We start from the raw sequence: 72,089 nt of genomic DNA on the forward strand, positions 1-72,089 counted from the left end.
TTCAACATAGTATTAGAAGTCCTAGCCACAGCAATCAGACAAGAAAAAGAAAGAAAATATATCCAAATAGAAAGGGAATACATAAAACTATTATTATATGTAGATGGCATGATAGAAAACCCTAGAGATTCCACACAAAAACTATTATAACTGATACACAAATTCAACAAGGTAGCAGGGTAGAAGATTAACATACGGAAATCTGTTGCAATCTTTATGCTAACAATGAAATATCAGAAAGTGAAAGTTTAAAAAATTATTTTTAAAATTGTGTCAAAAAAATAAAATACCTAGGGATAAACCTGACCAAGGAGGTGAAAGACTTATACACTGAGCACTATAAAACATTGATAAAGGAAATTGTAGATGATTTACAGAAATGGAAAGACATACCATGTTCTTGGATTGTAAAAATGAATGTAGTTAAAATGGCCATACTACCCAAAGCAATCTACAGATTTAATGTGGTCCCTATCAAATTACCCATGACATTTTTCACAGAACTAGAATAAATAATCCTAAAATTTATAAAAAAACAGAAAAGACCCAGAATTGCCAAAGCAATCCTGTGGAAAAAGAACAAAGGAGGAGGCATAACCCTCCCAGACTTGACAATACTACAAAGCTACAGTGAAAAAATGGTGTGGTATTGGCACAAAATCAGACATATGGATCAATGGGACAGAATAGAGAGCACAGAAATAAACCCACACACCTATGGTCAATTAATATTTTGGCAAAGGAGGCCAGAAAATACAATAGAGAAAAGACAGTCTCTTCAGCAAGTAGTGTTGAGAAAGCTGGACAGCTGCATGTAAATCAATGAAGTTAGAACACTCCCTCACACCATACACAAAAATAAACTCAAAATGGCTTAAAGACTTCAATATAAGAAATGACATCATAAAACTCCTAAAAGAGAACATAGGCAAAACATTCTCTGGCACAAATTATAGAAATACTTCCTTAGATCAGTCTCCTATGGCAATAGAAATAAAAGCAAAAATAAACAAATGGGACCTAATCAAACTTATAAGCTTTTGCACAACAAAGGAGACCATAAAAAAACCCAAAAAGACAACCTTCAGAATGGGAGAAAACATTTGCAGATCATGTGATTGACTAGGGATTAATTTCCAAAATATACAAAGAGCTTATACAGTTCAATATGACAAACAAAAGCACAACTCAATCAAAAAATGGGCAGAAGACCTAAATATTCATTTCTCCAGACATACAGATGGCCAATAAGCACATGAAAAGATTCTCAACGTCTCTAATTATTAAAGAAATGCAAATAAAAACTACAATGACATATCACCTCAGAGCAGTTAGAATGGTCATCATCAAAGTCTGCAAATAATAAATTCTGGAGGGACTTCCCTGGCAGTCTGGTGGTTAAGACTCCACACTTCCAATGCAGGGGGCATGGGTTTGATTCCTGGTCTGGGAACTAAGATCCCACATGCTGTGTGGTGGGGCCAGAAAAATAAAAAACAAGCTGGAGAAGGTGTGGAGCAAAAGGAACACTCCTACAGTGATGGTTGGGATATAAGTTGGTGCAGCCACTATGGAGAATAATATGGAGGTTCCTTAAAAAACTAAAAATAGAATTACTATATGATCCACCAATCTCACTCCTGAGCATATATCTGGAGAAAATTCTAATTAGAAAAGATACATGCACCTCAGTGTTCATAGCAGCATTATTTACAATAGCCAAGACATGGAAGCAACCTAAATGTCCAGTGACAGAGGAATGGATAAAGAAGATGTGGTACATATACACAATGGAATATTATTCAGTCATAAAAAAGAATGGAATAATGCCATTTGCAGTAACATGGATGGATCTGGAGATTATCATACTAAGTGAAATAAGGCAGAGAAACACATAATAATATTAAGAGATATAATATTAAGAGATATTTGTAGAGAAATCTGTTTTAGCTGATCATCATTCCCCATTTTCCCCAGTGTTAAGCACTGTTTTAGCCCTCCGGAATCCTGAATTTCTACCTAGTGATAAAGTCAACTCTATTTTATATTAGAATGTTTTCTGTGTAATATGCCCTTAGCTTTCATTAATGACTTCTTTAATTTTGGTTTTAGATTGGACATGGAATGATGACTCTAAAGCTGACTGTTTATGCTGAGGTATTCCACATTTCCTTTTGGAAGGTTTTAGAGTTTAAAACGGAATGTTGTAAGCCAAGGAACAATTAACTTGTTTGTCCATTCTTTCATTACTGTATTCAATAAACATGTATTCATCAGCGTCTATCTACTAAACACTGCTAAGTGCTGAGGTTAGAACAGTGAATGAAACAGATGAGGATGGTGCTTATGAAGATTTCACATGGTGCATAAAGACAGGGATGGGGGAGACTTCATCACGTCTCTGATAGCCTGTAACAGAGAGGTCCCAGCTCTCCTCTCAAGGGATGCAGTGGCTTGGATGATGAAGCATGAGGAATGCTGGGGTAAAAGTTAATTGTTTGAGCTTATTTAAATCTTAGTCAAAATGTTTTCCTTTGAGCTTTGTGTAAGGCCTGCACAGGAGAAAATGTTTCAATCCACACATTTCCTCTGTTCTCTATGTTAACAAGAATACACCCCCTCCAGGGAAGCTGCCTAGATGCCTATTAAAATGTACATTCTTGAAATAATAGCAAGGTGATAAAATGACATATAATCAGTGGAATTGCACCTTGTGAATACCCATATTATAGAACTTATACTGTATTGCACTTTACCCCTTCATCACTAGAGTGAAATCAACTAGAGCATATTATTCAGCTTTGAATTCACTGCTCCATCAAGCAGAGTGACTGCCAAAATATGGTTGCTCAAAATAAGTTGAAAAATTGGTGAACACATTCATTTATGGTTTTACATTAAAAACTTATTACATGCTAGAATAAAAGATATATCTACTGAAGAGAAGAAGTTTATCTGGGCCCTTAAAACTAAGTAATAATCACACTAAATTAAAATTTTGTGAATGAGCGTTATGTGCTAGAGGTAGGGTTACAGCAAGGTTTTCCCCAGATGTACCAAACACATTTTTTAATCTTTTGTGTCAAAGTATGAATATACTTCTGGGCTAATCGTATACATATTACAGTGGAGGAAAATAAACAATGACAAAGACTTAGAAGTTATTGTTATAGAGTGAATTGTGTCTCCCTAAATTTCATATGTTGAAGCCTTAATCTCACTGGGATGATGTTTGGAGATGAGACCTTTAGGGAGGAAACTGAGGTTAAATCAGGTCACAATGGTGGGGTCCTAATCCAATAGAACTGGTGTCCTTGTAGGAACAGGATGGGACATCACAGAGTTTTTTTCTCCCTGTATGCACCAAGGAAAGGTCATGTGAGGACACAGCAAGAAAGACTGAAAGCCAAGAACAGAGTTCTCACCAGAAACCAACTTTAAATGTACCTTGATCTTGGATTTGTATTCTCCAGAACATTGTGAAAATAAATTTCTGTTGTTTAAGCCACCCAGCCTGTGGTAGCTTTTTATGGCAGCCCAAGCAGACTCATGCCTTTGTGTTCATGGAAACTATGAATTGCAAATCACTTTGGCAGTATAACTCATAAAATAATTAATCTCAGATGAAAATATTTAACATAACATCTAATGTTACATAAAACCTCTGGACAGAACTTTCCAAACTAGCAGTCTCACCTACACAGAATATCTAGTCACTCCTTAATGATGGCAGGAGATGAGGGTTTAGAGCATTTTAAGATAATAATTACTCTCTAATGACAGAGAATCTACAGCAAAGATGGGTTTTACATTTTGTTTTCAAAAGGAAAGAAGTAAAGAAGAAAGAGTAGGGAGAGAGGCAGGAGGGAGAAAGTCAAGGACGGAGAGAAGCAGGGAGAAGAAGGAAGGAGAAGAAGGGAACCACTACTCATCAGTAGCCCACTTTTGCTCTGCCCCTCATGCCCCTCATGCCTTGTTTCCATTCTGCACCAGCTTTGCTCTAAGTTCTATCATTACAGTCATTCCCTCATCTACATCTTCCACCAATTTATCCCTTCTTTCCTTCATTATAATTCACTTGCATACAGTCATGGTTATTATGTCCTATAGTCAGTCAACTCTGTTTTAAAGGCACTACCCTCTTACTTTGGCTGGTGATCTCATTTTTTCCTGTGGGTACTGAATACTCTAAACTTCAGTGATATGGATAAGAGAGAAACACCCTCAAGCAGGAAACAAGGTGATGCCTGCCTGGAGGGTCTACCACCGCCATGACTGCCACCTGAGGTGAGACGGAAAGGATGAGATGAAGTGGTAGAGTTGTCTGGCCCAGTTCACCTCTTGCATCATCGAGATCCTCATGATCTCATGCATGTCCACTCTATTGATTAGACTTCAGATACTGACCAGCTGCAGTCTCTTAAAAGCACTGAATATCAAGTGTTCAGACATATAATCTACACCCCCCTTTACTGCAACTGATAATATTAATTATTTACCTCCTCCACCATTCATTCTAGATTTTCTTCATCTTTTGTCACCGTTTCCGTTGGTTTAGGTTGCTTTTCTGATGGGGCCACCCAGACCTTCCCTGAGGAGTCTGAGCCCTTGCCAGGCTTGGGTTATGGCAATTGTTTATTCCCATTACCACCAGTGAACACCTACTATTTAACAAGCCCCTGATAATAATCCTGGTCAATTACTCCTGCCAGATGTTTTTTTCTATCTTTGCCTACTAGTCTATCACCTTGGAGAGCTCAAAATGATTAGGTGGGAGTCATAGCTGAAGCTCAGTGGAAACATCAGAGTTTCCCCTTGGAAATATTCTCCTAATAGGAAAAAAGGATCTCCTATCCAGTAGATACTAAGGATGGAATCAATATTTATACACTATGGCAAAGATACTTATGATGAGAGGGGCTGTTTCTGCTTCTATCTTCCAATTTCTAGACTCAAGTGTTCTAGCTTTAGAGGACACAGCAGCATGGACTGCAGTTACATCAGTGCCTGTTCCACATCTTTGATGACAGTGCCATCAGTCTTCAGTATATTGTCCCCAAGTGGGCACATTCGCTGAGCTAAGAGTTCATGCTATTGTTCTGAGACCAGATGCTTTCAGGTGAGCAGACACCCAACTGGCTGGAAGTTTTCCTTAAGGTGAGAGGTCCATGAGAACACCCTCAGATTCCATAATTTACTAGAAGGATTCACAGGACTCAGAAAGAGCTGTTATACTTGGAGTTATAGTTTATGACACTGGAAGATTATGAATTAAAATCAGCAAAGGGAAAAGGTGATGTCCAGGAGAAGCCAGGTGTGAGCAACAAGATGTCCCTCCCCAGTGAAGCTGCACACGGTGTGATGAATTCTCCCAGCAATAATGTGTGTCTACACATGCAAGTTCACCAACCAGGGATTCTCACCTGAGCCCAGGTGCTCAGTGTTTTCATCAGCAGCCAATCACCCCCAATGCTGCTGTAGGTAGCATCTCCATGACTGATCAGCTATTCACAGCTCAGCCTCCTGGAGCAAAAAGAGGTGTTCATCATAAATCCCATTGTTAGGATAAATTTCTCTCATCACACTGTTCTTTCATGGGAATCAGACAAGGGTCAGTGCCAAGGACAAGCCTTTCTTTTGAACATGTTTGGCTTAAGCAACACAAGCCTGCTGAGTTCACCCTTTCTTGCACCATCTCCTTACGTGTAAATTGGGTCTCCCGGTCTAAAATGATATTATGTGATTTATACCATAATTAAAAATGTGATTCTGATATTGGTAAAGTGGGACTGTTGTAAGCTCTCTGAGGGTGGCAGTAGCAGAAGAGTCATAGGTGCCCAAGGACAGAAACAACATGATGCATCCTTAAAACAAGACTCACAGAGTGTGGTGAGTGAACCCCACCCCCAGAACTGTTCAATCCTGACACCACTGAAACCAGAGACAGAGCAGGAAGATCAGAGTCAGATAGAGGATGGGGGTTGGAGAAGCACCACACAACACCCATCAGATTTCTTCACCTTTCCTCTGGTGTGGGGGCTGAACACCAGCTCTGACTGCCCTGAGGAACTGGTGGAGGAGAAGCAAAGAACAAGACTCCACGCTCCTTTCCTACTCATCCTCCCATGGGTCCAGGGAAGCTTGCGCCAGGCTCCAGCAGCTGTAACCTTAGTGGGGGTTGCTGAGGTGGAGAGCAGGCAGAAGTCGTACCGTTCAGCACATGGATCAGAGCCAGGAGTGAACTCACCAGCCCTAGTTTCAATCAGGTGATAAGTAAATACTATATTGTTATGTGCTGCCTTGAGAATGAATGCAGAGCTCTTTCAAAGAAGGATACGTGTCATAGGCAGGAATGGAATATCCATGTTCTAAAATAATTGAGAGAATAAACAGGGAATCTTGGGGTCAGGGGGGATAGTTACAACCAATTGCCAAAGAGTCATTGGGATACTCTGGGTGCAAAAAGCAGAAAAATGATACAAAATCACAGATATCATCGACAACTCGTTGGTCTCCAAATGGAACCAGTTGCAGCTAACATGTCTTATTACTTTTTCTTTCCCTGTGTAAGACAGGTTTTTGTCTAGAGACCTAAAAATTTGCAGTTTGTAAATCTGTGTCTAGTGACCTCGTAGGAAACTCAATGTATCCTGGCCATGAAATACTCAGTTAAACTGCCCAGATGTTGCCATGGAAAAGAGTTCCCAAATTGTAAAATGTTTATGTCTGCACCACATTTTATTTGTAGTTTTTGTGGTGCAATGAGCATAAGTTCTCAGGAGGGTTCCTTCATAAGGCTGCTGTTCAGAACTTAGTTTCACACACACACACACACACACACACACACACACACACACACACACACACAAGCACACAGCATCCTGGTGAAGCGTAACAATTTTTTTCACAAGGTAGTTAGAGTTCTGAAGAATCTGTAGACATTTGCTACAATTCTACATGTAATTTCCATTGTATGCCTAATTGCAATTTCATTTTTAAGTTATAATATTTAAAACAAATTAATCTTCTAATTCTATGTTAAATTATGCCTTTATTCTCTTTGGAGTGATGCATAGTTGTAAATATCAGTCTAGTGCACCCATTACTTTGTACTTGCCTTGCCTTAGTTTATCATGTACCAAATTGTGGCAACAAGTTCCTAATTTACCACCTGCTTTCTTTCTGGGGTCCCTTCTATGGGCCTTTGTATCATTCCCAAGCTTAGAAAACTCTCATGTGGCTTCTAATCACGTGTACAGTACGTCTTGAACCCATCATAACCCAACACTAGCTGCCTTTACTCAGAATATTCTCCATCTACCTCACCACGGTGCTCATGCACACCTCCAGAACAAGAGTGTCTCTTACAGCTTAGAACATCTTCTTTCCTTCACGTCAACTCCAGGCTTTATCTTTTAGAACATAAATCAAATACCAGGTCATCAACACCCCTTCCCTTATTCTTCAGACAATTTTCTGAGCCCTTCATATGCTGCTCCTTTGCTTGATTTGGTATCTGACAAAACAATTTTCTGATATCGGGATTACTTACCCTGGGGTTCCCCACAAGCTTACAGACTCCTGGAGTAGAAGGACCATGCCTTGGTCTTCACTTAGAACCTTCACAACTTACTGGTATGTCTGACTCCGTCACTTTATGAGAAATTACTCTTCATGGGACTTGGTTCACATCATGATTAAGGGGATAACAAGAGGAAAAGTTTTATGATTTTTGTGCTTCAGTGCTTTCACTGAGCAATTCTGTGGAATTTTCATAAAGGAAGATCGACGTTATGCTCTAATGAATTTGCATGTGTGCCATGCATATTCTCAGAACAATTTTAAACCCGGCATCTCCCTGACTCACTGCAGTGGTGGTTATTATCACAGTTTTCAAGAAGACACTGAGACATAAAGAGGAAAATGATAAATAATATGACCTTGGAGATAGAGCATAAGTTAGTTTTGCTCATGTCAGCATCTGGATCCTTAATGTAGTCAAAATAAGTTTGGGAAAATTATCATAAGCTGTTATTTTACATTGTGTCAGCAATTCTCTAGAGTATTATATTATGCTATTAACTATGTTGCATTAATTCTTGTTACTCTGTAAACATATGGTTATTAGATTAGAATATTATTAGCATAAATACAGTCTCAAGTAACATGAAAATTAACATGAGAAACTTAGAATCAGCCAAGAAACACCATTTTCATGGACTCATTGAAACCTCCCCTATTTGCATAAAGGACCAAGCAAGTGATTGGTGTTTTAGAAATAGTAGGACAGCCACACTGTTTACAAGGCAAAACATTATGCAATAATAAGAAGCAAGTCATACTTTGACAGCCATTAAAAATGTCCTTTACTTCTGCTTCTTCAAAGCTCTTAAGCTAAATTTGTTATATTTGGGGGCAGCCATTATTATTATTTTGTTTTACTATTCTGACCCTCTTGTAGATCCTTGCAAAGAGTGATTACCCAAAGTTAAGAATTTAGAAAAGATATTTTATCTTCTATACCACAGCTCAAAATCATCCTGGTACCCACTGACTTTGTTCAGAATTTCACAGACATTTCAGAAATAAAATTTTATTACATTTTATTTATATTTATTTTATATTTATATTATTTATATTAATATTATTATATTATATATAAATATATAATTAATAATTATATAATATATAATAATATATAATTAAATAATATATTAATGTATATTATAATATTATTATATATTAATTTACATTATATATTATTATATATTATATTTATTTATATTTTATTTTTATTATATTATATTTTATTTATTTGATTATATTGCACTGCACTATAAACTTCCACTGTGAAAACAATTTGGAAGAATCCTAAGTGGATAAACTATGAAACTGCAGGCAGACTGACATATTTCCCAGTGAAGGAACCGGATTATTTTTGAGAAAATCAATATTATGCCCACACTGATATCATTTTTATTCAACAAGAGGGAATACAAGCAGAGACACCTTAAAGTAAGTGAGGATACCTTGAAATTATTGAAAAATCATGCTTGGCCGAGTTCGTCTCTGAGGTACTCACAGCGAGAAGTTGCATGGCAAAACGTAGCATGAAGAGTACAGGAAATGAACGACCTTTCAGAACTTTTTTAGAAAAATGGTATTTAAGTTTAGAGAATCTTGACATTTTGGAAGCACAGGCACAAATAGTGAGTAATATCAGACTTAGGTATTTTTAAATCTGAAGAATTTTAAGCCAACTTTTCAAAAGAAGTAATTTTTTTGGACACATGTCACTGAATCATTATTCACATAGAGACAAAAAGCCTTGTAGCCAGTGAAAAAGACATACTCCTTCTTAGACTCTGAAATTTTAAATATATGAATGGAGCCCTGATATTCTCTTAAAACGTTAAATAACCAAAAAAGGTATAATACCATGTACAAAAACTTCCCTCACTAAAAAAAAAAAAAAAAACCTCTTTGGTCCTTGGTCTTCTTTTCAATTTTTATTTTTTCTAAAATGATTTCTTTTTTTAGGTTAGTTAAAAACTTTCAAACTAGAATGTTAAAAATGTTAACACTAATTAGTTATTTAGTGCTTTCTATGTAGTAGACCCTGTGTTAGGGACATCATATCATAATTGATTTTGTGTTCTATTTCCCATGATCATCTTCAGATGAAACCTATCATGGGGCGTGGGGAAGGGAAGAGGGTGCAATGTTGCCTGGACTAGGGGGGCCTGAGTGGCATCACTCCTGTTCACTGTCTTAAATTATCCGTCACTAGTTCTGGAGTTTTGGGGATGAGGTTTTACTCTCAGTCTCTTCAGTTGTGAGTCAGAGATTGAATTAACCAAATATTTCCATTACCAAAACATTTTAAGTGATGGTATTCACTTTTAATGATTTTTTATAAAAAGCTTTATTTTTACAAATAGCAATAATGATATTGTGAGCTCTTAGCTTTTGTCTCTGAACTTCTCTTCTAATTTACATTTACTCTCATTCTCATTTTGTATTATTTGTTTTATTCAGCCATATTATTGTATTGTTTCTGCTGTAAGGCAAATAAATCATTGTAGAAGAAAACAATATATACACATATACATAACCAGGTGTATATATGCATATAAATTAAACTGCAAACTTTACAGCAGGGAAGACAAAAGCTGTTGCTACTTTATTTTATTTTTCTTTTGATAGTGGTTGTTACATAAATGAGCCAAAGATGGGCTCCAAATATTTGTGTACTTTTTCACAGTGGGCTGCTACCTATTAGCTCAGAAGCCCGCTGGCACCAAACTCAAATTTTTACACATCCAATTGTTTAAAATGCAGTCAAAATAATCAGATTTTCAGCCTGTTAGAGCCCACTTGGTTTTCATACCCCATGACACTGCACTCAATATGTACTGGCCATAGATGGGATAAACCCAAGGACTCTAAGCCCCCGCTGCCCTCCAACCCAGAGACTCTCGCTGGGCTGCTTGCTGAGTGACATTGCCTGGACATGGAAGGCCCTCTTGGACTCCCCTCTCCTCTGGAAGTTCCCTCCCCCTCCTCCCCTTCTCCTGATGTTAAGGACCTTCTCAGGGTACAAACTTGTCAAAGCATCCCCTCAATAAACCTTACTGTGTGCTACTGCCCCCTGATGGTCATATCTTTTTCCTTGTTCAGCACCTGCATCCTTCACACTCATTATTGTGGTGAAACAAAAATAAGACATGGAACCAAATATATATATTTTGCATCCTCTATCTAATATACACTGTACTGAGCATTTTTCATTCACTCTATTATTTTACCCTATGAAATTCTTACTCACTGGGTAAAGGTGTTATTATCCCCTGACAAATAAGAAAATCAAAAGAGCACATCAAGTCTTCCACATCTAGGAAGAAATGTAACTTAAGTGGTGATGAAGAACAAACTCAACCGTCACATTCCATTCTTTTTCTGGTTATAAATCACCAGCCCGTCTACTTTGAGCTCTCTACTTTTATTTTTAATTCATTATGAAGTCCTGTTATGCCATCCTGACATGTATCAGGGATTTAATTTTTTCCAAGACTCATTTTCTTTACTTGCAAAACAAATTCAAAAAAATCCGTTCTAAATGTACAAGCCCACATGAAAAGAAGCATAAGTAATTACTTTATCATCTATGAGGAGTTCATACATATAAAAGCATTATTTCTTTTTTTAATTCTGAAATGACAGTGGGCAGTGGATCCATACATTGTGGACATCATGATATAGATACCAAATAATTCAAATGGTGATGTGAACCATTATTACAGAACTTACTTGTGCCAAGGCAATATCTGATGCATAAATGGTAAGAATTCATTATTTTGAATCCATTAACAAAATACTGATTTGATAGGTCGCTGAAGACATGGATGAAAAAACTACTCCTTAGCAGTCTGAAAAGAAGTAGTTTTCCAAAGGCAATTTAAGTCTGAATTAAGTTTTTTTTACATTAGAAAATAATGCAAGAACTGAAACATTTTCCTCATTTAGAAAGTATTTTTATTTTAGCAGTACCATTATCTTGCAACATAGGTTAAGAAAGATAGCAGAATAGTTTTTAATTTTAAATTTATTTTTAAAAATAAGAAAAAACCTAATAAAATAATATTTGTAAAGCTAGTGTTACAAGTACAGATATTTTCAATTAATTTTTCACTGTTGAATTGATTGCCCATGGTCAACAGGAGTGAGATTCCCAGCTGCTGCTGCAGTTATATGTCACTATTTGTCCTTATTCTGCCAGATGCATGATTAGGTAATTTATGAAATAACAAAAGGAGGTCATAGTTCATTTAAACAGCAAATTGTAGAAGAATTTCTTTGAGAAATTGAATAATTCAAAAGAAATACTCAACCTCATTTTCTATTGGGAGGTAACAAGAGGTGCATTTACATCAAAATTTTAAGGGGTGTGTTTGTGTGTGTGTGTGTATTTATACCTATATTTTAAGACAGAATTTTAAAGCAGTAATAAATTATGAATTTGGCCCCTAATGGAAGTTTGTTAGAATATCAGAAGTTTGCACAGAACAAGTTTTTCTTATTGAACTCAATTGCCTGCCTTCATTTAGACTTGAAAGGTCAAATCTCAAGCTTTCTCTTGTAAAGATATTGGCTTACAGAACCTCTTGCTTATTGTAAGACAGCATATCTGACATGGACTTTGTGAATTTAGAGTCAAAATGTGCATTTAGGACCCTACTAGAATTTTGTTCTCAATAAAGTTCTTATAAAATAGCTTTATAAATTTAATGAATGTCACATTGTAAAACAGTGACATAAGACCCCTGAGAATCACATCCTGCTGGTTCTCTTCTGGCTCTTCCTACTTCTCGCCAGTCTCCCTGTGGACAACTTTTCTACAAAATGCCTCTTAAGTATTCCTGCTTTCCCAGTGTTCAGACTCACTTTGCTACCCACTTTGAATATTCTCAAAACACTGCTAAGTCTACCAGAGCCACCTACATGCTCATGATCTCCAAATTAACTGTATGCACTGCTGTCTCCTTACCAGCAGTGATTACCCATCTGCCACCTTTCTATGTCCTGATGTTAGAGTCTGGGCCACCAGAGAGGGACTGGGAGAAAGGCAGAGGGAGGGATTTTATCCCCATGCAGATTTCAAAGGTTATCTCTTTCTGCTTCCTCCTAAAATTTGGGTTCCATCTATGTTGCTCTATTTATAATTACTTTAATAGTCTATGTTCCCTTCTTATATTGTACATGGTGTTTACTCTGCATTGAACACATTTTTCCACTCATTTAGTTGGTTGATTTATACTCATTCTAGGTTCAAACATGACCTTCTCTTGGAATATTGTTTAAAAACCTATACATTGTTTAACAAGGACCTAGAAGACCTAAAGAGCAAAAAAACAATGATGAACAACACAATAACTGAAATTAAAAATTGTCTAGAAGGGATCAATAGCAGAATAACTGAGGCAGGAGAACGGATAAATGATCTGGAAGATAAAATAGTGGAAATAACTACTGCAGAGCAGAATAAAGAAAAAATAATGAAAAGAATTGAGGACAGTTTCAGAGACTTCTGGGACAACATTAAATGCACCAACATTCAAATTATAGGGGTCCCGGGAGAAGAAGAGAAAAATAAAGGGACTGAGAAAATATCTGAAGAGATTATAGTTGAAAACTTCCCTAATATGGGAAAAGAAATAGTTAATCAAGTCCAGGAAGCACAGAGAGTGCCATAAGGATAAATCCAAGGCAAAACACACCAAGACACATATTAATCAAACTATCAAATATAAAATACAAAGAAAAAAATATTAAAAGCAGCAAGGGAAAAACAACACATAACACACAAGGGAATCCCCATAGGGTTAACAGCTGATCTTTCAGCAGGAACTCTGCAAGCCAGAAGGGAGTGGCAGGACATTTTTAAAGTGATGAAGGAGAAAATTCTACAGCCAAGATTACTCTACCCAGCAAGGATTTCATTCAGATTGGATGGAGAAATTAAAACCTTTACAGACAAGCAAAAGCTAAGAGAATTCAGCACTGTCAAACCAGCTTTAAAACAAATACTAAAGGAACTTCTCTAGGCAGGAAACACAAGATAAGAAAAAGATCTACAATAACAAACCCAAACAATTAAGAAAATGGTAATAGGAACATACATATCAATAATTACCTTAAATGTAAATAGTTAAAATGCTCTAACCAAAGAACATAGACTGGCTGAATGGATACAAAAACAAGAACGGTATATATGTTGTCTACAAGAGACCCCTTGGGACCTAGGGACACATACAGACTGAAAGTGAGGGGATGGAAAAAGATATTCCATGCAAATGGAAATCAAAAGAAAGCTGAGGTAGCAATTCTCATATTAGACAAAATAGACTTTAAAACAAAGACTATTACAAGAGACAAAGAAGGACACTATATAATGATTAAGGGATCAATACAAGAAAAAGATATAACAATTGTAAATATTTATACACCCAACATAGGAGCACCTCAATACATAAGGCAAGTACTAACAGCCATAAAAGAGGAAATTGACAGTAACACAATCATTGTAGGGGACTTTAACAACCCACTTTAACCAATGGAAAGATCATCCAAACTGAAAATAAATAAGGAAACACAAGCTTTAAATGATACATTAAACAAGATGGACTTAGTTGATATTTATAGGACATTCCATCCAAAAACAACAGAATACACTTTCTTCTCAAGTGCTCATGGAACAGTCTACTGGATGGATCGTATCTTAAATCACAGATCAAACCTTGGTACATTTAAGAAAATTGAAATCATATCAAGTATATTTTCTGACCACAACACTATGAGACTAGATATCAATTACAGGAAAACAACTGTAAAAAATACAAACACATGGAGGCTAAACAATACACTACTTAATAACCAAGAGATCACTGAAGAAATCAAAGAGGAAATTAAAAAAATACCTAGAAAAAAATGACAATGAAAACACAATGAACCAAAACTTATGGGATGCAACAAGAGCAGGTTCTAAGAGGGAAATTTATAGCAATACAATCCTACCTTAAGAGAAAAGAAGCATCTCGAATAAAAAACCTAATCTTACACGTAAAGCTATTACAGGAAGAAGAAGAAGAAGAACAACAACAACAACAACAAAAAACAAAGTTAGCAGAAGGAAAGAAATCATAAAGATCAGATCAGAAATAAATGAAAAAGAAAGGAAGGAAATCATAGCAAAGATCAATAAAGCTAAAAGCTGGTTCTTTGAGAAGATAAACAAAATCAATAAACCATTAGCCAGAGTCATCAAGAGAAAAAGGGAGAAGACTCAAATCAATAGAATTACAAATGAAGAAGGAGAAGTAACAACTGACCCTGCAGAAATACAAAGAATCATGAGAGATTACTACAAGCAACTCTATTGCAATAAAATGAACAACCTGGAAGAAATGGACACATTATTAGAAATGTACAACCTTCTGAGACTGAACCAGGAAGATATAGAAAGTATGAACAGACCAATCACAAGCACTGAAATTGAAACTGTGATGAAAATTCTTCCAACCAACAAAAGCCCAAGACCAGATGGCTTCACAGGTAAATTCTATCAAATATTTAGAGAAGAGCTAACACGTATCTTCTCAAACTCTTCCAAAATATAGCAGAGGGAGGAATATGTCCAAACTCAATCTACAAGGCCACCATCACCCTGATACCAAAACCAGAAAATGATGTCACAAAGAAAGAAAACTACAGGCCAATATCATTGATGAATATAGATGGCAAAATCCTCAACAAAATACGAGCAAACAGGATTCAACAGCACATTAAAAGGATCATCCTCCATGATCAAGTGGGGTTTATCCCAGGAATGCAATGATTCTTCAATATACACAAATCAATCAATGTGATACACCATATTAACAAATTGAAGGAGAAGAACCATATGATCATCTCAATAGATGCAGAGAAAGCTTTCAACAAAATTCAACACTCATTTATGATAAAAACCCTGCAGATGGTTTCCCTGGTGGTGCAGTGGTTGAGAGTCCACCTGCCAATGCAGGGGACACAGGTTCATGCCCCAGTCCAGGAAGATCCCACATGTCGCAGAGTGGCTAGGCCCGTGAGCCATGGCCTCTGAGCCTGCACGTCCGGAGTCTGTGCTGCGCAATGGGAGAGGCCACAACAGTGAGAAGCCTGTGTACCAAAAAAAAAAAAAAAAAAAAAAAAAACCTGCAGAAAGTAGGCATAGAGGGAACTTACCTCAACCTAATAAGGGCCATATATGAAAAACCCACAGCCAACATCATCCTCAAAGGTGAAAAACTGAAAGCATTTCCACTAAGATCAGTACCAAGACAAGGTTGCCCACTCTCACCACTATTATTCAACATAGATTTGGAAGTTTTAGCCACAGCATTCAGAGAAGAAAAAGAAATAAAAAGAATCCAAATTGGAAAAGAAGAAGTAAAGCTGTCACTGTTTGAAGATGACATGATACTATACATAGAGAATCCTAAAGATGCTACCAGAAAACTTCTAGAGCTAATCAATGAATTTGGTAAAGTAGCAGGATACAAAATTAATGAACAGAAATCTCTTGCATTCCTTTATAGTAATGATGAAAAATCTGAAAATGAAATTAAGAAAACACTCCCATTTCCATTGCAACAAAAAGAATAAAATACCTAAGAATACACCTACCTGAGGAGACAAAAGACCTGTATGCAGAAAATTATAAAACACTGATGAAAAAAATTAAAGATGATACAAATAAATGGATAGATATACCATATTCTTGGATGGGAAGAATCAACATTGTGAAAATGACTATACTACCCAAAGCAATCTACAGATTCAATGCAATCCCTGTCAAACTACTAGTGACATTTTTCACAGAACTAGAACAAAAAATTTCACAATTTGTATAGAAACACAAAAGACCCAGAAGAGAAAAAGCAATCTTGAGTAAGAAAAACAGAGCTGGAGGATTCATGTTCCTGACTTCAGACTATACTATGAAGCTACAGTAATCAAGATAGTATGGTACTGGCACAAAAACAGAAATATAGAAAGCCCAGAGAAAAACCCATGCACATATGGTCACCTTATCTTTAATAAAGGAGGCAAGAATATACAATGGAGAAAAACCAGCCTCTTCTGTAACCGGTGCTGGGAAAACTGGACAGCTACATGTAAAAGAATGAAATTAGAACACTCTCTAACACCATACACAAAAATAAACTGAAAATGGATTAAAGACCTAAATGGAAGGCTAGATATTATCAACCTCTTAGAGGAAAACATAGACAGAACACTCTATGACATCAATTACAGCAAAATCCTTTTGACTCACCTCCTAGAGAAATGGAAATAAAAACAAAAATAAACAAATGGGACCTAATGAAACTTAGAAGCTTTTGCACAGCAAAGGAAACCATAAACAAGATGAAAAGACAACCCTCAGAATGGGAGAAAATATTTGCACATGAAGCAACTGACAAAGGATTAATCTCCAAAATTTACAAGCAGCTCATGCAGCTCAATATCAAAAAAACAAACAACACAATCCAAAAATTGGCAGAAGACCTAAATAGACATTTCTCCATAGAAGATATATAGAGAGGCAACAAACACATGAAAGAATGCTCATCATCATTAATCAGTAGAGAAATGCAAATCAAAACTACAATGTGATATCATCTCACACTGGTCAGAATGGCCATCATCAAAAAGTCTAGAAACAATAAATGCTGGAGAGAGTGTGGAGAAAAGGGACCCCTCTTGCACTGTTGGTGGGAATATAAATTAATACAGCCACTGGGGAGATCAGTATGGAGGTTCCTTAAAAACTAAAAATAGAACTACCATACGACCCAGCCATCCCACTACTGGGCATATACCCTGAGAAAACCATAATTCAAAAAGAGTCATGTACCACAATGTTCATTGCAGCACTATTTCCAATAGCCAGGACATGGAAGCAACCTAATTGTCCATCGACAGATGAATGGATGAAGAATATGTGGCACATATATACAATTGTCTATTACTCAGCCATAAAATGAAACAAAATTGAGTTATTTGTAGTGAGGTGACTGGACCTAGAGTCTGTCATACAGACTGAAGTAAGTCAGAAAGAGAAAAACAAATACCATATGCTAACACATATATATGGAATCTAAAAAAACCCACAAAATAACAAAAAAGAATAGTCATGAAGAACCTAGGAGCAAGACAGGAATAGAGACGCAGTCCTACTAGTGAATGGACTTGTGGACACAGGGAGGGAGAAGGGTAAGCTGGAGCAAAGTGAGAGAGTGGCATGGACATGTATACACTACCAAATGTAAAATAGATAGCTAGTGGAAAGCAGCTGCATAGCACAGGGAGATCAGCTCAGTGCTCTGTGACCACCTAGAGGGGTGGGATAGGGAGGGTGGGAGAGAGGGAGATGCAAGAGGGAAGAGATATGGGGGTATATGTATATGTATAGCTGATTCACTTTGTTATAAAGCAGAGACTAACACACCATTGTAAAGCAATTATACTCCAATAAAGATGTTAAAAAAAAAAACAACCTATCCATTTACTCTCAAATACACTGGGCATATCTCTTTCATAGTCCTTACACACTATATGCAATTGTCTGGGTAATTTTATATTTCTGCTACCAGTTGTTTGGCTATTTGATATGAATGACTACATTGTATTCATATTAGCATCCTAACGACTATACTAGTTTTCACATATGATTAACTGAATATTTCTTGAGCAAAGAAATTAATAGACCATAGAATGAGCAAATTGGTGAATGACGATGTCTGCTAAAAACACATTGCTTCTTGGGAAAATAGTTTCTGCTACTAAAGATATGTAGCTGTGCCCTTAGAAAATATAATTATCTACGAAGTTTGCTTGAGACATGCCGAACAGTCTTTTAATCTTGTCTAAAATAAAATGATGCTTGTCTCTTAGAACCGTGTTTCTGGTTAGGTAGTAGATGAAGATGTCATAATTGCTGGCCAGTACAATGAAGGTCTCTGTCAATGGGGAGCTCGTCTATATGCCAATGACCCACAAGTTTCAATGTGGTGATCAAGGTGATTAATTGCCTTGGTGGTAGTTAGTTGGTCAGGATACCATTTAAGGTCCCAGCTAATATGTAGAACAAATATTTCTTCCTGATGTATCAAGAAAGGTTCCAAAGACACTTGAGGTAGTCCTTGAAAAAAAATGTTGGAATAAACAAGATAACAGAAGAAAAGTTTAGAAAACAGAGTTACAAGGAGAGAAAATGGAATAATTGGTGAAAGGAGACCTGAAGATTTAAGCAGTTGTGAGTAGTTCAGGGTGACATTGTCATGGAAACATAACATGAATGATGGTGGGTGGCAGACACTGTTTAGGCAAGAGGAATGAAAAGGAAGCTGGAAAAGTAAATCCTAAAGTCCAAATATGGCACAAGGTGAAGAAGACTCTTTACTGCTACTTTTACTGCTATCTAGAAGTCATTGAGATTTTACTGTGTATCAGAGATAAGGCTAAAACCATTAAACTTATTACCTCATTTAATTTCCTCTTGAATCATATAAGACAGAAGATTATTTTTAAGATTGTTTTACAGATGAGGAAACTGAACTTTGGTCAAAATTAGTGACTTTCTGTAAGTCACCCTGCTAGCATACGGTAGAGTCAGAATTTGAAGCCAATGTTCTTAATGACTATATTCTACAGCCACATTTTCAAGTCTGGCTTTAACTCAGTTTACCCATGGAGATGTTTCCAGGTAAGGATTTGCCAGTCATTGACTGGAGCTATGCTTTGCCTTCAGCTCAACTGACTGCACATTGATTCCTCCTGAACAGATACTGCTGTTCATTTGGACACTTAGCTTATGTTCACATCCACTGAGTCCCATATGACACACACCCAAACTCACACACGCACACTGACCCTTCACTCTCTCACCTGGAGAATTTCTACACTTCTCCCTGTAGACTCAGGTCTCTGACCTCTGAGGTCTTCCTCAGGCCCCACTCACTCAAGAGGCTTTCTCTGACCACTTTGTTTTTTCGTGTTTTATCATTGAGTATATGGCAGGAACAGTGATAACTAGGCTTAATGAGTGTTGAGTTTTTAAACCAAAATTACTTGCCAGAGATATGCATTATCAAAAGTCACATATATTTAGGTTTGAATGGAAGTGCAGTTAGCTGTGTGGAGTGGCCAATATAAGGTCACATCTCTTCAGAAGGTACAGTGATTATAGGAAAGTCCCCTACTGAGTCCAGTGTCAGTAGGAATTATCTTCACATCTCTCCTTGCTTGGTTCTGCCACTGGCACCATCTTCCTCCTCATTTCTATTATGATTGATGTTTCTTTCATCATTCTTTCCAGTATTGGGCTTAAGATATTGCTCCCAGGAGTCACTTGAGACCCAGGAACAAAGGTGATGATTCAGAGCACTCCCTGGGGTGAGGCATGCATCTCCTCAACCACATGCTCTGAGGAAAAAATGTCATACACAAGCATGCACTAAGTCTAACTTTCAGTCCCCTTTTATAATGCTATGCAGAGCTGGGGTGTCATCTGAGGGGAATGTCACCTACCAAGGCCTGCTGTTACACCCTTTTCATTCTGAACTAGACCATCTTCTACAGGAAACCCAGGAATGATGGCTTCAAGGTTTGCCTTTAGCATTCTATTTTCAGGGTTCTTGTTGCTTAGTTCTCAAGAAGGGATATTCATTGATCAAGTAAGGCCCTAAAGTGATTAAGCTTACTCTTCCTGATCATGATATCTACCAATCCTTAAATTCAAGGGGGCCCCAGAGACGACCAAAATAGACCACAGTTACAGTTGAAATGGACGACAGTTATGTGAGGGTACTAGCCCAGCCACCTCCACCTGTGAACTGAGTGAGCTGTCTTCCAACTCCCCAGTGGAAGAAGAGTTTACAGAGAGCAGCTACCCACAGACTCAAGACCTGTGTTTTCTGGAAGGCCCTTGTTTTGCACGGCTTCCTTGAACCATGGGTCTGTTCTCAGCCTGAATGTGGCCCAGGCTGGAGAGCAAATTGACAGGTGAGGAAGCCCAGGTCAGTTTCTGTCACACCTTCTGTTGTGGAACATTCCATTCTCCAAATCCTAGGTCCTCAAGTCAAATCATCTCACTTATATTGACCCAAATGTTCTAAGTGGTATCATGCTAAGTCTTGTCTTAACTCAAGTGACCTAGGAGCTCCAAGCACCCCAATCCTAGCTACTGTCTGTCTACACCAGCCAGTGATGTTTGGGTTTTATTTCTCCCAGTGCTTCAGTTGTAGCTCCCATAGGATGGAAATTCTTCACCATATCTCACCTGACTACCTAATACTCAGGCAACATTAACCTACATTCTGTTCATGAAAAGCCTGAAACCCTCACGCACCTGTGCCTTCAAACACACCCCTTCTTCTCACTGGGATGGCCTTTCCCATATCCTGTTTCGGGACCTAATTATTTCCTTCCTTTCAAAATGCATCTCAGGTGTCATCTCCTCGAGGTAGACATTCCTGGTGCTCCCAGGTCAACTGGCTCTCAACTTGGTCTCCTTAGTATGTACTTCTACATTCTGAACTTTTCTCACCATCAATATTTTCATAAATGCCTGATTTTTCTTTATTTTCCACTAGAATTTTATGTTCTTGAGGCCATGAATATGTTTCATTGTAATTTTTATTCACCATATGTATTTCAGGATTAATCAATAAGCTTTGTTTGTTCATTAATGATTTTACTTCTTGTCAGTAAACCTGTTCATAAATATTATCCTAATCATATGAATAATAATTAAGTAAAAAAGAAATAATTGATAACCTATTTCTAATGTGTTCTGCTTAGAGACTTAAGCTCCTTATGTGCTTTGTCTCACCAAATCTTCTTAACAATCACTGCAAAATGAATTATTATTAGTCCCATTTTACCTGTGATTAAACTGGGATATTCAAATAACTTGCCTGATGTTTCATATCAAGTAAGCAGCTGAACTGGTATTTTAATCTAAACACCCATTAAACTAATAATTGGTTGAAACCAGCAGAGTTCACTTAGAATATGAATTTTGACATCTTCCCATGTAAATATACAATTAATTATTGAGACATTACAAGTGCTGATGAATCAGTTGATAATTTTCTTCTTACATAAGTATTTTGTACTTAGAAAAAGTATACCACATGCAATCTATATTCAGATGCCAAGTTATAGCTGTGCTTTCATCAGATGAATCAATTTCATATTTGTTTCCTAGATTAGCTGTGAACTCTGTCGGTAATTAAATTGCATTTAATCAATTTGGGAGAGAAAAACCATCTGTCAGGTGTGTGAACCTAATTAGCCACGGTGTTTTGAATGGACCAGTATATAATGGTAGTGATTTTACTATCAAGAGTTACAATTCAAACAAACAAAATTTTATCATTACACTTTATGTGAATCTCAACAGCTCATCAAAAGTCTATTTCTGGGAAAATCTTCATACTTTGGCTTGGAAAATAACATTTTATGGGAGATTGCATTTGAATGAAGACATCTGTAGTGGGGCTAGAATTTATAGAATGCCTCTCATGGAAGATAATAGCCAGATCATCCAAACACATTTGCACTGGATACATATCCTGGGCATGACACACATTTGTCGGGCACCCCTGTAATAGGTACTGTGCAGGGTACTGTAGTACTCAAGGATGAGAAAGATACCGTCCCTACACACAGTGTTGTATAGTATAGTCCAGGGTGGTAGTTTTGTGGATTAACAAAAGAAATCTAAAACTTCCTGAGCTCTATCTAACAATTTCTGTTCTAAATCCTCATTTAATCCTCACAGCCTTCTCACGGTGGTCATTTCTATTTTACACAAAGACACTCCAGTTGATGAGGGCAGAGACATAATAACAAGAGAGAGAGAGTCAGCAAAACTGGCTTCCAAAAGGTAATCAAACCTTTGAAATAATGGTGAATTTTCTCATGTGGCACTGAATTAGATTTTACTATAGTGCCCAAAGTCATAAAGGTTTACAAAAACCCTTTGAACAGAAGCATGAAAAGAAGGGGCTCTCCAGAGTAAAAGAAAATTTTATCACTTGGGAAATAAGTGAAGTTCCAGAATTTTCACAGATTTTTTTTAACAAAAAGAAGTATCTAGACAACTGGCATGTAGATGATTAGATCTGACATTTACAGGCTGAAATTTTGTAATTTCAGACAACGAGGCTAAGTTATTATGGAGTCAGAACTCTACTGTAAAACAAAAAATGACTTACTTGACATATGAGAACATGTATAAGGTAGGAGGAAAATAGGGGCAGTAGATGACAAAGTGATAATTCATCGAAGGACATGGAACTCTGGCGTTAATTATCCTCAGTCATCTGAGCACTGCTTTGCCTACAGGAAGAATTACAAATTCCCTTGCATGGTCTGTAAGTCTCTTCATGTGTAAACTCTGGCTCCCTCCCCAAAGACTTGCTGCCTCCCAGAAACAACTGAATGTCCTAAAGCTAAACAGTAAGCTATTTTTTTTAGTGGGCAATCCATTGTTCTTTCTTTCATAAGAACTACTAAGATTTATAGAAGAATTATTATTAAGAATTATAGAAGAGGTTAATTGAATGTCTTGTGCAATTCACCATGAGAGCTGCAAGGATGCCCATATTTCCTAAGACCACAAAGCCAAGGTCACTTTTAGGTATCATTATCACAAAGAAACAAAGCTTTTATCACTTCAAGAGTTAATGCCAGCATTTGCAGTGTGCAAGATTGAACTTCATGCCTCAGCAAAATTACAAATGGCATGGCATATTGATTTATGAATAGACAAAACTTGGAATACTAAGTCTGCAAATGTCAGGGGTTTACTCTATTACAAATGACAACAACTGAACCTAATTCCAAGCAATCATATTCCTTGAAATTTAAATTCAATACCTGTACCTTCCACAACAAGAACTAGTACTTGTCTTTGTTGACAGCATCTCACTACATCACAAAGGTGCTATCACTAATGGACTCACTTTGTGAAGTTACGGCTTTCCTTTACAAGGCAAGACATTTATGAATGAGAAATGTAACCATTCCAAAATTCTGATCAAAGGAAAGAGGTTCTGTCAACAAACATAATGGGGGAAAATCTGAGAGACAAAAGCATATAAATGGAGTCAGGGAGTAGAATGAGGGGTGTCTTGAGGACTTGCAGAAAATGGGTCTGCAGGGACCCTGGCTTATTTTGTATTAGGTTGAGATAACACAAACATATCCATGGAGACCATTCTTCACTCCCCCAAGGAATTCTATTATTCCAGGTTCTTTTTTTCATTAAATAAATCATTCAAATTATATAAGTGACCCAGAGCAGGCAAAATGTTGTGTCCAAGTCCTCCATCTCTGCCTTCATCAGCTCACTTCTGGGGGTCCCCATGGATAACTATGCTCTCAGGAGCATTAACAAACTTTAACTGGACCATTGTAAAGTCTTTTCTTCCTTGATTCCATCATTAACATAATACATAGACCAAGCCCTCGAATTCCATAATCCCTCAGTAATATATTCGACTCAGCTCTTCTTCTAAGAAGAATGTAGCAGACACCGTGTAACACTGATATTTATATAACATTTACATAACATATACAAATATATAAATTGTTTATATAAAAATTTTGCATAACACCTATGTAAATATTATTACATATTATCTATGCTCCATAATTCTTAAATATTATTATCCCCACTGAAATATAAAAAAGTAAAACAGATTAAATAATTGCTCAGGGTTTATCACCACATAGCAACAGCTGAGAATCAAATGGCTGTCCATCTGATTTCAGAGTCAGTCTACTTAATTACTCTATATTACTCGCTCTTGTGAAACTGGTTTGAAGTGATATATTCCCAAAAGACTGGCCCACACTCTATGTTTGAAAAAAAGTTGAACTTTTGGTGCTGGAAAAGCAGAGAATCACTGTGTACTTTAGTCTATTTATGACCTGAACTGGAAGGCAGAAACTTCTCCCTTCTGCTTGTTTGCTTTTTTCTCCATTTTATAAATTTTGCTTAAAATCTACTCTTCCATGGAAACCTCATTCATTCATTCCACAATTTTATATTAAATCAGTTCTCTGTATTGGGGAATGTGTTAGACACTGGTCATGCCTAACAGTGTGTAAGATGGACTCTATCCTGTCCTCACAGATTTCAATTTAGAAAGATTAAGTATGGGGTGAGGAAATAGCTTTAAAATATATATGTGTGTATATATATATATATATGCATGTATACATATTTTAATTATTTAACCAAATTATACTATATTTGATTAATACTTTTGTGATCCTCTCTTATAACTCCAATATTGGATCTACAGAATTTCTTTAAAGACTCCATCCCATACAATCCTATATCAATTAATGATATAACAGCACTGTTTACAATGCCCTGTTCTATGCTCAGATCATTGCTGTATCCAAATTAAGAAGCATTACTATGTGGAAAATATTTAAAATCAGAGTAGCAATAAAACATATTTTGTATAAGAAAGAAGAAGAATTTAAAATATATATAAATGAAATATATATGTAATAATATGTGTTTATTATATAAAATGAAATATTAAAAGAATATAAGTAAACTAATAAAATTCTTAATTATAAGCAGCAGAAGGAATGAGCTTGAGGCTTATTTGAGCATACATTTTTAAATAGTTTTGCTACTGTACTACAAAAATATTTTAGCTGTTTAAAAAATTAAATTATATGTAAATAAAAAAATGAACATAACTTTAGAAAAGAACATTTTATATCAAAATATTTTAATAACTATAGGGAGGAAATAATTGTTTCTGGTGATCTAAAACATAAACTACATTTATGACATGTTAGTAGGATATACACTAAGGGGCCAAAGAACAGTAACATTAAATTACACTGTATATACTGTAGTCTCATTATTATTAGAACTATTGGTATCATTATTTTGATATTATTTTTATAGTGTATGGTAAAGCAAATTAGTGATTGTGTTACTGTTATAGTATGGAGAGAAGAGCTACAAATATAACACTAAAAACTTATGCCAAATCTCCCCAACCTAGTTGGAATTTTTATTACAAATTCAGGATTTTCTAAAATTATACAGTTTGTACTTACAGAAAAGACCTAGAATCCATGACACCCAACAGCAATGAGTAGGAAAGCAATAATAATCCTTAAGGCTGCCTTTTTATTCTAATCATATTTCTCCACTGAGAGGAACCAGAGCTTGTCAGAGAAATCCAACTCTAGTCTGGATGGGGGATGAACACAGGGAAGTTCTGCAGTGCCCAGAAAGGATCGTCTTAGGCTAAACTCTATAACCAGACTCACCAGATTATAACAGGCCACACATGGGACCAGTCTGCTAGTGGGATATGAGACTGATATAAGCGCTTGCCCATAGTGTACCCTGGGCGTTGGTCTTGATTGGGATTCTGCAGCCATATATCAGACAGCTCAGGTGCAGGGAGACAGATGCACATGACAGGTGTGGAACCTGCACTATCTTAAGGGCCTTATTTCTGAGGGAAGCTGATATCTCTTGCAACACCTCTACAAACATAGATCCCATGGTATCTCCAGAAGGATTCAGTCCCAAGAGTGACCATACCAAGGGAAGCAACAGATACAGCTTCCTATCATATATTTACTATTCACCGAGGCCAGATACGGTTTGCCAATGAAAGGTAATTTTTACTATAAGCAATGTCACTCAATAACTTACCTTCTTTATCTGTTTTCAAGGATACAGACCTAAGAAAAGTTCAAATCCTCATGCATCAGGGGAAAGGGTTTTATTAACATTTTGCCCACAGAAGTATTCAAATATTAATGCTGTTTAAAGAGTAGAAAAAATAATGGTTTGTTACTATTTGAGATGACTATTATTTTATACTTTAATCTAAAAGTTGGTAATTAAAAGGAAAAAAGAAAAGGTCTTTATCCATGGAATCCAAGTAGTACCAGCTATTAAGAATGACAGCTAACAGGGGCTTCCCTGGTGGCGCAGTGGTTGAGAGTCTGCCTGCCAATGCAGGGGACACGGGTTCGTGCCCCAGTCCGGGAAGATCCCACGTGCCGCGGAGCAGCTGGGCCCGTGAGCCATGGCCACTGAGCCTGCATGCCCCGGAGCCTGTGCTCCGCAACAGGAGAGGCCACAGCAGTGAGAGGCCAACGTACCACAAAAAAAACAAAAAACAAACAAACAAAAAGAATGACAGCTAACAAATGTAGGCAATTCAGCTCATAGCATTGGGATAGTAGAAGTTTTCCATTCTTAAGGAGAATTCGTTCAAGGCAAGGGTCATTGATGAGAGCTAAAATCATCAAGTGAAAGAGGATGGGGGAGTGGACACTTGCAGGATTGTTGAAGGGGGTCATCAAGAGGACGTGACTGTTGGACCCTGGCGATCGGAGGCTCCTCATCCCTCCTCTGTACTTGGAATGTATGTCTTCCTACTGTCCCCACAGTTAGAGCTGTTTCAAGGATACAGCCTTGAGGGAGTAATGTGATGTTGAGACCATCTGGACAGTATATGTGACTGAACCAAGTTAAGTCCTCTATGTAAACTTTAAGATTCTGGCAGGTGGGAACTGAGATCTACTACACTTAAGTTCCCTGTTTATGAAACCAGCCACCTCCCAGTCTGGAGAGGCTGCCTCTTTCTTAGGTCTCTCCTTGTTCTGCTTGTAAGGGGGCCAGTTTCAGATCTCACCCGGGAAGCTCCAAGGTTAGGAACCAACAACAGTGCATAAACATCACCCACAGAGGACTTGATATTCACAAGGACTCACTCCTCTACCATGCAGGGGTTTGTGTGTCCTCACTGTAACCTGGCGGTTAAGTCAGTTTAAGGTTCCTTGCCCCTTATCCTTAGAGGGGAAATATTGTATGTTCAGCATGTCTGGGAAAGGAGATTAAGCTTCCATGGTTCAGCCATTCCTTCTCCACCTTCATGGGTTTGATTACAGGTAGGGGGCACACATTCCCTGTTCCTCTGAGTCATATTCTTTGCAGAATAAGTTTAGGGAAGGCTGTCCTGTGGGTTTTCAGCAAAGTACATGATTAGATGGGTCAATCGAATTTGGAATGCAATAGTAACATAAAGCTGGGAAGCATATTTGTCCCAAGTGTTTCGAAGAAGCATTAGTCATTTTGCTGGGACTTCTCCATTTGTTCCCATAGACCAACCCCCTGCTCTCTGCAGTCTGTATTGTGTTAATTGTATGCATTGTGCTCACCGCTCCTTAGTGCTCTAGCTTCCAGCGGGTTCAGCCAATGGTGAGTTTTGTAGGAAATCAGAGAAAGGGCAGGAGAATGAGGTGGAGTATTTATTTTCCTAGAGGCTTCCCAAAATATTGCTTTGGGCTGACTTCTTACCTCTACCAAGGTCACAAAGGTGTAAAAAACTTGGGATTTCACATATGGATACTTGTTGGTTTGGGTATTGCTACAGCTTGTGTCCTGGAATTTTGATAAATTCTATTATATGAGATTCCTGTTAAAAAAGAAAACCATAGTATGTTTAGAATCATATATACTGTGTTATTGAACATACCTCTTAAAGAAGAGATGCCGTTTTGACTAGGCAGCGATGGAAACTGACTCTTGTGCTTACAATTAACAGTCTGATGCTTGGACAAGTTCTTTTGTTTTTGATTTTTGAAATGTTTTCTAATTAAATGTTACTTTATTTTTCAAGTTTTAAAAAGCAAAACTTTGAAATAGAACACTTAGGAAATAAAATTAAAATGTAAAATGTTGACAAAATTCCATCATTATTAATATCACTAATAAAATTTTTATTTCATTTTGTCTTTTCTGTGCATATTTTACATAGCTGCATTTCATTGTATCTTTCATTGCATCTCTCTTTTTCTCTTATCATAATAGAACTCATTTTGCAAATCATTTGCAAACACTGGTTGGCTAATGGCTATTATTGAGAATATGTGCTAAAATTTATTTAAGTGTTACCCCATATTTTGACAGTTTGGTTACTTCTGATACATTGTTAGGTTACCTAGTTCTTCAATAAGTACTTTTCTATACCAATTTTGTTTTATATTTATAATTATTACTGCTGATAGAGTACAAATAGTATTTATTAACTAGGATAAATTAGCAAATAGAGCTCAGCCATCCAGAAATACTGTATAAAATAGAACTTCCTAAATCGCTAATTATAAAGCCAAGCTGGAATGAAAGAATGGGAAGAGGGGCACAAAATCGGGGTGGAAAGGTCTGGCTGAGGCTGTGAGAGATCATAGTTGGGGAGCAGCCATTTCAGGACAGGCTCATGTCAGAGGCAGAACTGATGTTACTGACTGTCACTTTTCCCGATGCTCCTGTGTGCCTTTGTTAAGTTTATGAACTGTAGGTTAGAAAATGGGTGTGTCAGACTGTTTAACTAAGGTTCTCTTTAAAAAAAAAAATTTAACCATATCTAAACACCATCCTGGGGATTTCCCTGGTAGTCCAATGGTTAGGACGCTGTGCTTCCACTGCAGGGGGCATGGGTTCAATCCCTGGTCGGGGAACTAAAATCCCCTGCATGCCACGAGGCGCATCCAATAAATAAATAAACACCATCCTGCAACAAAACATCTGCAGCCTTGCCACTCTTCTGAGATGGGTCAAGGGTCAAGGGACTCGTCTTCAGGCTACCTGGGCACCTTGTAAACAACTTGCAGCTCATTCTTTTTTTTTTTTTTTTTTTTTGCTGTACGCGGGCCTCTCACTGTTGTGGCCTCTCCCGTTGCGGAGCACAGGCTCCGGACGCGCAGGCTCGGCGGCCATGGCTCACGGGCCCCACAGGCTCACGGGCCCCCCACGGGCTCTGTGAGTGGACAACTAGGGGGTATGGGTGGAAGTCCCTCGCCCACATCCTCTCCACGTCATGCACTTAATCATGCACTTACCTGCTTCGTATGTCAGCCTTACGTGCTTCTACATGACTGAAAAAGGCTCCCAAAACAGCAACTGAAATGTTAGAAGAAAAAGTGGAAATTCCAATACTATCAATATTAATCTTTTTGAGCCCCTGTCACGCAGAATTCTACCTGTGTCCTCTCTAATTCCCTGAGTGTGTGTTCCTTTTCCCAGTAAGGAAATACAAACTGCTTTCCTATTTATGATTCCAAAACAGAAGAAGAAAGATTAATTGTATGTAGACCCAAGCATTCTCAGGGCCAGACTGTGAAAATCAAAGACATTTGCATTTGCCGACATTTCTTCTCATACAGAAATATTAAAAATTCAATCACAAACACTTGGATGTGTTGCCTGTGTCTCAGTCTGTGAATGCACCTCCCAAAAACCTTACCTGCTTGGTCATTTAGAAATGGAATATTTTCTAACTGTAAAAAATGTCAGAGTGTTTCAGGAGGTTTTGTGATTTAAAATAAGATTTTCTCAAGATACTTACCCTTCATAATTCTTTTACTCGATTTTAGATTTGCAAAAGGAGGCTTTTAGATGGAGGTTTCTGAACTTTTGTTCAGACACTGTACAGCACATTCACCTGGGATGTCTGTGCATTTTATCTGTGACATAGGTGATACCTGTTTCTTATCCATCCATCTCTACCTTTTCATTCAAAGCACTCAGTCCCTGTCTTTGTTACTTAGAGGTGAAACACCCCTGCCAGAAGTACTGAGGATGATCAGCATGTGTCTCATTTAAGGTTCATGGGGAGAGTTTCCAACCCAAAGTCCTTGGCTCAAATGCACCCAAATGACATTCCACCCCAGGCAGCCCAAGCCTGGACTCCTCCAGGATCGTGATGGGACAGCCAGGGCGGTGTATGGCAGCCCTAATGAACTAATACAGTCATTAATGTTTCATGGGCAGTCGTCTTTGGCAATATCCCTTACCTGCCTGGACACTAGACTAAGAGAGTTTTTATCATTTCTTAGGAATTTACCAGTTGCATTTTGTATTTCAGCTTGTATCCACAATGTGTTTAATACTGTAATTCCAGTGGAATAATCTTTTTTTCTCTCTAAATAATGTTTACAGTTTTAGTTGTTGATTTTTCTAGTTGCTACTAAATTTGATTGAAAGAGGTCCTTTGTACACTGAGTGCTCTGCAAAGCACCTACACTGACATCGCACATGCCTGCCATCTGGAAAAGTAGCACATCATTCTCTCTCTCTCTCTCTCATCTATCTCTCAAACAAGGAGTTTGACTGATTACGTTAGATGTGCTGCCATCGACTTGATTAGGAAATTTCAAAGTTCTCTAAAGTATACAGAGTTTTCTAGGGTGTTATTACAATCTCCTCTTCCAGAATACAGAAAGACTTTGCTAATATAGTTACTTTCTATATCTCACTGTTAAGTATTTCCTATTTTGCTATGAACTTTTCTGTGAGAGCATTTGTGTGGCATACAAGTTTTTCAGCAAATAGGTGTAGATTTTCTTAAGTGAAGAATAGGAACACTGTAACCTTGACGGCTTCTGTGATTCTCTGTAATCAAGACAAAACTAAATAGTTGCACTACTGTGATATTATTTTGCTTTCAAAAACAAAATTAAATAGTACCCAGGTGTTATGCTGAAGAATCTAACATTCTGGATCCCTGAGAGCCATTTGTTAGATCCACCTAGCTAAAACAAGTGATTTGATGAAATATGGAGAGACAAGTAAACATCAAAGAGATTTCAAAGTGCAGGAAATTGTAGCTCAATTATGTTTATCATAATTTCAAAATCCACAAGAGAAAATCAAAACACAAGGATATAATCACACATTTTAGCTGCTAGAATCCCTAGAATAGTTATCACTTTTTTGTGATAAAAACCAAATATTTGGTATGACTATATTTTTGTAAAAATAAGCATATATACACAAAATTTATACAATGGAAATTAATGCTCTTAAACTTTGGTCACATCTCTATGTTGCTTGGAATTCTGGTGATTTTTTTTACCTTCTTATCCTGATTTATTATTTGTCTACAGCAAAGTACTGTCTCTTGTGCAATAATATTTTAAAGCCTGTACAAATAAGAACCAAGTAGTTTTAATTAATTAAATGAGCACAGACCCAATGTAATTAAAGATACCCAATGGAGGCATTCACTTGGGCACTGTATCATATTATCCATGAGACCCTGTATTGGAGCAACTTCAATGAAAACCATTTGGCAACATTTCATTCAAAGCTCTGAAATATACAGGTACTTTCAAAATGTAACTTAATCTTGTTTAACTTAATTTAACTTAATCTTTGCCTCATAAGCAATTCTGGATATCAGCAAAAAATTAAATACAAGGATGTTCTGTTCACCAACACCTATTTAAGTTGGGAACAATTTGAATCACCTTTAATACTCAACAATGATGGAGAGGTTTGAGAAAGTAGGAAACGCTCATGGTAATTTAAGGTATTACAAACATTGCAAATTATGTCATAGAAGAATTTTTAAAGACACAGAAAATTGAAAAATAGGGTTTTTAAACATTTTGTTTTAAATTAATTACTGATACACAGAAAGTTGCAAAGGTAGTGCAGAGAGATTATGTGCACTTTTCGCCCGATATTTCCCAGTGATTTCTACTTAAATATACATGGGATAATATCAAAACCAGGAAACTGACATGAATATAAATGTCCGTGTATTGTTCTACGTCATTTTATCACATGTAACAGCCATGACACACAAGGTATAAAACTATTCCATCCCAATAAACATTTCCTTCTTGCTAACCCTTTATAGTCAACACCCACACTCTACCCCCCACACACTGCTGCCATCCCTTATCCCTGGTAACCACTGATCTGTTTTCCATCTATATAATTTTGTCATCTCAAGTAGGTTATAAAAAGGGAATCATATAGCATGTAAATTTTTGAGATTGGCTTTTAAACTCGGAATAATGCCCTTGGGACCCATCTAAGTCGTTGCAGGTATCAATAGTTTGTCCCTTTTTACTGCTGTGTAATATTCGATGGTATGAATACCACAGTTTAGCCATTCACCTACTGGAGGACATTTGGGTTGTTTCCAGTTTTTCACCATTACAAATAAAGCTGATATGAACAAAATTGTGGGAAATTCCCTGGGATTCTTTATTTTATGACAGTTTTTTTAAATCATAAATGGCTGTGAAATTTGTGAAATGCTTTTTTTTGCACTTGATCATATGATTTTTCTCTTTAGCCTATTAATATAGTGGTCTACACTGATTTTCAAATATTGAACAAGCCTACATCCTTGAAATAGTCATAGTGTATAATTTTTGTGTGCACATATTATAGCTTAATTCTATTTGCCAATATTTTTTAAAGAATTTTTGCATCTATATTCATGAGTGATACTGGTGTATCATATTTTCCCTTTATACTTTGTATGTTGGGATTTGGTGTATGCTAGCAGTATTGACTTTGTTAGAAGGAATTGAGAATTGGTCCCTCCTCTTTTGTATTTTCTGGGAGTGACTGTGTAAAATTGGTGTTATTATGCAAATATTTTGGAGAATTCTCCAGTGATGTCATCAAGTCCTGGAGTTTTCTTCTTTGGAAATCTTTCTAACAATTTACCTTAATTCCAATAGGGCTATTCAAAGTACTTATCTCAAACTGAGTTTGTTGTGGTAGTTTCTGCTTTTTGTTTCTTCCTAAATTGTAAAATATATGTATTTAGAGTTGTTCATAGTATTCCCTTGTTATCCTTTTGACATCTGCAGGGTGTGTAGTGATATCCACTGTTTCATTACTGATATTAGTAGTTTGCATCTTCTACTTTTTTCCTTACTAGATTTTTGTCAAATTTATTAATTTTCTTAAAGAACTGGCTTTTTATTGTTGTTTTTTTTTTTCTCTACTGATTTTCTGGTTTTAATCATGGATCCTTTTGAAGCTTACTTTTAACTTCTGGGTGTTTAGATTTCCTCTCTTCTTTCTGTTGGTGATATCTAGTTTGCTTTCTTGTGTTCAGAAAACACACTGTGTATGATTTCAATATGGAAAATTAGTTGAGCCTTGTTATAAGGCCCAGGACGTGGTCTATCTCATTATATATTCTGTTAGCATTTGAAAAGAGTGTGTATTCTGCTCTTGTCAGGAAGAGTGTTCTCTAAGTGTCAGTGAGATCCTGTTGACTGATCAAGTGTCATTGAGTTCTATATCCTTAGTGAATTTCTGTTTACCTGTTCCATGAATTGCCTACAGGAGTCTTGAGGTTATTGACTATAATTGGAGATGTGTCTATTTCTCCTTTCAGTTCTATCAGCTTTTGCTTCATACATTTTGCGAGCTATTGTTTGGTACATACACATTAGGACAGATATGTATTCTTGGTTGATTTATTATTTTATTATGTAATTTTCCCCTCTCTCCTTGAAAATTTTCCTTGCTCTGACATCTCCTTTATCTGATATTAATATAACCACTCCTGCTTTGTGTTCATTAATGAGTGTGTTGTATAACTTTTCCCATCATATTACTTTTAAAGTATCACTATACACTGCATCATTATATTTGAAATGAGACTTTTTGCCGATAGTATATATTTGGGTGATGTTTTTTTAATCCACTCTACCAATGTCTGTCTTTTAGATGGTGTATACAGACCATTTACATTTAATCTGATTTCTATATAAAAGGTGTAAGTATGTCTTTTTATTTTTTGTTTTCTGTTTGTTCTCCCTGATTTTTATTTGTTTTCTTTATCCTAGCTTCCTCTGAGTTACTTGAACATTTTTTCAAATTCCATTTTGATTTAGGTATAATGTTTTTGGATGTACCTCATTGCATAGTTTTCTTAGTGGTTTCTCTAGGTATTATAGTACATATACATGTATAACATCACAATCTACAGGTGTCAAATTTTTTCCAGTTTAAATAAAATGCAGAAAACTCACTTCCCTTTACATGCTTTTTTCTTTTTTTTTGAAATTGAAGTATAGTTGGTTTGCAATGTTGTTCTACCCTTTACATTCTTTTAATCTCCCTATTTATAATATGATTTGTGTAAATATTTCCACTGCAAACATTGAGAACTACATCAGGCAGTGTTATAATTTTTGCTTTGACCTCAAATATAATTTAGAAAACTCAAGAGAAGGATATTATATTTACCCATTTTTAAAAATCCATTATTTTTTCATTCTTCATAATGTCCTAAGATTCCTTCTTTGATCATTTCTTTTCTTATTAGAAAACTTCCTGCAGCCATTATTTTAGGGTAGCTCTTTTAGAGACAAATTCCTTAGCTTTCCTTTTTCATAGATATAGAATTCTGGTTCTATAGTTCTTTTCTCTCAGCACTGAAAAATTTTGTGCCACTACATTCTGGTCTTCATGGTTTGTGATGACAAATGCATTGTCATATGAATTGTTTTTCCCTACACCTAATGCTTTGTTTCTTTCTGGATGCTTTCATGATTTTTTCCTTTGTCTTTAGTTTTCAAAATTTTATTATGATTTGTTATGGAATGTTTGTTAGGGTTTACCATGTTTATTGTTCACTCAGTTTCTTGACTCTGCAAGTTTATATCTTAGAATAAATGTGGTAATTTTTAGCCATAATTTCTTGAAATATTTTTAGTGCACTATCTTTATCTTCTCCATCCAGAATTCTAAGGACATGAATGTTAGATATTTTGTTATACTGCCACAAGTTCCTCATGATTTTCTTAAGTATATGTTTTCTCAGTTGGGTGATTGGGTGAATTCTGTTGTTTTTGTCCTCAAGTTCACTAACTCTATACTTTGTCCACTCTGTTCTGCTATGGGGCCCATTCAATGAGTTTTTCATTTTGGTCACTGCATTTTCTAGTTATAAAATTTCCATTTGGTTCTTCTTTATATTTTCTATTTCTTTGATGATAGATTCTATTTCTTTGCTGAATCTTTCTGTTTTCATTTGTTTCAAAAATGTTTGTCACTGCTTGTTGAAGCACTTTTATTCCTTTAAAATTTGTGGGCTTCCCTAGTGGCGCAGTGGTTGAGAGTCCGCCTGCCAATGTAGGGGACTTGGGTTCATGCCCCGGTCCAGGAAGATCCCACATGCCACGGAGCAGCTGGGCCTGTGAGCCATGGCCGCTGAGCCTGCGCATCCGGAGCCTGTGCTCCGCAACGGGAGAGGCCACAACAGAGAGAGGCCCGCGTACCGCAAAAAAAAAAAAAATTCATGTCAGATAATTCTAACATTTGTGTCATTTCAGTCTTGACATTTGTTGATTTTTTTTCTTTTTCACAATGAGATCTTCCTGTTCTTTTCTATGTCATGTGATTTTCTATTGAAATCTGAATATTTGGTTATTATATTATAAGATTGGATCTTATTTAAATCTTGTATTTTTAACAGGACTCTTCTGTCACAACTCCGGTGGGAGAAGGGCAGGATGCTGCCTTTTTACTTACATGTGAGACAAGGCCAGGTTTCCAACTTGGCTGCCACTAAAATCTGGGGGAGGAGAGGATCCTTATTCCAGTGGGCAGTGGTGGGAAGCTCATTTCTCCTCTTGAGCTCCACTTTAAGATCCCTACTACATCTCTGGTGATACCACCCTGGCAAGGAGTTATAAGGATGATGCATTATGCCTCCCTACTATGCCTCTACTAACCCTGTGGAAAGAGTTAGCCTTATTACTTCTGAGTGATGGTGAAAGCCATGAAGCCCCTCTAGGTCTCCTCTAACACCACTCCATTGAGGAGGGGTAGAAGTACCTCATAATCACTGGGTGGGGCTAGTGGGGCAGGCTTCCCACATAATTACCATTGACACACAGGTATGGTGTCTTCTTACTTATCAGTGAGATGAGAATCCCTGATCCCGAGTGGGTCTGCTCTAATACCATCCATTAAGTGTGGTTACAGTGCCTCATTCTTGCCTGGTAAGTGTGGAAGTCTAGGTTCTCCACTCAGTCTGTTCTAGTGAGGTGGTAATGGGACTGCAGTTTTTTGTGTGTGTTGGGCTGGAGTAGAGTGATTATTTTCTGAAAGTTGTCTGTCTTGTGAGGTGTCTATTTCCTTATACTGTGACTAGAGAGAGTAGGTTTAATCTGGACTGTTTATGTTTGTGCTCACTGAATTTTCCCGGTTTCTGGTATCACTGGTACCAAATAGGGAGGTATAAGCCAAAAATCAAACACAGGGAATTCACCATGATGTTGTTCCACAGGTCCTGGGGTCCTTTGTCAGTCTGCCCTATTATCTGACATTACAGAATTTTTTTCTGATTGTTTAATCATAATGTCCAGGGTTTTTAAGCTGAAATTGGAGGCAGAAATAGGGAAAATTAAGTATACTCCATCAGCCCAGAAGCAGAAATCTCTATACAATATAGTTATAAGAACTATGAATGAGTAAATGACTGAGGAAAGGATAATAGTGATAAACATAAGAGCATGTGGAGAATGGCTCCATTCCTATTAAAAGGTTATATATGATATATCATAGGTTGTTTACACACGTGTATGTATATTTACACATACATACACACATACATGCATAAATACATACACAGAAATTATATCCGAATTTTAACATTTTTTTTTTTTTTTTTTTTTTGTGTTCGTGGGCCTCTCACTGCTGTGGCCTCTCCCGTTGCGGAGCACAGGCTCCGGACGCACAGGCTCAGCGGCCATGGCTCACGGGCCCAGCCGCTCCGCAGCATGTGGGATCTTCCCAGACCGGGGCACGAACCCATGTCCCCTGCATCGGCAGGCGGACTCTCAACCACTGCGCCACCAGGGAAGCCCCGAATTTTAACATTTTTGCCTTATGTCGTATGATTGCAGCTTTTATTTTTCTTCAGTATATATTTTCTTCTTTTTTTAAACATCTTTATTGGACTATAATTGTTTTACAATGTTGTGTTAGTTGCTGATGTGTAACAAACTGAATCAGCTATATGTATACATATGTCCCCATATCCACTCCCTCTTGAGCCTCCTACCCACCCTCCACATCCCACCCCTCTAGGTGGTCACAAAACACTGAGCTGATCTCCCTGTGCTATGCAGCTTCTTCCCACTAGCTATCTATTTTACATTTGGTAGTGTATGTATGCCAATGTCACTATCTCACTTCATCCCAGCTTACAATCCCCCCTCCCGTGCCCTCAAGTCCATTCTCTACGTCTGAATTTTTATTCCTGTCCTGCCCCTAGGTTCTTGTGAACCCTTTTTTTTTTTTTCCTAGCTTCCATATATATGTGTTAGCATACGGTATTTGTTTTTCTCTTTCTGACTTACTTCACTCTGTATGACAGACTCTAGGTCCATCCACTCTGCTTCAGATAACTCAATTTCATTTCTTTTTATGGCTGAGTAATATTCCATTGTATATATGTGCTACATTTTCTTTATCCATTTATGTTTTGATGTACACTTAGATGGCTTCCATGCCCTGGCTGTTGAAAACAGAGCTGCAATGAATATTGTGGTACATGACTCTTTTTGAATTAAGGTTTTCTCAGGTTATATGCCCAGTAGTGGGATTGCTAGGTCATATAGTAGTTATATTTTTAGTTTTTTGAGGAACCTCCATACTGTTCTCTATAGTGGCTGTATCAATTTAAATTCCCAACAACAGTGCAAGAGGATTCCCTTTTCTCCACACCCTCTCCAGCATTTACTGTTTGTAGGTTTTTTGATGATGGTCATTCTGACCAGTGTGAGGTGATACCTCATTGTAGTTTTGATTTGCATTTCTCTAATGATTAGTGATGTTGAGCATCCTTTCATGTGTTTGTTGGCAATCTGTATATCTTCTTTGGAGAAATGTCTATTTAGGTCTTCTGCCCATTTTTGGATTGGGTTGTTTGTTTTTTGGATATTGAGCTGTATGAGCTTCTTGTATATTTTGGAGATTAATCCTTTGTTAGTTGCTTCATTTGCAAATATTTTCTCCCATTCTGAAGGCTGTCCTTTCGTCTTGTTTATGGTTTCCTTTGCTGTGCAAAAGCTTTTAAGCTTCATTAGGTACCAATTGTTTATTTTTGGTTTCATTTTCCTTACACTAGGAGGTGGGTCAAAAAGGATCTTGCTGTGATTTATGTCATAGGGTATTCTGCCTATGTTTTCCTCTAAGAGTTTTCTAGTATCTGGACTTCCATTTAGGTCTATAATCCATTTTGAGTTTATTTCTGTGTATGGTGTTAGGGAGTGTTCTAATTTCATTCTTTTACATGTAGCTGTCCAGTTTTCCCAACACCACTTATTGAAGAGACTATCTTTTCTCCACTTTATATTCTTGCCTCCTTTGTCAAAGATAAGGTGATCATAGGTGCATGGGTTTATCTCTGGGCTTTCTATCCTGTTCCATTGATCTATCTTTCTGTTTTTGTGCCAGTACCATACTGTCTTGACTACTGTAGCTTTGTAGTGTAGTGTGAAGTCAGGGAGCCTGATTCTTCCTGCTCCATTTTTCTTTCTCAAGATTGCTTTGGCTATTTGGTGTCTTTTGTGCTTCCATACAAACTGTGAAATTTTTGTTCTAGTTCTGTGAAAAATGCCATTGGTAATTTAATAGGGATTACATTGAATGTATAGATTACTTTGTGTAGTAGAGTCATTTTCACAATGTTGATTCTTCCAATCCAAGAACATGTTATATCGCTCCATCTGTTTGTATCATGTTTAATTTCTATCATCAGTGTCTTATAGTTTTTTGCATACAGGTCTTTTGTCTCCTTAGGTAGGTTTATTCTTAGGTATATTATTCTTTTTGTTGCAATGGTAAATGGAAGTGTTTCTTTAATTTCTCTTTCAGATATTTCATCATTAGTGTGTAGGAATGCAAGAGATTTCTGTGCATTAATTTTGTATCCTGCTACTTTACCAAATTCATTGATGAGCTCTAGTAGTTTTCTGGTAGCATCTTTAGGATTCTCTATGTATAGTATCATGTCATCTGCAAACAGTGACAGTTTTACTTCTTCTTTTCCAGTTTGGATACCTTTTATTTCTTCTCTTCTATGATTTTCAGGGCTAAAACTTCCAAAACTATGTTGAATTATAGCAGTGAGAGTGGGAAGCCTTGTCTTGTCCAGATCTTAGTGGAAGTGGTTTCACTTTTTCAACACTGAGAGCGATGTTAACTGTGGGTTTGTCATATATTGCCTTTATTATGTTGAGGTAAGTTCCCTCTGTGCCTACGTTTTGGAGGGTCTTTATCATAAATGGGTGTTGAATTATTTTGAAAACTTTTTCTGTGTCTATTGAGATGATCATATGGTTTTTATCCTTCAGTTTATTAATATGGTATATCACATTGATTGGTTTGCATATATTGAAAAATCTTTGCATTCCTGGGATAAACCCCACTTTATCATGGTGTACAATCCTTTTAATGTGCTGTTGGATTCTGTTTGCTACTATTTTGTTGAGGATTTGTGCATCTATGTTAATCAGTGATATTGGCTGGTAGTTTTGTTTTTTGTGACATCTTTGTCTGGTTTTGTATAAGCATGATGGTGACCTTGTAGAATGAGTTTGGGAGTGTTCCTCTCTCTGTTATATTTTGGAAGAGTTTGAGAAGGATAGGTGTTAGCTCTTCTCTACATGTTTCAAAGAATTTGCCTGTGAAGCCATCTGATCCTGGGCATTTGTTTGTTGAAAAATTTTTAAACACAATTTAATTTCAGTGCTTGTGATTGGTCTGTTCATATTTTCTATTTCTCCCTGGTTCAGTCTTGGAAGGTTTTACTTTTCTAAGAATTTGTTCATTTCTTCCAGGTTGTCCATTTTACTCATATATAGTTGCTTATAGTAATCTTTCATGATCCTTTGTATTTCTGCAGTGTCAGTTGTTACTTCTCTTTTTTCATTTCTACTTCTGTTGATTTGAGTCTTTTCCCTTATTTTCTTGATGAGTCTGGCTAATGATTTAACATTTTTTTTATCTTCTCTAAGAACCAGCTTTTAGTTTTATTGATCTTTGCTATCGTTTCCTTCATTTCTTTTTCATTTATTTCTTATCAGATTTTTATGATTTCTTTCCTTGCTAACTTTGAGTTTTTATGGTTTTTCTTTCTCTAATTGCTTTATGTGTAAGATTAGTTTGTTTTTTGAGATTTTTCTTTCTTGTTTTCTTTTTCTTGTTTCTTTCTCTCATTGTTTTAGGTGTAAGATTATGTTGTTTATTTGAGATTTTTCTTGTTTCTTGAGTTTATAGCAAAACAATTGGATTGCATTGCTATAAACTTCCTTCTTAGAACTACTTTTGCCACATAACTTTTAGATCATCGTGTTTTCATTGTCGTGTTTTTTCTAGGTATTTTTAAATTTCTTCTTTGATTTCTTCAGTGATCTCTTGGATATTTGGTAGTGTATTGTTTAGCATCCATGTGTTTGTATTTTTTAGTTTTATTTTTCTGTAACTGATATCTATTCTCATAACGTTGTGGCCAGAAAAGATACTTGATATGATTTCAATTTTCTTAAGTTTTCCAAGCATTGATTTGTGACCCAAGATATGTTCTATCCTGGAGAATATCCATGAGCGCTTAAGAAAGTGTATTCTCTTGTTTTTTGTTAGAATGTCCTATAAATATCATTTAAGTACATCTTGTTTAATGTGTCATTTAAAGCTTGTGTTTCCTTATTTATTTTCATTTTGTTTTATTTGTCCATTGGTGAAGGTGGGGTGATAAAGTCCCCTACCATGATTGTGTTAAGGTCAATTTCCCCTTTTATGGCTGTTAGCATTTGCCTTATGTATTGAGGTGCTCCTATGTTGGATGCATAAGTATTTACAATTGTTATATTTTCTGCTTGGATTGATCCCTTGATCATTAGGTAGTGTCCTTCTTTGTCTCTTGTAAAATAGCTTTTATTTTAAAGTCTATTTTTTCTGATATGAGTATTGTTACTCCATCTTTCTTTTGATTTCCATTTGCATGTGATATCTTTTTCATCCCCTCACTTTCAGTCTGTATGTGTCCCTAGGTTTAATGTGGGTCTCTTGTAGACAGCATATACACAGGTCTTGTTTTTGTATCCATTCAGCCAGTCTATGTCCATTGGTTGGAGCATTTAATCCATTTCCACTTAAGGTAATTATTGATATGTATGTTCCTATTACCATTTTCTTAATTATTTTGTGTTTGTTATTGTAGGTCTTTTCCTTCCCTTGTGTTTCCTGTCCAGAGAAGTTCCTTTAGCATTTGTTGTAAAGCTGGTTGGTGGCACTGAATTCTCTTAGCTTTTGCTTATCTGTAAAGGTTTTAATTTCTCTGTCAAATCTGAATGAGATCCTTGCTGGCTAGAGTTTTTTGGTTGAAGTTTTTTCCCATTCATCACTTTAAATATGTCCTGCCACTCCCTTCTGGCTTGCAGAGTTTCTGCTGAAAGATCAGCTGTTAACCTTATAGAGATTCCCTTGTATGTTATTTGTTGTTTTTCCCTTGCTGCTTTTAATATTTTTTTCTTTGTATTTAATATTTGATAGTTTGATTAATATGTGTTTCAGCGTGTATCCTGGATTTATCCTGTATGGGACTCTCTGTGATTCCTGGACTTGATTGACTCTTTCCTCTCCCATATCAGGGAAGTTTTCAAGTAAAATCACTTCAAATATTTTGAGTCACTTTCTTTTTCTCTTCTTATTCTGGGACCACTATCATTCAAATGTTGGTGCATTTAATGTTGTCCCAGTGGTCTCTGAGACTGTCCTCAATCTTTCCATTTTTTTTTTCTTTATTCTGCTGTGTGGTAGGTATTTCCACTATTTTACCTTCCAGGACACTTATCTGTTCTTCTTCCTCAGTTATTGTGATATTAATTCCTTCTAGAGAATTTTTCATTTTATTTATTGTGTTGTTCATCCATCATTATTTGTTTGCTCTTTATTTCTTCTAGGTCTTTGTTAAACTTTTCTTGTATTTTCTCCATTCTATTTCCAAGATTTTGGATCATGTTTTCTATCAATACTCTGAGTTCATTTTCAGGTAGACTGCCTGTTTCCTCTTCATTTGTTTGGTCTGGTGACTTTTTACTTTTTTCCTTCATCTGCTGTGTATTTCTCTGTCTTCTCATTTTGCTTGACTTACTGTGTTTGGGGTCTCCTTTTTGAAGGCTGCTGGTTCATAGTTCCTGTTGTTTTTGGTGTCTGCCCCCAGTGGGTAAGGTTGGTTCAGTGGGTTGTGTAGGCTTCCTGCTGGAGGGGATTGGTGCCTGATAGATGAGGCTGAATCTTGTCTTTCTGGTGGGTAAGACCACATCCAGTGGTGTATTTTGGAGTATCTGTGAACTTATCATGGTTTTTGGCAGCCTCTTTGGTAATAGGTGGGGTTGTGTTCCTGTCTTGGTAGTTGTTTGCCATGGGGTGTCCAGCACTGGAGCTTGTTGGTTGTTAAGTGGAGCTGGATCTTAGTGTTGAGATGGAGATCTCTGGGAGAGCTCTTGCTGAGTGATATTATGCGGGACCAGGAGGTCTCTGGTGGTTCAATGTCCTGTACTCGGCTCTCCCACCTCAGAGGCTCAGGCCTGGCACCCATCTGTGGCACCAAGACCCTGTCAGACACTTGGCTTAGACTAAAAGTGAGAAAAAAGAAAGAAAGAAAAATAAAATAAAATATTTAAAATAAAAAATATGATTAAAATAAAAAGAAGATAGCAACAAAACCAATAATCAAATCCACCAATGATAACAAGCAATAAAATCTTTACTAAGATAAACATAAAAATCAGAAACTAGTCAGCCGCATACAACAAACCCCAATTCTACAGTTGGTCCCAAAATCCACTGCCTCAATTTTGGATTTCTTCATTGTCTATTCAGATATTCCACAGATGAAGGGCACATCAAGTTGTTTATGTAGATTAATCCAGTGCTCCTGAGGTTGCATGGAGAAATTTCCCTTTCTCTTCTTTGTTCACACAGCTCCTGAGGTTCAGCTTTGTATTTCTCCCCGCCTCTGCATTTAGATCACCTGAGGGGATCTGTTCCCTGCCCAGACAGGACAGGGTTAAAGGAGCAGCTGATTAGGGGGCTCTGGCTCACTCAGGCCTGGGGTGTGAGGGGTACAGAATGTGGGGTGAGCCTGTGGTGGCAGAGGCTGGTGTAACATTGCAACAGCTTGCGGAGTGCTGTGTGTTCTCCTGGGGAAGTTGTTCCTGAATCACGGGACCCAGGCAGAGGCAGGCTGCACAGGTTCCCAGGAAGGTGTGGTTAGTGACCTGCGCATGTACACAGGATTCTTGGTGGCTGCAAAAGCAGCCTTAGCATTTCATGCCCATCTCTATTGTCTGCGCTGATAGCTGAAACTCACGCCTGTTTCTGGAGCTCATTTAGCCGGTGCTCTTTATTCCTTCTCCTTGTACACCCCAAAGCAATGGTCTCTTCCCTCTTTTGCAGGACCAGAATTTTCCCCAGACTCCCTTCCAGCTAGCCATGGTGCACTAGGCCTCTTCAGGCTGTGTTCATGCAGCCAACTGCAGCTCTCTCCCTGGGCTCTGACCTCCAAAGCCAGAGCCTCAGCTCCCAACCTCCACCCGTCCCAGCAGGTGAGCAGACAAACCCTTCAGGCTGCTGAATGATGGTCAGCACTGGTCCTCTGTGTGGGAATCTCTCCGCCTTACTCTCTGCACCTCTGTTGTTGCACTCTCCTCCATAGTTCCGAAGCTTCCCCTCTGCCCACTCAGAGTCTCCACCAGTGAAGGGGCTTCTTAGTGTGTGGAAACATTTCCTCCTTCACAGCTCCCTCCCAGAGGTGCAGGTCCTGTCTCTATATTTTTGTCTCCGTTTTTCTTTTTTTCTTTTTCCCTACCCAACTGCGTGAGAATTTTCTTGCCTTTTGGGAAGTCTGAGGTCTTCTGCCAGCATTCAGTAGGCGTTCTGTAGGAGTTGTTCCACATGTAGATGTATTTTTGATGTATTTATGGGAAGGAAGGTGATATCCATGTCTGACTCCACTGCCATCTTGAAGCTCTCGAGAATCGTTTTTCTTAAATATTTGTGCACTTAAAAGTCATGTGGGAATCTCATGCAGATTCCAAGGTACTATATCAAGAAGTTCAACACAGTAAATTTGACTGTTTGCATTTTTTTTCATCTTTATTGGAGTATAATTACCGTACAATTGTGTGTTAGTTTCTGCTTTATAAGTAAGTGAATCAGTTATACATATACATATGTTCCCATATATCTTCCTTCTTGCATCTCCCTCCCTCCCACACTCCATATCCCACCCCTGTAGGTGGTCACAAAGCACAGAGCTGATCTTCCTATGCTATGCGGCTGCTTCCCACTAGCTATCTATTTTACATTTGGTAGTGTATATATGTCCATGCCTCTCTCTCGCTTTGTCACAGCTGACCCTACCTCCTCCCCATATCCTTAAGTCCATTCTATAGTAGGTCTGTGTCTTTATTCCTGTCTTACCCCGAGGTTCTTCATGACATATTTTTTCTTAAATTCCATATATATGTGTTAGGATAACGTATTTGTCTTTCTCTTTCTGAGTTACTTCACTCTGTATGACAGACTCGAGGTCAAATCCAACTCATTACAAATAGCTCAATTTAGTTTCTTTTTATGGCTGAGTAATATTCCATTGTATATATGTGCCACATCTTCTTTATCCATTCATCCGGTGATGTACACTTAGGTTGTTTCCATCTCCTGGCTATTGTAAATAGACCTGCAATGAACATTTTGGTACATGACTCTTTTTGAATTATGGTTTTCTCAGGGTATATGACCAGTAGTGGAATTGCTAGGTCATATGGTAGTTCTATTTGTAGTTTTTTAAGGAACCTCCATACTGTTCTCCATAGTGGCTGTACCAATTCACATTCTCACCAGCAGTGCAAGAGTGTTCCCTGTTCGCCACACCCTCTCCAGCATTTATTGTTTCTAGATTTTTTGATGATGGCCATTCTGATTGGTGTGAGATGATATCTCAGTGTAGTTTTGATTTTCATTTCTCTAATGATTAATGACGTTGAACATTCTTTCACGTGTTTCTTGGCAGTCTGTATATCTTCTCTGGAGAAATGTCTATTTAGGTCTTCTACCCATTTTTGGATTGGGTTGATTGATTTTTGTTATTGAGCTGCATGATCTGCTTATAAATTTTGGAGATTAATCCTTTGTCAGTTGCTTCATTTGCAAATATTTTCTCCCATTCTGAGGGTTGTCTTCTGGTCTTGTTTATGGTTTCCTTTGTTGTGCAAAAGCTTTTAAGTTTCATTAGGTCCCATTTGTTTATTTTTGGTTTTATTTCCATTTCTCTAGGAGGTGGGTCAAAAAGGATCTTGCTGGGATTTATGTCATAGAGTGTTCTGCCTATGTTTTCCTCTAAGGGTTTGATAGTTTCTGGTGTTATGTTTAGATCTTTAATCCAGTTTGAGCTTATTTTTGTGTATGGCGTTAGGGAGTGATCTAATCTCATACTTTTACATGTACCTGTCCAGTTTTCACAGCTCCACTTATTGAAGAGGCTGTCCTTTCTCCACTGTATATTTCTGCCTCCTTTATCAAAGATAAGGTGACCATATGTGTGTGAGTTTATCTCTGGGCTTTATATCCTGTTCCATTGAAATATCTTTCTGTTTTTGTGCCAGTACCATACTGTCTTGATTACTGTAGCTTTGTAGTATAGTCTGAAGTCAGGGAGCCTGATTCCTCCAGCTCCATTTTTCGTTCTCAAGATTGCTTTTGTTATTTGGGGTCTTTGGTGTTTCGATACAAATTGTGAAAATTTTTGTTCCAGTTCTGTGAAAAATGCCACTGGTAGTTTGATAGGGATTGCATTGAACCTGTAGATTGCTTTGGGTAGTAGAGTTATTTTTACAATATTGATTCTTCCAATCCAAGAACATGGTATATCACTCCATCTATTTGTATCATCTTTAATTTCTTTCATCAGTGTCTTATAATTTTCTCCATACAGGTCTTTTGTCGCCTTATGTAGGTTTATTCCTAGATAATTTATTCTATTTGTTCCAATGGTAAATGGGAGTGCTTTCTTTATTTCACTTTCAGATTTTTCACCATTAGTGTATAGGAATGCAGAGATTTCTGTGCATTAATTTTGTATCCTGCTACTTTACCAAATTCATTGATTAGCTCTAGTAATTTTCTGGTAGCATCTTTAGGATTCTCTATGTATAGTATCATGTCATCTGCAAACAGTGACAGCTTTACTTCTTCCTTTCTGATTTGGATTCATTTTATTTCCTCTTCTTCTCTGATAGCTATGGCTAAAACTTCCAAAATTATGTTGAATAAGAGTGGTGACAGTGGGCAACCTTGTCTTATTCCTGATCTTAGTGGAAATGCTTTCAGTTTTTCACCATTGAGGATGATGTTGGCTGTGAGTTTGTCCTATATGGCCTTTATTATGTTGAGGAAAGTTCCCTCTATGCCTACTTTCTGCAGGGTTTTTATCATAAATGGGTGTTGAATTTTGTTGAAAGCTTTCTCTGCATCTATTGAGATGATCATATGATTTTTCTCCTTCAATTTGTTAATATGGAGTATCACGATGATTGATTTGCGTATATTGAAGAATTCTTGCATTCCTGGAATAAAACCCACTTGATCATGTTGTATGATCCTTTTTATTTGCTGTTGGATTCTGTTTGCTAGTATTTTGTTGAGGATTTTTGCATCTATGTTCATCAGTGATATTGGCCAGTAGTTTTCTTTTTTTGTGACATCCTTGTCTGGTTTTGGTGTCAAGATGATGGTGGCCTAGTAGAATGAGTTTGGGAGTGTTCCTCGCTCTGCCATGTTTTGGAAGAGTTTGAGAAGTATAGGTGTTAGCTCTTCTCTTAATGTTTGATAGAATTCACCTGTGAAGCCATCTGGTCCTGGGATTTTGTTTGTTGGAAGAATTTTAATCACAGTTTCAATTTCAGTGCTTGTGATTGGTCTGTTCATATTTTCTAATTCTTCCTGATTCAGTCTTGGCAGGCTGTGCATTTCTAAGAATTTGTCCATTTCTTCCAGGTTGTTCATTTTATTGGCATAGACTTGTTTGTAGTAATCTCTGATGATCTTTTGTATCTCTGCAGTGTCAGTTGTTACTTCTCCTTTTTCATTTCTAATTCCATTGATTTCAGTCTTCTCCCTTGTTTCTTGAGTCTGGCTAGTGGTTTATCAATTTTGTTTATCTTCTCAAATAACCAGCTTTTAGTTTTATTGATCTTTGCTATCGTTTCCTTCATTTCTTTTTCATTTATTTCTGATCTGATTTTTATGATTTCTTTCCTACTTCTAACTTTGGAGTTTTTTTTGTTCTTCCTTCTCTAATTGCTTTAGGTGCAAGTTTACATTGTTTATTCGAGATGTTTCCTGTTTCTTAAGGTAGGATTGTATTGCTGTAAACTTCCCTCTTAGAATTGCTTTTGCTGCATCCCATCAGTTTTGGGTCATTGTGTCTCCATTTTCATTTGTTTCTAGGTATGTTTTTTATTTCCTGTTTGATGTCTTCAGTGATCACTTCGTTATTAAGTAGTGTATTGTTTAGCCTCCATCTGTTTGTATTTTTTACAGAACTTTTCTTGTAGTTGATATCTAGTCTCATAGTATTGTATTCAGAAAAGATACTTGGTACAATTTCAATTTTCTTAAATTTACCAAGGCTTGATTTGTGACCCAAGATCTATCCTGTAGAATGACCTTTCCTGGAGAATGTTCCATGAGTACTTGAGAAAAATATGTATTCTGTTGTTTTTGGATGGAATGTCCTATAAATATCACTTAAGTCCATCTTGTTTAATGTATCATTTAAAGCTTGTGTTTCCTTATTTATTTTCATTTTAGATGATCTGTCCATTGGAGAAAGTGGGGTGTTAAAGTCCCCTACTATGAATGTGTTACTGTCGATTTCCCCTTTTATGGTTGTTAGTATTTGCCTTATGTATTGAGGTGCTCCTATGTCGGGTGCATAAATATTTACAACTGTTATATCTTCTGCTTGGATCGACCCCTTGATCATTATGTAGTGTCCTTCTTTGTCTCTTCTAATAGTCTTTATTTTAAAGTCTATTTTGTCTGATATGAGAATTTCTACTCCAGCTTTCTTTTGGTATCCATTTGCATGGAATATATTTTTCCATCCCCTTACTTTCAGTCCGTATGTGTCTCTAGGTCTGAAGTGGGTCTCTTGTAGACAGCATATATATGGGTCTTGTTTTTGTATCCATTCAGCCAATCTGTGTCTTTTGGTGGAGCATTTAGTCCATTTACATTTAAGGTAATTATCAATATGTATGTTCCTATTCCCTTTTTCTTAATTGTTTTGGTTTTGTTATTATAGGTCTTTTCCTTCTCTTATGTTTCTAGCCTAGAGAAGATCCTTTAGCATTTGTTGTAAAGCTGGTTTGGTGGTGCTGAACTCTCTCAGCTTTTGCTTGTCTGTAAAGGTTTTAATTTCTCTGTCAAATCTGAATGAGATCCTTGCTGGGTAGAGTAATTTTGGTTGCAGCTTTTTCTCCTTCATTGCTTTAAATATGTCCTGCCAGTCCCTTCTGACTTGCAGAGTTTCTGCTGAAAGATCAGATGTTAACCTTATGGGGATTCCCTTGTGTGTTATTTGTTGTCTTTCCCTTGCTGCTTTTAATATGTTTTCTTTGTATTTAATTTTTGACAGTTTGATTAATATGTGTCTTGGCATATTTCTCCTTGGATTTATCCTGTATGGGAGTCCCTGTGCTTCCTGGACTTGATTAACTATTTCCTTTCCCATATTAGGGTAATTTTCAACTATAATCTCTTCAAATATTTTCTCAGCCCCTTTCTTTTTCTCTTCTCTTCTGGAACCCCTATAATTCGAATGTTGTTGTGTTTAATGTTGTCCCAGAGGTCTCTGTGACTGTCCTCAGTCCTTTTCATTCTTTTTTCTTTATTCTGCTCTGCAATAGTTATTTCCACTACTTTATCTTCCAGGTCACTTATCCGTTCTTCTGCCTCAGTTATTCTGCTATTGATCCCATCTAAAGTATCTTTAATTTCATTTATTGTGTTGTTCATTGTTGCTTGTTTCATCTTTAGTTCTTCTAGGTCCTTGTTAAATGTTTCTTACATTTTGTTTATTCTATTTCCAAGATTTTGGATCATCTTTACTATCATTATTCTGAATTCTTTTTCAGGTAGACTGCTTATTTCCTCTTCATTTGTTAGGTCTGGTGGGTTTTTATCTTGCTCCTTCATCTGCTGTGTGTTTTTCTGTTTCTCATTTTGCTTATCTTAGTGTGTTTAGGGTCTCTTTTTTGCAGGCTGCAGGTTCGTAGTTCCCGTTGTTTTTGGTGTCTGTCCCCAGTCTCTAAGGTTGGTTCAGTGGGTTGTGTAGGCTTCCTGGTGGAGGGGACTAATGCCTGTGTTCTGGTGGATGAGGCTGGATCTCGTTTTTCTGGTGGGCAGGTCCACATCTGTTGGTGTGTTTTGGGGTGTGTATGTACTTATTATGATTTTAGGCAGCCTCTGTGCTAATAGATGGGTTTGTGTTCCTGTCTTGCTAGTTGTTTGGTGTAGGGTGTCCAGCACTGTTACTTGCTGGTTGTTGAGTGAAGTTGGGTGCTGGTGTTTAAATGGGGATCTCTGGGAGATTTTTGCCATTTGACATTATGTGGAGCTGGGAGTTCTCTTGTGGACCAGTGTCCTGAAGTTGGCTCTCCCACGTCGGAGGCACAGTACTAACATCTGGCTGCAGCACCAAGAGCCTTTCATCCACATGGCTCAGAATAAAAGGGAGAAAATGTAGAAGGAAAGAATTAGTAGCAGTAGAAAGAAAGAAACAAAGAAAGAAACAAAGAAAGGAGGGTGGGAGGGTGGGCAGGAGGGAGGGAGGGAGGCAGGAAGGAAGGAAGGAGGGAAGGAAGCAAAAAGAAAGAAAAAAGATAAAGTAAAATAAACAAAATAAAGAAGAAAATAAAGTAAGATAAAATAAAATAAAGTTATTAAAATAAAAAATAAGACTTCCCTGGTGGTGCAGTTGTTAAGAGTCCACCTGCCAATGCAGGGGACACGGGTTCATTCCCCAGTCCAGGAAGATTTCACATGCCATGGAGCTGCTGGGCCCATGAGCCACGGCCGCTGGCCCTGCGTGTCTGGAGCCTGTGCTCCGCAATGGCAGAGGCCACAACAGTGAGAGACCCGCATACCACACACACACGCACAATATACACACACACAAAAAAAAATTATTAAGAAAAAAAATTTAAAAAAACAACAAAAAAAATGGACAGATAGAACCCTAGGACAAATGGTGGAAGCAAAGCTGTACAGACAAAATCTCACACAGAAGCATACACACTCACAAAAAGAGTAAAATGGGAAAAATCATAAATGTTACTCTCAAAGTCTACCTCTTCAGTTTGGGATGATTCATTGTCTAAAGGAGGGAGGGAAGGAAGGAAGGAAGGAAGGAAGGAAGGAAGGAAGGAAGGAAGGAAGGAAGGAAGGAAGGAAGGAAGGAAAGAAAGAAAGAAAGAAAGAAAGAAAGAAAGAAAGAAAGAAAGAAAGAAAGAAAGAAAGAAAGGAAGGAAGGAAGGAAGGAAGGAAGGAAGGAAGGAAGGAAGAGATAATGAAAGAAAGAAAGAATGAAGATACAGTAAAATAAAATAAAGTAAGATAAAATAAAATAACGTTATTAAAATAAAAAATAATTTTTAAAAAAAGAAAATAAAAGGATGGATAGAACCCTATAACAAATGGTGGAAGCAAAGCTATACAGACAAAATCTCACCCAGAAGCATACACATACACACTCACAAAAAGAGGAAAAGGGGAAAATATCATAAATGTTGCTCTCAAAGTCCACCTCCTCAATTTGGGATGATTCGTTGTCTATTCATGTATTCCACAGATGCAGGTACATCAAGTTGATTGTGGAGCTTTAATCTGCTGCTTCTGAGGCTGCTGGGAGAGATTTCCCTTTCTCTTCTTTGTTCGCACAGCTCCCGGGGCTCAGCTTTGGATTTGGTCCCTCCTGCGCCTGTAGGTCACCGGAGGGCATCTGTTCTTCGCTCAGACATGACGGGGTTAAAGGAGCAGCTGCTTCGGGGACTCTGGCTCACTCAGGCTGCGGGGAGGGAGGGGTATGGAGTGTGGGGTGAGCCTGCGGTGTTAGAGGCCGGCGTGACGCTGCACCAACCTGAGGCATGCCGTGCGTTCTCCCGGGTAAGTTGTCCCTGGATCCCGGGACCCTGGCAGTGGCGGGCTGCACAAGCTCCCTGGAAGTGGGGTGTGGATAGTGACCTGTGCTCACACACAGGCTTTTTGGTGGTGGTAGCAGCAGCCTTAGCGTCTCATGCCCGTCTCTGGGGTCCGTGCTTTTAGCCGCGGCTCACGCCTGTCTCTGGAGCTCCTTTAAGCAGTGCACTTAGTATCCTCTCCTTGCGCACCAGGAAACAAAGAGGGAAGAAAAAGTCTCTTGCCTCTTCGGCAGGTCCAAACTTTTCCCTGGACTCCCTCCTGGCTAGCCGTGGTGCACTAACCCCTTGCAGGCTGTGTTCAAGCTGCCAACACCAGTCCTCTCCCAGAGCTCCGACCGAAGCCCGAGCCTCAGCTCCCAGCCCCACACGCCCTGGCAGGTGAGCAGACAAGCCTCTCGGGCTGGTGAGTGCCGGTCGGCCCCGATCCTCTGTGCGGGAGTCTCTTCGCTGTGCCGTCCGCACCCCTGTGGCTGCGCTCTCCTCCAGGGCTCCGAAGCTTTCCCCCTCCGCCACCTGCAGTCTCCACCCGCGAAGGGGCTTCCTAGTGTGTGGAAACCTTTCCTCCTTCATAGCTCCCTCCCACTGGTGCAGGTCCCGTCCCTATTCTTTTGTCTCTGTTTATTCTTTTCTCTTTTGCCCTACCCAGGTACGTGGGGAGTTTCTTGCCTTTTGGGAGGTCTGAGGTCTTCTGCCAGCGTTCAGTAGGTGTTCTGTAGGAGTTGTTACACGTGTAGATGCATTTATGGTGTATCTGTGGGGAGGAAGGTGATCTCCGCGTCTTACTCTTCCGCCATCTTCCCCTCTTCCTGACCGTTTGCATTTTAACTGCAAAGTGACTGCGAGCGACTTTCTAGCAGGTAGTCCACTGACTGCACATTGAGAACATTGCTCTACAGTATTTCATAGACGTGCTAAAGTTAAAAATTTGGGTTCATGATTTATGGCATTCTAAGTTAAGAGAGCAAATAGGGCTTTGCTTTCTCAACACTAGTGATCCTTACAATCTATTAAAGGTAATGGCTACTGTCCATGAATCCATCGTAAAACTAGTTTGTTCTTTCTTCAACCAGGCACTAAGCATAGACTACATGCCCAGGGTCTTAATGTTGCTGAGGAATTCCCACCCCACCTTTTCTTGTTTTAATTACCTTGATCCCCTGAATAATAATCTCTGCACACATAACAGGCACACAATACATGAACTACCACTTTAATTAATTTGGATCCTCTGATAACACAAAAACTAAGCCTTGTAAATGTAACAAGAAATAAGGAAAATTTCTAAGAAAGCAGAAAATATACTGATTTAAAGCCAGAAGTCCAGTAATATAGATGTAGATGTAAATGTAGATGTAGATGCAGATGTAGTGTATCAGTCTGCTAGGGCTGCCAAAGCAGAATACCATAGATTGTGTGGTTTAAAATATAACAGTTTATTTTCTCACAGTTTTGCATACCAGAAATCAAAGATCAATGTGCCATTGGGATTGGATTCTGGAGGGACTCTCTTCCTGGCTTCTAAACAGTGCCTCAGCCCTTATCCTCATGCGGCATTTCCTCTGTGTTTAGGTAGAGGAAGCAAGATTTCTCGTGTTTCTTCTTCTTTTAGACACCAGTCTTATCAGATTAGGACTCCACCCTTATGATCTCATGTAACCTTTATTACCTCCTTAAAGGCCCTGTCTTCAAATGTAATCACATTGGGAGTTAAGGCTGTGATAGATGAGTTTTGGAAATCTATAACATAGATATACACACAGATATATATTTATATGTAGCTTTACATTTTAGACAGAAGCTCTACATATTTTAGTTTATTTTAGTTTTACAACATTCCGTGTTTCTTCTATAAATACTGTTTTATGTTAGGTGCCCCTCTTTCTTACATCTTTCCCAGGAGATACATATCTAGACCAGAGATAATATTTTATTCCGATGTGTGTCCCTACAGTTGTGCTGGAAAACACCCTCTATTCTTTTTTCATAAAGGATATGGGAAAGGCAAACTTTTGTGCCTTTGAATATTGGAAAGTACCTTAATTTTGTCCTCACTCACTTGAGTGATTAGTCTTGGAAAATGGCAGACTTTTGTTCTCAATTGCCATTTTATACAAAGGGAGCTGAGACTCTGAGAAATTGATGTAATTGCCCAATGTCACTTCAGTGGGAAGAAGTGGATTCTAGAGACAGAACTCAAACCCTAGTGTTTGAACTAATTTATTCATGAAACATTCATTCTTTTACTCAGTTGGGACTTGTTGAATATCTATTATTTTCATGGTTCTATTGCAACAAAGATAAAGATTTTTCTCTAATGCTGAGAATGTTATAGTATAATTATGGACACACAATGTTCTCCCTTTATTCTTTCACTTTTCCCACCTTCCAACCAAACAGAAGTGTTACTTACCTTCTGTGTCCTGCATTTTCCTGAGTCCACGCACTGGAACATGCATTCCAACACCTCCCAATCCAGCTACTCCTAAAATCTAAGCTTGACCTTCAAGTCTCCATGTTTCCCATGCGGCCTCTTCTCTAACGTGGAAATCCTCTCTCTCTGCCATATCCCCAAATACTATTTCTACTGCTCGGATCACTATCACTTTCTCCTTGCCCTTGCATGTATGAATTTATAACCTCGCTGAATAGACAAAACCTGTAATAATTTACCCATGTCTAGTCATTTTTTCCCCACCCGAACTTAGCAAGCCCCCTTCCATATGCATCAGCTGCCTAGTGTCTTTAATCCATTGCTACTTCACACTCCCTCATCTTCTTCTCTGTGAGAACAACAGTTTCTCAGACATGCTTCTCCTAAAATAGTTGTTGCTGCCATTATCTGTCCATGGTCACTGCTAGCTGTCTTTAAAACCCCTGATTTATATTATATCATATTATATTATATTATATTATATTACTATTTTCTGTAAGGTACAGTAGACTTTATTCTCCTTAAAAGTAAGATCCTGGGTTATATTCATCTCTCATGATGTTAACAGTATGTAACATTTAGAAAGCACTTGAAAAAATATTTATGAGTAAGTGAATTGATTACTATTGACATATATGAAAAAATTCTTCAGTGTGACATTCAAAAAAAAAAATCTGAGTACTAGCAATAACTTAGAGGTATCACATAAATTCAGTGACAAAATGTCCTTTTATTAGTTAAACATTTTCCCTGTCCTGCTCTCCATGATTGAGTATGGGGTGAACACCTGCTGATTTCCACCTGGCAAAGCTTCGATGATGAATGAATATATTTTTTATAGCATTAATTACAGGGCTTAAGTTTTTCTATTCAGAGCCAGAGGCACTACACATAGCAGATAGAAGTTGGAGCTTATAATAATCCAAAAACTATCACTAAAGAGAATTCTTGTGTCAAAAGTAAGTATGATGTTTTAGAAAATAAGTATGCTACCTGCCAAGATGTTCATAGGAAACACTGTCATTTCATCTTCAGAAATAATTGAAGAAAATATTTTTCAACAAATATTTATTGAACACTTGTTATGGACAATGACCCAGGTGACTTTTGAACAACTCACTTAAGCATTAAATAGAGTCCATCCTTCACATGTAGGAACTAAAGTGAGATTAACTGACTTGGCAGGATTTACAGAGCTAGTTCATAGCTGCAGAAAAATCAAGTTATTTACAAAATAACTATTTAACTTTCTTTTTAATTAATCAGCAACCATTTCCTACTCTGTGTTGTAGTTATGCTCTTAAGAAGTTATGGACGCACAGACACAGAAAACAAGCTTATGGTTACCAAAGGGCAAAGACAGGGGAAGGGTATATTAAGAGTTTGGAATTAACAGATACACACTACTATATATAAAGTAGATAAACACCAAAGACCCACTGTATAGCACAGGGAATTATACTCAATATTTTGTAATCTGAAAAAATGGGTACATATGTATGTATAACTGAAATACTGTGCTGTACACCTGAAACTAACACAACATTGTGAATCAACTATACTCCAATTTTAAAAAGTTGTGGAGCAGAAACCTGTGAGTGAGCAGCTGGGTCTTCTGGGGATCTCTGGAGTATGATTTGTGATAAGAAATATTACCAGAGATATTACTGTGGAGTCACAAGCTCATATTATTAGCAAGTAATTTCGGTCCAGGACTCATCAAATCCCATCGATTTTGCTTCTCTCCTGCTCACGAGCTTTGAGTTTTCATCCCACACTCTGATCATCACAGAAATGCATGCTTGAAGGAAGGGACATGCCAAGATGAGCTGGTCTTCTCTCAACATGTGAGTGCATTTACCAAGGTGTGTGTTTTAGTTTGGGTTCTCACGTGGAAGCAGACTTTGAGATAAGGATTTAAACCAAGGAATTTATTTAGGAAATTATCCTGGTAGCGGAGAAGTGAGACAGGTAAGAAAGGAAAGCCCATGTGCATTAACTCATATTACTTGCTGGGGGTGATCCCAAATAGGGACCTGCACAAAACAGTCCTCAGAGTTATCCAAGATGAGAGGCGAGGAAGCTGGAGTATTGATTTTTCATTGGTTGAGGGCTGCTTCTGGGTCATTAATATCCAGATACCTCCAGCCGACCCAGTGCATGGGGTGAGACTGTTCATATGGTCAGAAGCCTTCAGGCAGAAAAGCACATGTGCTTGAGGTAGGAAGTCAGCTCTGTGCCTGGCAACAATTTGGGGAGAAGGGTGATATACCACGTGCATTTCCATCCACTTTCATTTACTTCTGTTTGAAAGCTGATCAATGGAATCATTCAGATCCGGGTACCCCAAGGCCCTCTTCCATTGCAACTTCATTCCATCAAAAATCATTCAGAACATATTCATTGAGATTCTATGCCAATCTGATCTCTCTGTTGGGCGTTGATTCTGTAAATGTGAATGCATACATTCTTGTCCTGGAGACAGGAAAATGAGAACACACCATTTTACTAATCTTTACCTGACATCTCATGCTGCAGTGGGACACTGAAGAAGAAGACATGAATGCTTTCAGAGAACACTTGGATGCTTTTGTTGAGTTTACATTCAAACTGAGTCTTGGAACATAATTAGAGGTTTCCAACATGCCCAGCTGAAAGGACATTTGAAATGGAGATCGAATTGTTTGTTAATACATAAAAACTCTGTTCAAGAACTTATACAGCAGGATTTCAGACCAGAAAAGGAGTCAGGAGTGAAGTTATTAGGGTACTCAACACCACAGCAAGAAAGTGAAGTATCAGCTAAGATAATTGAGAGCCTCCTGAAGATTAAATTTGAGCAGCGTGAATGTAGCAAAGACTTCCTGCCTCAGCTGCCTCATTTGGAAGATTAAATGAAGAGATTTCAACCAAGTTGACCAGTTTGGATGCTAAAGCCTCAGACCAGATTTTAACAGTGATATAGTCTCATCTACAGCGGGGTCAGTGGGGGTAAAGTACAGGGGGCAACATTTAGATATGTTTAATTCATAGAAAACTTGTTTTTGTGTTTTATCAGACTGATTGAATTCAGGTTTAGTTCTTGCAATTTATTAGCTATGTAAACTTGAGCAGATTAATTGTTCTTTCAGTTCTCTCATTGGTTAGGTAGAGAAAAGAATGTCATTAACCTCCTAGGGATGTTGAGAGGATTGTATTAAAAACTCCTCATTTATCATGTGGCACCTGGCACTCAGTGAGTGGTTAATAGATGTCAGATAATGCTCTTATTGTCAGGTAAATTATTATCCTATTTGTTTCCACAAGAACTATCATAAATAAAAAAGTCAATTACAATGTGCACATTAATTACACATTGGGTAGAGTATTATTTTCTCAACTAATTCTAGTTCTTTCTAATCAGACACAACCATACAATTGTATAATCATATATCAAATTAGTAGAAACATAATGTAACTTCATTAATGTATTTTTGCTTAATTATGAAAGTACAGAATATTTTTCATTGTTGGTATAAAAAATTAACAGTTAATAGATCATTAAAATTCCTCAACATGGTGATAAGCTGACCATCAGTGGCTCACCCACTTTCCCACATAAAATCCTTAAGAAAAAATAAATACTTAAATTTAATTGCATAATTAAGAATTTTCTGGATTTTCAAAATAATTCAGAATTGTTTAATATTCAATTTTAAACTAAAAGTTTTTGTTTTATCACAACGGCTATGAATCAAGGGTATTTAAATGATTTGATGGTTAAGTAAGTTCCTACAAGCTCAATTCGTTTACTTATTTTTACTCTGACTCTTTTCAGGAGCTTTAACAAGATATATGTATATCAAAATATTAATAAAATGGTCCTTGCCATTGACATAGAAATAAAAGACTCAGAAAAGAAAGAAAAAGCATGAACTACCAAAGAAATAATATATGTATAAAAAAGTATCAGATGTGGTATAGTTTTAAGGTAGCAAAAAAAAAAAATCATATGACCATCTCAATAGACAGAGAAAAAGCATTTGGCAAAATTCAACATTCTTTCATCATGGAAACTCAACAAATTGGGTATAGAAGAAAGGTACTTTGGCCATATATAACAAACCTATGGCTAACATCATATTTGACAGTGAAAGGCTGAAAGCTTTTCTTCTAAGACCAGGAATATGGTAAATGTACCCAATCTCACCACTTCTATTCAACACAGTACTACAAGGACTAGACAGAGCAATTAGGCAATAATTAATTACTTAATTATTTAAAAATTAAAAGGCATTCAAATTATAAAGGAAGGAGTAAAATTGTCTTGTTTGCAGATTACCTGATCTTATATAGAGGAATTTCTAAAGACTCACTAAAAAAATGTTGGAATTAATAAATTCAGTAAAGTTTCAGGATACAAAATCAACTATAGAAATCAGTTGCATTTCTATACATTAATGGTGAGCTATCTGAAAATGAAATAAAGATACAATCCCATTTACAATTGCATCAAAAATAATAAAATAAGAATAAATTTAAACAAGGAGGTGAAAGATCTGTACACTAAAATATATAAGACATTAACGAAAGAAATTAAAGAAGACACAAATAAATGGAAAGATATCCCATGTTCATGGATTGGACGAATTGATAATGTTAAAATGTGCATACTACCCAAAGCCATCCATAAAGTAAATGTCACTCATCAAAATTCCAATGGAATTTTTTCACAGAAATAGAATAAGCAATCCTAAAATGTGTATAAAACTGCAAAATATCCCAAGAAGCAAAAGGAATGCTGAGAAAGAAGAACAAAGCTGGAGGCATCACACTTTCTAATTTCAAACTATATTACAAAACTGTAGTAAATAAAACAGTATGATTTACAGCATAAAAACAGACACAATGGAATAGAATCAAAAGTCCAGAAATAAACCCATGTGTATACAGTCAACTGATATTTGAGAAGGGATCTGGAAATAGTTGATAAGGAAAGAAGACTCCTTAATAAATTGTTATGGGCAAACTGGATATTCACTTGCAAAAGAATGAAATTGGATCCCTATCTTACACCCTACATAAATACTAACTCAAAATGGATTAAAGGCTTAAATGGACTAAAGATCTGAAACTATAAACCTTCCAGAAAAAAAAACACAGAGAGCAAACTCCTTGACATTAATCTTGGCTATAAATTTTTGTGTATGACATAAAAAGCACAAGCAACAAAAGCAAAAATAAATAAGTGAGACTACATCAAACTAAAAAGCTTCTACATGGCAACAGAAAAAATCAGGAAAATGAAAAACCTATGAATGGGAAGAAATATTTGCAAACCATATTTCCAATGCAGGGTTAATATTCAAAATGTATAGGAAACACAAACAACTCAATGCAAAATAAATAAATAACCCAATTAAAAAAATGGGCAAATAACTTAATAGACATTAAAAAAAGAAAACAGACAAAGGGTACATGAAAATGTTCTCAATCATCAGGGGAATGTATATAACAACCACAATGAGATATCATTAAACACCTGTTAGAATTGCTATTGTTAATAAAATGTGTGGTGAGAGCTAGTGAGGATGTGGAGAAAAGGGAACTCATGTACTCTTGGTGGGAATATAAATTGGTACAGCCACCATAGAAAACAATATGGAGGTGCCTCAAAATATTAAAAATATAATCCAGCAATCCCACTTCTAGGTATATAGGTATCTCTGTTTCAAAGAGATACCTAGACTGCTATGTTCATTGCAGTTCATAGTAAGTATTTCTATATACATATATATGAATAACCTATATATAAATACTACTCTGTTATAAAAAATAAGGAAATTCTGCCTTTTGTGACAGTATGGATGGAACTTAAGGGCACTGTGGTAAATTTATAAAGTCAGACAGAGAAAGACAAATACTATATGATTTTACTTACATGTGGGATCTAAAAAAGCCAAATTCATAGAAACAGAGAGTAGGTTGGTGGTTAACAGAGGCTGGAGGGTTGAGAAAATAGGGAAATTTTGGTCAAAGGATACACGCTTCCAGTTAAAATATAAATAAGTTCTGGAGATCTAATGTACAGAATGGTGAGTATAATTAACAATACTGTCTTGTATACTTAAGAGAGTAGATCTTAAACTTTCTCACCACATAAACAAAAAAGGTAATTATGTGAGATGAATGTATTAATATTATCATGGTAAACATTTTATAATATAATATTTGATAAAATATAAAATACATTTAATAATATTTGATACATATATCAAAACATCACATTGTATACCTCAAACTTACACAAAGTTATGTGTCAATTATATCTCAGTAAAGTTGGGGGAAAAAAGAGCCAGCTTTTGGTTTTGTTGATTTTCTCTATTGATTTCTTGTTTTCAACTTCATTGTTTTCTGCTGTAATTATGAATATTTATTTCCTTCTTCTCATTTTATATTTAATTTGCTCTTTTTTCAAGTTTACTAAGGTGGAAACTTAGATTATTGATTTACATCTTTCTTCTCTCCAAATATATGGATTTAATGTTATAGATTTCCCTCTGGACACTCCTTCTATTGCATTCCACAAATTTGATAAGTTGTGTTTTCATTTTCATTTAATTGAAAATATTTAAAAATTTTTCCTGAGATTTACTCTTTGACCCATGTGTTATTTAGAACTATGTTGTGTAATCTCCACTTATTTTGGAGTTTTCCAGTTATCTTCCTGCTATTGATTTCTAGTTTAATTCCATTTTGGCTTTAAAGTAGACATTGCATGATTTATATTATTTTAAATTTGGTAAGTCATGAGATTGTTTTTTCACCAGGAAAGTAAATATTCTATGTGAGTTTGAGAAGGATATCTATTCTGATTTTGGAGGTAGTGATCTATAGATATTGATCATAACCAGTTGATGGATAGTGTGGTTGAGTTCAGCTATGTCTTTACTGATTTTCTGTCTGCTAGGTCAATCCATTTCTGGTAGAATGGTGTTAAAATTCCCAGCTATGATAGTGGATTCATCTATTTCTTCTTGCATTTTTATCAGTGTTTGTCTCATTTTCTATCAGTAGTTTGACAATTTGTTGTTAGGCACATACACCTTAAGAGTTGTTATGGCCTCTTGGAAAATTGATTTCTTATCATTATGTAATATGTTTATCTCTGATGACTTTTCTGAAAATATGTTCTGTCTGCAATTAATATACCTACTCCTGCTTCTTTCTGAAGGTATGATATATGGTATATTTTTCTTAATACATTTACTTTTAATCTGTATGTATCTTTATATTTAAAGAGGATGTCTTGTAGATAACGTATAGTTGGGTTTTCTTTTTTGATTCCCTCTGACAAATCTCTGTATTTTAACTGAAGCGTCTAGACTACTGATATTCAAAATGATATTCAAAATGATAATTGGATTAGTATCCATCATATCTCTTCCTATTTTCTATGTGTTGCCCTTGTGTTTTGTTTCCATTTTTGTCTCCAATGCTTTTTCTGCCTTTTGTGGTTTTAATTGAGTATTTTATAGGATTTCATTTTCTCCCCTTTCTTAGCATATTAGTTATAATGCCTTTTTTATATTTTTTAGTGGTTGCCCTAGAGTTTGTAACATACAATTACAACTAATTCAAAGAGAAATATTGTCAGATATAATTTTTAATCAGTGGAGTTTTCTTCCATATAGAATAGGAGAATTTCTGACAATTCACTCTGTGTGCTTTCTCTGCTTTGCCAGACAATGAGTTGTTTGGACCTGAGACCTCATCCAAGTCCTCCAGAGACCAGGTGACCAGTGTTACCAGCACAGCCCTAGACACATGCTTGAAAAGCCCTCATGCATTTGCCCTTTCTACAGGGCACACATCTTGAGTTCTAGCCCACCCTGTCAGATGTCTGCTGGCTTTCATCCAGAGATTTTTTCATAACACACACCTCAAACAAACTGTATATATATATATATATATATATATATATATATATATATATATATATAGTGAAAATGAAGAACAAAGGTGCTAAATAAATACAGAAGAAAATAGAAAACATAATGAAAGAAATTATGCTTAGTAATATTAATAGAGAGCAGTATATATTTCAATGCAAAAGCATTCAACAGAAAAAAATTAGTTTGTATTAATAAAGTATATACTCAATAGTAAAACTATAACAATAATTAAACTTTAGCAAGCCGGTTAGAAAATCAGCAAAAGACTTGAATATACAGTTCATCTAGAAAGTAAAACATTGCAAATAACCACATCAAAAGATATTCAATTTCATTAGCCATCAGAGAATTACAAATTAAAATCATGACAATATAACACTACACACTTTTTTAATGACCAAAATAAAATATACTGACAGTGTCAAATGCTGGTGAGGATGTGGAGAAACTGGATTTTTTGTACATTGCTGGTGAAATGTAAAACAATACAGCCACTCTGGTAATCAGTGTGGTATTTTGTTTTATAAATTTAAGCCTACATTTAGTATACCACTCAGAAATCACACTAAAGGTAATTTATCCTAAGGAAATGTAAGCTATCCTAGGGAAATGTAAGCTTACATTAAAAAAAAAACAAAAACAAAAACCTGTACACTAAATTAGCTTTATTTTAAGTGGACAAAAACTAGAAAAAAACCCATATGTCTTTCAACAAATGAATGAATAAAAAGCCATGGCACATCCAAATAATGGAATACTACCCAGCAATAAAGTAGAAAACCATAATTTAAAAAGATACCTGCACTCAAATGTTCACTGCAGCACTATTTACAATAGCCAAGTCATGGGAACAACCTAAATGTCCATCGACAGATAAATGGATAAAGAAGATGTGGTATGTATATATACAATGGAATATTATTCAGCCATAAAGAAGAATGAAATAATGCCCTTTGCAGTAACATGGATGTACCTAGAGATTATCATACTAAGTTAAGTAAATCAGACAGAGAAAGACAATATTATATGATATCACTTATAGTGGAATCTTAAAAAAAAGCGATACAAATGAACTTATATACAAAACAGAAATAGACCCACAGACATAGAAAACAAACTTATGGCTACCAAAGGGGAAGCAGGGGCAGGGATAAATTAGGAGTTTGGGATTAACATATACACACTACTATATATAAAACAGATAACAAGGACCTACTGTATAGCACAGGGAACTATATTTAATATTTTGTGATAACCTATAAGGGAAAAGAATCTGAAAAATTATATATATATATATATGTGTGTGTGTGTGTGTGTGTGTATAACTCAATCACTTTGCTATACATCTAAAACTAACATAACATTGTAAATCAACTATACATCAATTAAAAATTAAAACCAAAACAGGTAGAATGGAAAATTTATTCATACAACAGTATGAATAGATCTCAGGGAATTATGTTGAGTGAAAAAGCCAATCTTAAAGGGTTATATATTTTATGATTCCGTTTATATAACTTTTTCTAAGTGACAAGTTAAGATAGAGAATAAATCAGTGGTTGCCAGGGGTCAAGTTTGGGGAAAGAATACAACTATTAAAGGTTGACGTGAAGGAGTTTCTGTCTAGTGATGGAAATAGTGTATCCTGATTTTGGTGATGGTTACTCAAACCAACACATGTGATAAAATTTCATGAAGTGTACACACACAAACAAAAGTGCATAAATACTGACAAATATTGAATAAAGTCTGTACCTGAGTTATTAGAAAGACACTGACATTAGTTTCTGGTTTTGACATTGTCCTATGATTTGATAAGATATTATTATTACTGGGGGAAGCTGGGTAGAGGATACATTGGAACTCTCAACTTTGGGAACTTTTTACATCTTAAATTACTTCAAGATAAAAAGTTATCAATGAAAACACATGGTAAACACTAGAGAGTCTAATAACCCATTTGGTATAATTGAGCATTTATTCTTTTTTAACTTGAAATATAACTGATATACATTGTATTAGTTTAAGGTGTACAACATAATGATTTAACATATTTATATATTGCAAAATGATTATCACAATAAGTTCAGTTCTCCTCACATAGTTACAAATGTTTTTCTTTAAGAATCTCAATATTTATTCTTAAGATCTCAATATCTATTCTTAATTAAAATAGGGAGGGTGGAGGGAGAAAAGGGTGAAAGGACAGAAGGAGGAAAGCAATCAGAGGAGAAGGAAGGAAGAAACTCAAATGGGAATAGAAAGAAACTATCCTTTGATAAAGATTGTCTTGTAAAACAATACCCAACATCATATTAGGACCCAGATTCTCAGTACATAATTGGAATTTGTGAATAAATCAGGGAATTCAAGGTCAAGTGAATTTGGTTCTTATCCTAATAATGTAGTTCACTAAGTCAGTAATTATGAGAGAAACTCGACCTGAATCTTAGTTTCCTTAACTGAAATTGGTGAGAATAATACTGATATTATGAGGTTGCCATGAGAATTAAAACACGTGTGGGTCCACAGTGTAGACCCACTAAGTCCTGGTACTCTAAGAGAGCATTTGAAGAAGTTCAGCTGTATAAAATTAAATTTATATGTCTCTTAAACAAATTATACTGCATTAACTAGAGAATAATTTTCTCTCTTTCTTGCTCTCTCTCTCTCTGCTGTTTGACTTTTCACCTTCTGCTTGTTTAATATTCAGAAAAATCTTAGATTCTAGTCATTGTTTCCAGTTTACATGGAGAAAACTGAAGAACAAAGAAGTTAAATAATTTCTCCAGTATCATTGTGTTAGTAAGACAGAAAGCCAGAATTTCAACCCAGGAGCTAGTTACTTTCTACCAGATATTGAAGTGCACATATACATTCTAATGAATATAGGAAAGGTATACATTCTAAAATGATCCTAAATGCCAAAGGCTATCTCAAAACTGCACAATTAGTTGAAATCTATGTTCTTATTGTCCCGTGAAATTCATTTTTATAGTAAGGTTCCGACGTTAGTGGTATCCAGGTAGAATGGGAAAAACTTTACTTAGCAAAAGTTACTTCTTGGATTTCTCCACTGGCTGTGAATTCTTCACTTGCCAAGATTTCTTGCACTGCCCCATATTCATCTCTGCAGATGTGATGCTTCAAAGCCTTGCCTCTGAACACAGAATAGCCAGTAGGGCACAGATGCTCTCTGAATACAAAGTGAGTGATTCACATGAGTCAGCGTTAATGGGAAATCAGTACTGAATCAGAGGAAAGTACCACAAGGACTCAGGATGGAGGATGGAACCGCACAGGGAGCCAGGATTAATGCAGCCAAAGGAAGATGGAGAATGAGGTGAGAACTCCTTAAAGAAGATCTTCCCGTATAAACCTTATCTCAAATCGATGGAGCATGATATTTAAATTGATTAAGCATGCAAAAAAATCTCTGCAGGAGATGGCACTGCTATTTGTATTTTTCACTAACCTTTGAAATATTCCCAGAAAAACCCTCCTTCCACTCTGCTGCTCCCAGAGTCCCACTCAGCGTACACAGGAAATTGAAAATTAATATCCAAACAGTGTTGAGACCTGTTGAGTTTCAAAGCTGAAGTTACTGCTTAGGCTTGATGAGGAAATTACTGGCTGGAAATTTAAATGAAAAGAAGAAAAGTAGTCATAACTTATCACTGAATTTTTATGCAAGAGTAAGCAATTGTTTAGGTCTCTTTTAATTTACAAACTTAACTGTTTATTTGTAGTCACCCGAAAATTTAACTACGAGGAAGAATCAGTGTCTCTTTATATGTCTCATTATTTAATTTCATCCCCACGTCTTCAGAGTTTGCTCCTAACAGTAGGTAATTATTTGCACATAAGGACCATAAAAAAGAAGACATTTCTAGAAAAGTAGACCTGGTTTCCCATCTGTGTCTTCTTTCAGGACAAGGTTGATGGAATACTTATCTTTGCATCCTCAGAACCAAGCACAGTGCTTTGCATATTGTGTAAACTTTTTTGAAAAGTTGATTAAGGAATAAAATAAACTGTAAAATAGGCCTCACTGACTTTTATAAAGGCTGCAGAGTATTGACTACTTCAGGGACCATGTGTGCTGAATTTCCTGTTATCAATTCAGCATCGCCACTGTCCTTCCCAAGGCCACCTCTGCATTGTAGAAAAGAAGACAGGAATTGTATTTTCAATAGGATTTTGGGTTGAGTTGGCTGGTATGAGGAATTGCCTTTGGGGTGGGAGGCTGAAAGAAAGCAGAGGTCACTACTGTAGGACACAGTCACAGCTACACAAGTAGTTTCCAACACCCTTCTGGAACCAGCCATTTCCTGCTGCAGGCTGATATGTGAACAGTTGTGATCCCACCTGAGATCTTCCCAGATCCCCACTGCCCCAGCTCTTCAGACTTGGCACACACATCGAATTTCCAAATTAAAGTTATCAATACCTGGTATACCTTGACTCCAAGTCCAAGAATATACTATTTTCCTGAACAAACCCTGGTTCCACGGCCATTTTCATCATCAGCCTTAGAACCATAGTGTCCTGTATATTAGCACTGAAACCTCTTTAACCCCTCAGTTCCTATGAGATCTCGGAGGCCAGCTGGTGGCGCCAAGACTCTTGACTCAGTCAACAGAAATCGAGCCATTCTCGAGACGAGGGACGCTCTGTGCTGTTCTCCTGCTATCTTTTCAGCTCCATCCTTCCTCTTGAACTTCCCCAACACAATCCTCCCACAGAGAATTCTTAGGGAGAACTTTTTATACATTCGGATTTTAATGAAACATTGACTCTTTCCCTATTTATTAGAACATTTGTAGACTTCAGTGAAGAGTGAACATTCAACAACAGGCTATGTACTAATTGGCTTGGAGGGGGCCCACACTCCTTTTTTGTTTCCAGGTCATATTTTCAACATGACTTTCAGCCTCACATTGAAAAATAAAATCCATCAAGTTGTGTTACAGTCTAGTCATCTTCCTCTTAGCTGTTGTCATCAGGAAATCCCGCCCCCAAATTCACAGGTAACATTGGCATCAGGGCGTCAGCATTTCTCTATATCTTCACAACTTCCCTCACCCCAAAGTGTAAGTACTCATTCTGGAGCACATTCAATGCCCTGTAGGTTTAAAGTCTCAATTTCCTCAATTCCAAAAGATGTTTATCTACACATCAGTGAACCACAATCCCACAGTGGCAGGAATTCCTCATTTTCAGAAGGATTCCAACCTTAAATCTTGCAGGGCTCTCTTTGGTCACCACCATCAATAACTCCATATCTCTCACCATATTATACTCAATATGCCTCTGCTTTAACTTTAGGAAGACATCTGGTCCTCAAAGTATACTCTTTTCTCCCTCCTTTGAGTTTCTTTCTGATTTGGCTGCTTTCTGGATCCAGTTTGGGCTCCCCGCCCCACCATATCTCCCACCTGGGCTGCAGTGAGGATTATAATCATAATTCCATTGTGTGCAATATCCAGCAAGGTGTGAACGCTGCCCAGCAGCTTTAAGTCCACACTCAGCTCCTGTTCTCAGGCTGCTCTAGGTCACGCCTTTGGGATTTTTCTTCTCTATGTTTCTAGTGCCTAGAAAGGTTACTAACATGCACTATGTATTCGCTGACTATTTTGCTGGATTCAATGAAGATCATTTTAACAGTTTTCTAAAATGTTCTCTCTCCCCACTAACACTCCCACCCACACAATCTCAAGAAGATGAACTCTCCTCCTCCTATGATGAGAAAAGAGAGCTTTTTGACAGAACCCCCCGACTTCAACAACTATACATTTACATGGTAAGTATGAGTCTCAATTTAAGAAATATGTGTAGGAAAACACGAGTTTTGTTTGTTTTATTTTTTTCTGTAATCAACTTAATTTTGTGTTGCTGGGTGGGCAGGAACATTATCCTCAGACATTTTGAAGCCACCAGGCTCACTTGGTCTGACCTGAGTTTTAAGGCTGTGGGTGAGGTCTCTACTGCAGACTCCCAGGCTGGCTGGCCCTGGGACAGGTGTGGTGTCTGCCACGTCATCTTTAGCTCAGTGGGCTGCATCTCCTACCGCAGTTGGGACCAGTGGAAGAGCTGAGAGCCCCTGCTGAGGGCTGCCTTCCTGGTGGTCATTGAGCATCCCGGGTGTCCTACAGGGCAGCCCCACTGCACACAGGGTTCTCAGAAGTTTCTTCCATCCCTCCACCTGGGAGAATCTTTTTTAATTCTAAGCGCACCTTATTTCCTCATACACCTCTATCTTCAGTGGATCTAGGCTTTTGGAAACAGAACCCAGAATAACTTTCTTCTCAATTTTGAAGAACAGTGAATGTTGCTTGATTAACCAGGGAAAATGAAAGGAAGAATATGTGGAGAAGGCAAAAATGAATATCTCAAAAGTAACTATATGTGGTAGTTTACCTAATAATAACTAAGCTCATCTTTCCTTCCCTTTCTTCTGCTAGAAGAGGTTCCGTGGTCACCATCTGTGGCCTGGCCTCACCTGGTCTCGGGAACTCTCCCTCAGCCCCACCCTGGGGGGTTGCTCATCATATGTAAGCCATTTCTCTTCCGTTCCACCCATCTCTCCATTTCTACTGGATTGTTTCTTCCAACATGTTTATACCTACACAAGGACGTCCAGCTTTAAGGCAGCTTTCCTTGACCATGTCCACCCAATGCTGTGTGTCCTTTATTCCCTCTACAGCTGCATGTTCAAAAGAGAGGTTGACTTTTCCACCCTGCCTTTCTCACCACGCAGTCACCTTGACGCACTGAACTAACCTTGCCCAGGTCAGTGACGGTGCCCTAAAACTGCTGAGAATCTTCTATCTCTTGTTCACTTGACTTCACTAAGGTCTCTAAAATGATTAAGTACGATAAAGGACTTTTTATCACTTGACATGTTCGGCTCCATTATCAACTAAAGCAGCCGTGTCCAGATTTCTTTTCTGCATCTCTGGTCCCTTTTCCCTCAGGCTTTGCATGAGGTCTTATTTCCCTGTTCATCCCACAAGTGCTCCGTGATCCAGGGCTACAGCCACCTCTGTTTTGCTCACCATATGCTTTTCTCATACAACTTACAGACACAAGTCCAGATGGTTTTCTATAACAATATTTACTGATTGCACAATAATAGCTAAAATACTGAGAATTCCTGATGAAATCAGCTCCTCATATTCCTTTTTCATGATAATTATTTCCAACATATTTATTCCCTATCAATACTAAAGCCCATTTTCAAATTCTTTTCTTATTTTAAAAATAGTTTACATAAGTAATAATTGACTATATTTTCAAAATAAAAAAAGCAAAATCATACAGAAGTTTATAGATTAAAAATGTAAGCTCCCAATTACGATCCCTGCTTGCTCTTTTTTACTCACTCAAACTACTCCACTTACCCAATCATTGACATTTAATGAATGACAAAAATATCTGTGCTTTTAAATATATACTATATATTTATTTATATGTGTACACTGTGTGTGTGCTGTATATGGGTTTCATAAAAGAAACCTCTCTACATACATGTCATCCTCAAAAAGGGTACAGACCTGCTGGAATTCTAATACCATAGCCTGTGGTGGTGAACCAATAGAAATTTATCATTAATATGTGTTGGGTTTTTCTATATTTGCATTTCAATAGAATTGTATAATGATTTTTTTCAACTTTAAAAAGTATTTAAAAGATGTCCTATCTCTACATCTCATTGTTTAAATCCCTCCATGTATAAGAAAGGAAAGTTGAGTCTAGGGCTTAGCAAAAGAATCCATACCCTTCTTAAGAAACCTGAACAAGAAAATGGAGCTTGGTGTGCAGAGAGCTGGGCTGATTCCCATCAGATGTCTTGGAGGAGACCTGCTTCTGGGACCAGTTACCCTAATGCAGAAGAAACCAGGGCTCCCAGGTGTCAAGACATCTCATTGAGGATTTCCCATTGTAGAGCAAAAACAGTCATCAGGCTGACACTCAGAAACGGGTTCCGCTGGGAGAAGCTGTGTGTCCACAGCAGACAGGCTCTCCCTGCAGGAGGATTACGGCTCCAGCTCTGTTCACCAGACTCCCCGCCTGTGCCAGGGAAACCCTGTTCTACACCAGGGAAATCCCTCCCTCAGTCTCGGCGGGAATGCTACCACTCCTGGTCCAGTGTTACCCACAGGAGGAGAAATTACTAGAAAAGCAGTCTCTGCTGTAATCCTTGGATAGTTATCATAATTAACTACTAAAGGAAAATAAAACTGCAGAAATGTCTATTTGTTTTACTGAAAGCAGATCATAAGTAGGCTTTATTTAACAAATGCATAATTTTTGGCATGCTTGGTGATATGACTATGATCATTGAGAGGAGCTAAGATATGAAAAATAAAGGTTGAACTTGGCTTTCCTTCTTCAGGGACACCTGGGGCTACAGATTGTTCAAGGGAGCCATAGTTTTGTATAGCCACAGGGCAGTGGCTCAGCCACAGTCACTGCTCATGACTGGAAGCGCCTGTGCCCAGGTATCAGGCCTTTCCATTTCTAAGCCTCAGTTTACCTCTCTGTAGAAGTGGGGTCAGGAAATGTGTGTGAGTCAGACTCAGTGCACTGTTACTCAGAATTCTATTACAAATCAATATAAGGGTTAGAAAATGGAACCTCGGAACTCGGCCAAAGTCTGTCATTTGGGGCTTAGATCTGAGTCCCATGGTATTATGTATGGACTTCTAGAATTTTCCTGGAGTAGGGCAGGGTTTTGATTTTCCCAGAGTCAGGCAGCAAGGCAAGTCTGACAGTGATGATGGTGAGGCAGCTCTGAGAACACGAGCCTTTGCCTTTGCATTAACCTGCCCAGTTGTTCCATTTAGAGCAGAAAGCCACATCTTAAACCCAGGAATGAGGCTGGAGGAAGAAAGCTGTCTGGGATCACCCTCTGAAATATGATTTCATAAGTTACAACAAGACTGAGAATAAAATGTATGAGTCAAGGGCGCAGTCTGGGGCTTTTGTATGCCCTTAGGAATTATATGCTCAGTGGTCAGTCTGAGCCCTGCAGACAACCACCCAGTGGCTCCAGCCACTTCTCAGAACTCTGCCCTCACCCTTACCACTCTGTCCACAAGCTCAAGCCACAGCTGCCATTGTCCTTTATTCCTCCTTTTGCCTCTGTCTGGCTTTAGGGCTTCATATCTACTGAACCCTCGTCTGGATATATTATGACTCAGGGGTCTCATGCAGAGTTTTTTCTTTCCCTTTGTACATTGTCTCAGATCAAATGACATCTTGGAAAACTTCTCTCCAACCTCAATCTAAATCTCTAAGTCAGAATCTCCTCCTCCCACCTTTCTCAATAATACCATGCTGCATGCTGTTGTGTTTTCCTGAAGGCATATATGGCTGCCTAAAAATGTCCCGTTTATTTATTCACTTACTTATTTATTTACATCTCCCTTCCACTAGTGTACGAGTTCCAGGAAATCATAGATTCTGTCTTGTCCAGTGCCTACTGCCTACTTACAACAGAATCTGGCACTGAACCATGAAAGACAGAGTAGTCCTGCCTATGCAATGAGGAAGCAATGGGGAAGGGGTAATTGTTATGTAGTTATCTGTGTAAGTGATGGTGTTTATGGAGTATTTGACCTGAAAAGTTCAATAAACAATCTATGATGGTGCTGTCAGGAAGGAAGACATTTTCCTCTACCCCTAGGTTCTTGACAGATCAACAGGAGAAAATCAAGCAAAAGTTTAGTAGCATCATGGGAAAGACCAGGAAAACTCAGTAACTCACTAAAATAGCTGAAGCTCTCACCTTAAATACCATCTTTAGCTAAAGGCAACAGAAGATGTTGGGGTTAGTGGTTTGGAATTTCAAAGGGGAGGAAGGCCATTCATGTGGAGATGGAAAAGCAAAGGTTTGGAAAATAAATATTTGCTGGGCCAGGCAGAGACAAAGGGGTGCCAAGAAGAGTTTTAACAAATGGATTTTGGCAGGTTCCTTCCTGTCTACACACCTACTTCAAACTATAGTT

This window comes from Stenella coeruleoalba (assembly GCF_951394435.1).
Source record: "Stenella coeruleoalba genome assembly, chromosome: 9".
Lineage (NCBI taxonomy): Eukaryota > Metazoa > Chordata > Mammalia > Artiodactyla > Delphinidae > Stenella > Stenella coeruleoalba.